We start from the raw sequence: 71025 nt of genomic DNA, 5'->3' as shown, positions 1-71025 counted from the left end.
CATACAACAATTGCGGGTTCGGTGTCTTTCCCAAGGACACTTTGACATGTGACTGTAGCAATCAGGGATCAAACCCCCAACTTTCCGAGAGGCGGCCAACTCTACCACTGAGCCACAGCTGCCCACATGGGGGGCCTTAACCCTGCCTTCTTCCTAATGGTCTGCTGGGGGCTCAACTTGTTGAATTCAGACTGTATCTGTACCTGTGATTGGCAATCTGCCACTACTTACACTACGAGTAATGAGCATCCGCCCTGTCATCCACATGTGGTCACTTCTGGCTCCAAAGAATTAAGATGGTGATGGCAAAAATGCCAAACTAGAGAGTACAAAACAATAGTGCAGAGTGGCTACTTTGGTTTCTTTTACAGTCTATGGATGGGTCTTTGATGAGATGATGAAACAATATGAGTGTCTTATTGTGGCAATCCATCCAAGAGTTATTTCACTCAAAACCATAAATCTGAACACCGCTGTAGCACTAAAGTGAGAATGATTCATCCAGGGCACCGTGGACATTTGTACAGATTTCACGGATATTCATCCAATTGTTGGGATAATCCCATTTGGACCATAGGAGTGATCTGACAGACTGATAGGCCACCATTGCCATTCATGGAGCCACTAGAATGGATTGAAACATTTCTAGGTTTAAAAACAGTTACAGAGGGGGGGAAGGGGGGGTTGTAACACTGAGAGAGCTTTAGCAATGAAGAATTTGCCTGAATCCAAAAGTAAATGGTGACCCTTATCTAAATTAGTCACAATGAAGGTGTGCTTTTATGGTATGAAGTCATAGTCAAACCTCCAGTGACCCTGTTTATTTTAAGGAATTTAACCCGGAGCAGAAAGTGAAAAGAGAGTGCTCTATGCTTTATTTATACACCAGTTTGTGTCATGTTTTGTCTCTTATTTAACCCTGTTATGTCTTTCCAGGCAACATCTTCGTGGTGAGTTTGTCCGTAGCAGACCTGGTGGTGGCCTTGTACCCCTACCCTCTGGTCCTGACGGCCATCTTCCACAATGACTGGACCATGGGCGACCTACACTGCCAGGCCAGCGGCTTCATCATGGGCCTGAGCGTCATTGGCTCCATCTTCAACATCACGGCCATCGCCATCAACCGCTACTGCTACATCTGCCACAGCCTCCACTACGACCGCTTGTACAGCCTGAGGAACACCTGCTGCTACCTGGGTCTCACCTGGCTGCTTACCGCCATCGCCACTGTGCCCAACTTCTTTGTTGGATCGCTGCAGTATGATCCCCGCATCTACTCCTGCACGTTCGCACAGACGGTCAGCTCCTACTACACCATATCAGTGGTGGTTATTCACTTTCTGATCCCACTGCTGGTGGTGTCCTATTGCTACATGAGGATATGGGTGCTGGTGATACAAGTGAAACATCGGGTTAAACCGGAGCAAAGGACCAAACTGAAACCTAGCGATGTGAGGAACTTCCTGACTATGTTTATGGTGTTTGTGCTGTTTGCAGTATGCTGGGCTCCACTAAACTTAATAGGCCTAGCTGTAGCTATTAACCCTGGGAAAGTTACGCCCCACATACCTGAGTGGCTCTTTGTCACAAGCTACTTCATGGCGTACTTCAACAGCTGTCTAAATGCCATCATATATGGACTTCTTAACCAGAACTTCCGTAAAGAATACAAGACAATCCTAATTGCTCTTTGCATCCCACGTTTGCTCCTCATAGAGACCTCAAGGTGTGCCACAGAGGGACTGAAGAGTAAGCCTTCACCAGCTGTAACGAACAATAATGTAGCAGAGATAAATGTATAAACCAATGTTTTACCAGGGAACTTAGATTAAGTTTCTCTGGAGTGTCATCGTGGATGTGTGACATGTTGTTCATTCAGTGCCTTTTCACAAGATATGTATCATATTCAAGTTGTAAAGATGTAATCATGAGGACACTGTCATATTCCTCTCTGTCATGTCAGACTCTTCCCTCGTGTTGAGAGGAGAAGAATCGATGGTGTCACAGGTACGTTCTGTTCGTCTGTGTCACCTTCCCTGCAAAAAGTGATAGACAAGGAAGAAAAAAAAAGTCTTCTCCAGTGAAAATGACTTTTTCCAAAGTCTTGAATACAATGAGTCAACACCATAGACTGTATAAGTGGACATAGCTACCCTGACATCACCCACTGGTTTGTGGAGTATAATCTTAAAGGCTCAAGTCTTGCATTTTAGCCGTCGCCAACTTGTCTTTTGAAGCCAGATATCACCATACTTCCTCTGAAGGGTTGGTAGAATTAAGTCTTTGGATAGCAAAGCAAATGCTAAGTTATCAGCTAACAGCATAGCCAAAAGACCTCTGAATAATCTCACCATCCAGACCTGTGATTAGCTGGTACTTATTGCCTCAAGGTTGCACTCAGGGCTCTATGCTACAAAGCTCTTTTATCGTTAATGTACGTGTTTCACCCAGGAATACAGAAGACACCTGTTCATTTCCCATCCAGGTTGACTTCCTGCTTTAGCCCAAAGCAGAATCTTTTCTTATACCGAACCAAGTAGTGTTGGTGCCCCAAGACAACAGAACTGCAACTTCAATGACTAGATATGTGGTTTGTTTAAGGCACCCAGCTAACTTTAATAGTTGTAGGACAAGATCATGGTTTGGGTTAAGATATTAAGTCAACATTGATTCTGGGTTTCACACAAACTGATGTTTCCTGAGTAAAAAGTGTTGTCTCAGCACAGGAGGGCTGGGTTAGCAAATGCTAACGCTAGCTTGGTCATCCTTTCACATTAACTGTGGTATTATTTGGATGATAATTTTAGCTATCGGTGCTTTTTAGGCATTCATATTTTTTGTATTTTTTTTTTTACAATTAACTGTTATGAACTGGAACACACTGTGACAGTCCAAAGATACAGGACGGACCACCTCCATAAAGAAAGTCCATAAGTTATAAAATGAAATGAATCTAGAGATTGAAACCATAACATTATTATACAATTATTTACTGAGGTTATAAATTAAGTAAGAAGTCGCTTCACTTTCTCATAATCGTACTTCTTTCTGTAAGATTATTCTGGGTTCTTTCAAAACACCAGGCTCAATGCACTTCCACAATGGCGTCACTTTTCAGATCTGGAGGCTATGTCTACTTTTTTAATAAAGTCTATAGTCAATATTGTAAAACTTATTCATTGGGTGGTAGACTTCACTACATCATGTGCAGGTGAATTACTTCCTTTGGTGAGTAAAAGTGAGAAGAAAATAAATGTATTTTCTATTGCCACTGTGCGTCTGCTATTCTAAATATGTTGACGGAAAAGTCTGAAGGCTGGTTGTTTTCCTTCAATGCAATCATTCACCTCGGCTAATTCTAAATTTGAAATATTTAATGCTTGGCTCAAGTATGAAGGAACGTTATTACTCTGATTTTAGTGACTGAGAATATTAAAACTGTGGTTGCATCCCATATTTCATCCTCCTTTTTTCCACTTGGTATTCAGGCTGTTTTAATTCACCATGTTGCTGGTTCAGCCGCAGGCTTTTCTTCTGAACAATGATTGTCTTACAAAATACACTGAGAGACTGTGGAAGCGTTTGCTCTGCTTTTCACTCAAAAAAAGATCAACACGTGTCAAAACAAGCTTTGTGTGTTAATGGAAAAAGGTGCACCTCGTTCGTAAAATCGAAATCTCTCATAGTTTTTACTGAATTCTTCTGGTCAACAAAACAGTTAATGAACTCAAGTCAACTTTTCCATCTATCTTTTTACAGCCCGAAAAATTCAGAGCCCCAAGCCTGTCCTTACTTACCCTGATAATTTGGCATTTAAACAATTTGGAGATTCATGGAAGAACATATGATAACTAACTAGCTTTCTTGTTTAATAAATGCCTTGGGAGCTTGATACACATCAGAAGCCCAAGATGTGAATCCTGATGGTGCAAGTGCGACTGAGCACATGTCACACTAGCCGAGATGAGCTCTGACAGCCTCCCAGCATAAGTTACACCAAGCAAACAAACTACGAGCACTTCACCTCGCAGGGAGGATCTGAGATGTCAGTGTGACACATTCTTGATATGATCCACTGTTACTGGAATCAACAAGATTACACATTCCAGATGTCTAATACAATGAATTTCTAATTATTTTTAGCATATTCATCATTTGCTTTCTTATCCATATTCTGATTTTTGGTACGCTTGGATAGGCTGCCTCGTGTCTGACTAAATGAAACCCTCAGTGGATGATCACAAACAGGAATAAGAAGCTGAATCCATGATAGATTTAATCAGGCAAACTCACAATGTTCACAGGAGCAGGTGCCATCAAGTTTCCGAGCGGCAAAATTGTACAAAACACTTCAACTCTGCTTCAGAGCCTACAAGATAGTGTCTCTGATGTGGAAGAAAGAGGCAGCCCACTCGTCAGTCCAAGGGCAGCTAAGGATGAGTGGCTAAAGGGGCTCGGGGGAAGATGACAGTGTCGGCTCTACCTCACCAAAGAGTCACAGACTAATAGCAGGGTCATCATTCTTCCTCCTTCTTTCACCATCCACTCGTCATCTTCTCCTTCCTGCTCTCTTTTACCTGTTGTTATTTATCCCGCTCACTGAGGTGTCGAAGAAATAGTTTGACATCCTGGTAAATTTGCTTTTATGGGTTTCTTGCCAAGAGTAATATGAGAAGATCAATCGCACACCTCCATATCTGTCTGTAAATGGAGCAACAGCAAGGAAACGGTTAGCCTATTTTAGCTTAGCGTAAAGACTTCAAACAGAGGGAAACAGCTAGCTTTGTTCTGTTCAAGGGTTAACTGAAAGTCTAAGTGAAGTCCTCTGAGACAAGGTCAATACCACTTCTATATCTGTCTGTAAGTGGAGCAACAGCAAGTGGACTAGCTTATCTTATCTTTGCATCAAGACTAGAAACAGGAAGAAACAGCTAGCCTGGTTCTGTTCAAAGGTTCACTGAAAGTCTATGTAAGGTCTGTTATGAGTAATATAAGAAGATTAACGCTGAGGACACACCGGACGCCGAAGCGCCGCGAATAGCTGCGAAGCGCCGAGAAGTGGAGCCAGTTTCCTTTCGGCGCCCATGTTAACCGATTGTGTCGTTCACAACAGACGCGCCGCGGCAATCCTGGCAGGAAGTCAATTTTCAAAATTAAAACAATTTTCAAAATAACACACCGCAATTGACAAATGCGATGTTATATTTGTGTACTTTCATATATTTGTCAGTATCTAAACAGAGCAAGAGAGAGATGACGATACACACACGCGCACATACACACACACAAACACACGGATACACACACACACACAAGAAAGAGAGAGACACAAAGTGGGCTGGCTATAGGGGGTGGGGGCGGGGTGTCAAAACACACACGCAAACAGAGAGAGAGAGCATGATGAAAAAACAGCTTCAAATGTGAGTAAATGACAGCTGAGGAGCAGAGGCGCTTGTCGACCGGCGCGGAGAAATGCGCGTCTGGTGTGAACGGAAGTGCTCCGGCTCGCGCGTGATTTTCGTTGTGCAGCGCTTCACAGCGCTTCCTCGTCCGGTGTGTCCCTGGCGTAATACCACACCTGATCTGCCAGTCAAGTACGGAGCAACTGTAAGGAGGCGGTTAGCTCATTTTAGCTTAGATTAGCTTAGCATTATGGCTAGAAACAGGGAAAAACAGCTAGCTTTGTTCTGTTCGAAGATTCACTGAAAGTCTAAGTGAAGTCTGCCGAGAGTAAACTGAGAAGAGCAATGCCACTTCTATATCTGTCTGCAAATGGAGCAACAGCAAGGAGACTGTTAGCTTTTATCTTAGATTAGCTTAGGGTAAAGACTAAAATCAGAGAGAAACAGCTAGCTTGGTTCTGTTCGAAGGTTCACTGAAAGTATAAGTGAAGTCTGCAGAGAGTAAACTGAGACTGTTAGCTAAATTTTAGCTTGGCATACAGAGTAGAAACAGGAAAAGACAGCTAGCTAATTTAATTCTTAACAATTAGTGTTGGCGATTTCGCTTTCTGACCCCATGAACAAATATTTAAAGGGATTTGTTCATTCTCTCTAGATCCTGAAAGCAATCAATAAATCCAGTGCACTGAGATAATTAAATAAAAATATCCTGTGTCTGTCTTAAGTCCGATGATTGGGATGCTTACCTGCCTGTCTTCATGCATACTTGCCTGTCTGCTTTCACATTGAGCAGTGTCATCCACAAGGTAGAGCTAGCTAGGTAGAAACACAAGAGTTGCAGAGAAAGGTTGTTTGATATATTTAGAATTGACAACGATGTGCTGTGCTCCTTTCCCAAACGCTCTCTTACTCGTCTTGCTCCGATAGTTAAGGCAGTGCATGTTCATGTGTTTGGGGAGGTTGCTTTGGTGTTTTTTTGATACTGTCATGAGCTAGCTATTTTTTGCTAGCTTCTCCAAAGTTGCTTAACCCAAATTTAATATTACTATTACTATTACTATTATTTAAAGATTATTAAACAGTTTTGAAGAGGTTTGCCTGATGAAGGTCTAGTACCGAAACGTTGCAAATGAATATCATTTCTGCAAGTTAGACAGTGGGCGGGAGTTTACACTTTTTTTGTTGTCTAACCTGTTCCTCTTCTACGCACCTGTTTTGAAATGGATGTGAAAAGCGTTTTTTCAACAATGGGGAAAAGAGACCAATCCCACTTAGAAGGAAATGTTCACTATTTCATACAATTGGCATAGCTTGAAATGCTTCATCTCTTCTTGTAGAGCATCTTGGTTAGTCGTTTTTTGGTTGGTTTTCCACTCTGGTCTTGATGAGTGTTCATTTTTTGAGTTGCTGGAAGGCAGATTTTAGTTCTTTTAAAAGAGCCAGGCTCTTTCCCCTTACTTCCAGTCAGTAAGCTTACATGTACCATACAGGCTTAGCAGCTAATGGCTAGCTAGATAGTAGAAATACATATGAGTGGTATCGAGGTTAGGCCTATATGTCTCTGAGGCAAGAAAAGAAGAGTTAAGGCCTTAAAAATACAATCTGTATTTCATGTGACTGAGAATGTTCAATGTTAGTTAATGCTAAATAACTTGTGACTCAAAGGTTATTTGCATTTTTTCAATAAACATTCACAGAGAAGGTTGTGACAGTGATATTAGTCTAGTCTCAGTAGATCAATCAAAAACACAATCCAAACTGCGGGATGAAAGCTGACATGACTGGTCTATCCACCCACACTATCCGTCATTCTGCCTGTGATTTAATATGAAGGCCAATCGCTTGCGGAGACACTTTTTCTTGTGGTATGTTCAAGGACAGCAAGATCCATCCATGCTGCCCTACACGTTAAGATCCACCATAACTCATAACTTTATTCAGCCAATTTCATATGTGTAGACCGTGTCTGTCTGTGCCTTCATAATAAGGGTAATGGCTTCTCTGTAACATCAGATCCATTCACTTTTGCTTTGGCTGCTACTTTTTTATACCTCAGGAAAGCCTTCTTCAGCCAAGTTGCATCATAAATCCACAGGCGCTGTCAGGATTTAATATCAAAAGTTATATTATTCTCTTGTCCTATAACAGATAGAGGACAGATATAGTATTTGTAGATATATATCATAGAGACTCAAATTTATTGGCCAAACTGGACGAACACAAGGGAAGCAGTTGAATTTGTCTGAACACATGATACTCTACTCCCTCCGCAGCCATGTTTGTACTTGCTTATTTTCCCTCCCTCCTCTTTGCAATGCAAAGGGGAGAGGCCTCGAAGAAACAAATCATTTGTGGGAGATAAAGATTATTTCCACAATAGCAGCCCGAACACTGCCTCTAATCTGGTTAACACAGACTGGATGAGGAATGAGGAATTACATGGGCAGACGCTAACATGACATGATGGTTTTTCGCCTAGATGAAGCCAGACGTAGTTCCCCTCCTCGCACGGAGGAATTTCTACAGCTCTTGCACATCATTGCATTTTATAGCAGGGGGGTCTCACAGCAGGCCCGCTGCCCCAATAGCAAGTCTCCTAATGGATTTGTGCATTAGGTTTAGCACTGCTTGTGTTTTCATGCATGTGATGTGTTCCTACATATCCCAATAGGCTGTGGGTCACAAAACTAACAGGAGATTTTAGGAATCGGCTCCAAGGAAGATGATAAGAACAGAAATGGGGATGATGATGATTGTTTGAGTCAGATTTTTTACTTGCCTTTTCATATACAGCAGAGGGGATTTAAATGTGCCAAACCTTTATTATTCATATTATACAAATTGATCTTATGCTCCTTGTCTGTTGACAGTAAACTCTAGTTACCATGGTACCAATGATGACACAAATATTCATTTTTAATTAGTAAAAAAATAGAGAATCTGCTATCTTAACTTAAAGTACTAAAAACTATTAAACTCACAGAAAATTGTTGTTCCATCATTGAACTGTTATTGTACGTATGTGCAATGAGAAGAATTGAACTGTTGTAGCTGCTGGAGGTGGATCTTTAACTACAGTACTTTTCAGCTGTGTAGTCATGTGATTCCCAACCTGGTGGTCAGGCCTCTTCCAAAGGGTCACAAGTTTAAACTGGGTGGTTGTGAAAATATTAACAAGATATTGATGTTTTTTTTCTTGCTGTTTGTACTTCCCCCCGTTTCATTGTTTCACTGTTTGTCTGTCTCCATCCATCTCTCTCTACCTGCCTCTCCCTCTCTCCCACTTCCTCGGCCCATCCAGTCCAGGCAGATGACTGTTTTCCATGAGTCTGGTTCCGCACAAGGTTTCTGCCTGTTAAAAAGACATTTTTCCTGCCACTGTTGGTAAGTACTGGGTCATGGTGGATTATGGTCTAGACCTGCTCTTTATGTAGAGGGTCCTGAAATTACTTGTGTTAAAGGAGCAATTCACCTGTGGTCATAGCTGGTGTGCTATGTAATTGATAGAAGCAATAATATTTGAAATTGGCGCCATAGCTGTGGAGAAAGTTGTACAAACAGCTCGTGGTTTCGCCCATTCTACAGTCCTACAACACCCAGCATGCATTGCACCCCTCCCTCTGAAAGGGAGTGAAATATTACCGTTTTCCAGTCTAGGACATTGATCGCTGCAGGCAATGGCTCAGAGCAGTACAGAATCCGAAATACGACATGTATATACTGGTGAAGCATCTAGAAAACCTTGAGGTCTGCAGTCTACATCACAAACCTGATGATATTGAACGAGACATGACATCGTGGGCGGGCGTCCTAGATTGAAGAAGTGTAGTTTAGCAAGCTCCCTGGCATCCGCCAGATGAAGCATTTTACGTAGTCTTGCGGACGTTTACCAGGGCTCATTGGAGAAGAGGATAGCCTCCTTCAAAGGCACAGAACCAAATTGCATTTTTTTTTCTACCATAATGACATTAGAGAATAGCAAACTTCTGCTTCTCTAATTGTTTAATTAAATTGTGAAATATTCAATCTCTGTCTTTTAAATTTGTGCCCTGAGTTATTATTTAAATGAAACCATCAAAGAAGTTTGGCGGGCATATCTTTTTTTAGTGGAACAGCTGAACTCATTGACATCTGAATGTGCTGGGTCAAAAGCCAAAAAAGCCAGAAACCAGTCGTTTGACATTTAGAGGAAAAAAATTCAACAACTTTGGGAACAGGCCAATTTGGTGCCTTGCCGAGTGTTGCATAAGTCACAGTTACCCTTCACTTACCAGCATATTTAACATTGTATCCTGTTTGTGTCATTTTTCCATAAAATTAGGAGTAAGAAAGATCAATTAATGACTTGCAGAAGATTCAGTCTTTATACTAAGATAAGTTAGTTTAAAGTAGCATGAAATTAAACCATTTTAGTCAAGTATAAAAGTACCTCCAAATTGAAAATAAGGAATAAATTGGCTTGGGTACTTTCCACTGCATGTGAAAAGTTATAGCTGGCTGACATGAATTAAAGCAGATAAAAATAACCCCCACAACATTAGCAGCAGTTGCCAAAGCAGCAAATGACAAAGCTAAGAGCGGAGCTATTTCAGAGAGTTTGATTCTTACTCATTTGTCAAATGAAAACTTCACTCACTGTAACACTTCCCGAAGGACAGCGTGTGGCCGGGTCAAAACAACAGGTGTGTGGAGCGTGGGGGGGCCTCAGGTTTGACATGGAGCTCTGGTGACACGAGGAATGCAACAGGCATAGCTCGGGGAGTCCAGACAGAGAGAGCCATGGGAAATACTCCCAGAAGGTCAAAGGTAAAGATCCATGAGGACGGAGAATTCAGTATTGAACTTGTCATAGTGGACCCCGTTTGGCCAGATCTACGAACTGTTATTCCTTTGAGGACACTACTTTTGTCAAACTCCAAATTTAGAAGCGGTTGTTTTATTAAAATGTACAATCCCACCACATCCGAGAGAACACCTCCGTCTTCTGTTTTCCCGTCTATTCCCAAAGCTCACTGCAATAAACTACTTTAATTAATTTTCAGTTTTGCATCAGCATCCAGAGAAAATAAAATTCCAGTGCGTTGGGAGGATGTAATTTAGATCTGGGATAATTACTGATGACCTGTTTATAATAAGAGGCCACAGTTTATTTTATACTTCTTGCTAGTTCCAATGATTAGCACGAGTACAGCAAGAAAAAAAGGCTTACTCATTGTGTGCTAACATTTTAAAAGCTAACGGTCAGTTTAACAAATCTTGGCTCTATATTTAAATCTGTATTTTTAGTATATCAGTGTTCAGAGAATATTTATGATGCATAACACTTGTAAAATGCACCTAAGAGTGGTGTACTCAGGTTGCCCCCCCTGTTGCTCCCATGTCTGAAAAACGCCTCGAAAGTGCCCTCGTGTATGCTCCTGTTGTATATATAAAATGATAAAGTGCCCTCTGGGTGCCCTTCCAGTGGATAAATGATACATGTTGGAGAATGAGTTGGCTTTAGCACACTCCAATGTGCCCTCATGGCATGCCTCCTGAGTTAAACAAAAAAATGCCCATGTTGTTGTTACGCATGACAACTTTCTACACGCTGGTGCCCCATGGCATACAGCTGGTGCCCTTTTTATTTTTATTTTTGCCCCTGCCCCTCAAACAGCCTGAGTACGCCACTGGCACCCACAGTTCTTTCCAACTGTTATAGGAGGCGAGCAGTGAGGCACAAGGAAACCAGGAGATTTGAGAAAAAGAGGGTTTTTTTATTTTACCCAAAATACAACATGTACAAACCAAGAACATAACGAGTAGGCCTATAAAAGAGATGAACAAAAGAATACTCTAAATAACATACCAACAAGGAGTCAACTGAACAAACTGGTCAAACATAATGAGACAAAAGGGGGCATACTGTATGTCAGGGTTTGGCCAAACCAAATAATACGAAAGGGTTAAACAAAGTGGACACTAATCCAAATCTCCTCCCCCCATGACATGTGAGCACATGGTATGTTCCGAATCTACGGAAACCCTAAGCAGACATGCATTTATACATTTTATTTACTCTGTTTTCCCATGATAACGAGTAATTTTCGGTTGTTTTCTCGTTATCTTGAGATAACAGCTCTGCACCACAGTAATGTCTGATGGTTACAACTCGTATCCCCAGAGTTCCAAAAGCACAAAACAAACATACAAACTTAACTACTTAACTTAGCTTAACTCCCTCATTAGGGCGGGCAATGGCAGCATGGCATGTCCTGGTCTGTAATTTCGCAGCCTGTTGTTTTGTTTTCTAGATTGCCGGATTCCCGTTATCAAGAGAAAACCAGGTTTGTTCTCCCGAGATAACGAGAAAAATAAGTCCAGATCTTGAGAAAACAACCGGAAATTACTCATTATCATGGGAAAACAGAGTAAATAAAATGTATGGATGCATGTCTGCTTCAGGCTTCCGTACGAAACAAAACATTAATGTGTTAAGTGTGTTAACAGTGTGTGGTTCACTAAAATGAACGTGTGTAGGTGGGAAACTAATTAGGTGAGAGAGTGTAGGTGAAGTTTGTTACCCCGTGTGGCTGTGTCTGTCACACAAACCAACATCTGAGTATATGCCTTCACAAAAACTATGTCTTGCATGCCCTGACCTTTTTGCATTACCATTATATTTTAGGTTTAAGGTCCTAGCTGCAAAGCATTTTAAAAATAAAGCAAGCAGGCCCAATGCTATATATAGTTTAAGCCAGTGAAAATGTCACATTGAAATTGACAGAGGCATTAGCACTTGTATACTCACGGTGTCTACATGGCTCGGTGATTAAGCACAACATGTGTATTTGATTTGAAGCCAACACACACACAGGATCTGTGGGTTTCCATTAGCGAAGGAGGCTGTTTGAAACCTCTCCCCTGTGCTTCCTGCTGTCTCCAAAGTGCAACTCCTAAAACAAAAAAAGGCAGAAAATAACATCTTAAAAAATTCAGCAAGCACCTGATTGAGGAATAAAAAGGTTCATGATTGCTCTGCGGCAAGAGAGTCAGGGAAATCTTGTGCTTGTTTTTGAGCACACATCACTGGATTCTTCTAGCTGGTCCTTTTTCAGAGTCTTTGCAAACAAAATGTGTTTTTTGGAGAACCTGCTGAGCGTGGGACCGGTGAGAACAAAGCCAACTGGAGCAGAAAGAGCCGCTCCTTAACACTCAGCCAGGAAGACTTCAACCAGAAACAAAGCCGCCACATGAGACTAAATGTATAAATGTATACAGTCAGCACGAAATGGACTAAATGGCTCTTTCTTACATCTGCAATTAAACAAGAAATAGCCTCCAGTGCTGCATTATTAACATAGCAGGCACATGATCATACTGTATGCGCTTTGTGCACGTACAGCCTCCGGAGACACAAAGGTTATGTCATGTCATGTTTTTCACCAAAGATGATTTTTATGTAAGACCGCAATAAATTGATGCTTGAATGCTGAACATGCACATTCAAATCCGTCTGATCTCTGCTTCTATTTTTAGGGGTTGCATGGGAATGGAAAGAAATGGAGAGTGATGTGTCAGGATATGAAAGGAGAATTGGGAAACAGTTTTACTTAGTATAGAAATGCATCAACTGACAAGATGTGTTGTTTTGGTACTAAGTCTATTAATGTACCAATGCATTAAAAAACTTTTGATTCCACAAGACACAAAGTTCGAGATTCAAGATTAATTTCTTTGTCCTTTTCTTATGCACTTGCGTACATAAAAAAACATTAAAAACATAATGGTGGAACTGGAGCCTGAGCACAGTATGTTAAGGTGCTGAAAGGGTAATTATCCAGGTACATAGCAGCACGGTATGTAAAAGTGCTAGTGCAGTTCAAGCAAGTAACTTACAATCAGGAAATTAAACCCTTAAAATACAGCCAAACTTTTATTAAATTAACTTCAACTTTGTTGAAATGAATACAAAACAACATGAAGAAGAAACTGACATAATGAAAATAAAAAGTAAAATTACCATGATGTTTCTAATTTGGAGTGATAAGTCTTCAAAATAAAATATATAAGAGACTTTTTATGGCCGCCTTAGTTTGTATGATTGTGTTTTTAAATGTTTTCTAAGTTGTAATACAGTTTCATAATAATTGAATGGATATAATTTTACTGTACTTTAATATCATATCCACTTTATTCTACTTTATACTTCCATTTAACTACATTTTAGAGGCAAATAATGTACTTTCCCTTAAGGTTTTCTGGTTATTTTACATATTAAACACACAATCATATTAAACATAATATGAACTGTTAAAAAAAACTATTCAACATCGTGTAAAGCAGTACAAATGATCCCACTTTTGCCAGTAATAGTTTCTTCTCTATATTTGTGCATCAATAATAATAACCGCAAAATAGGCAACAACAATGACTTTGCATTGGACAATTCAGATGACTGATGTGTACATTTGCACATTTCTTTTAATAATAATGCTTCTTTATTTTTGCTCAGGCAAGACTTTGAATGCAATATTCTTGTCATTACATTACATTGTGTAATCGCTTCTTGAATTATAAATGTTTTGAACACTTCCTCTGCCTCTGGTGCTAAAATTTCAAATGAGATGAAGTCTCAAAAACAAAGCAGACATTGTCTGGATATTGATAATTTCCTCACTGTGTACGGAAATGTCTGTACGGAAGAGCTGACATTTCACCTAAAAATACGCTTTACTTCTGCAGGGCAGGAAACAGGCTCTAATTGCCCTCAAGTCAAGCCTCGCGAGACAATTTGGCGACAGACCTCGTCATGTGACGGTCCCATGATCCTATGCGGAAGAGATTTCAACAGTGAACACAACACAGACAGGGGAAGCGGTGTTTTCCCCCTTAAATATTAAGTTTTAATCTTTATCTTGCCGTATATCAGCCCAGCAATGGACGGCTCTGTCAGATCATCTTTAGACGCCGCAGCCGAACCGCCGCCTCCTTTCAGAGGGTGAGAAACAAACACTAACTATGAGCATGCTATCCGTAGCTAGCTAGCTCCTTAGCTTAGCTTGCTAGGCTCTATGATTGTGGACTGACGACTTGCCTTAAAACCCGCTCCCTTTTTGTGCTATTTGATGCCGAACATGTACCATAGTTACGAAAGACTTTTATTTGATGTGGCGTTATCCTGGACTAACATAAAACATAGCTCAGGGACCTTTCCACATGCGTAGTCAGCATGTTTGTGTGCCAATGCTCCTCCACAGTCGCTGTCTTGTGTTTTTATCCCTGCTGACACATGATGAACTTTTGCTCCTCTGCAGAAATGAAAGCTCCCTCGTTTCTGCACTGAAGACACTGTTGTTCTTCACCATCCTGATGGTCACGCTGCCCATCGGACTCTACTTCGCGTCAAAGGCCTACATCTTTGAGGGTGAGCTTTGTAACACTGCCATGTTTGTGTCTGCAGGGCAGTGCAAATGGATTTCGATTTGCAAGGCACTGCTCACACACAGATTTTGTATTTGTCTCTCTGATTTAGATGAAAGAATCCTCAACTATCTTCACCTACTTATATTTATTGAAGATTCAACCTTTGAATAAAATCCATTGCATGACTGGTGCAGGAATTTCTGGTTTATACCAATAAAGGTATTAGTGATTTTGAAAAAGGTCCATATAAATCAGCTGGTATTTTTTCATACATTATGACAAACCCATTGTCTTCTGTCATATATCTTTTGTTAACCCTCTTATACAGGCTCTAAAATACTTAAAACATACATAGGCCAAAATAGTTGGAAATAACAATACACCTGTTTAATGTTTTGTTGTATTGTTTACTCCTAAAATAGTTCCTATTTAGCCGATATGGACCAAATAAATTGGAGTCTCTGTTGCTGTTGACTACTACTGTTTGGGTACTGGTATGAGTAGTGATACAATATATTTTATTAATTTTCAATATAGCAATCATATCCACTGTGTCCAGCCATATACTTGAAAAATGTCAAATCTGACTTTAAGAAGTTGTATTCATTTAAGCAATATCAGACAAGAGGAAGTGCTGTTGTACTGAGTATCAGCAGACAGCTGTTTCTGTCATAAATATTTATAGCATTGCTGATATAAATTACTACAGCACGGCCTGGAGTGTGACAATCCTTTTATTCAACATTTCTACAATCAGCATAAACAGTAATAAGCATTAAGCTCACACTGTTTTTTGTTTGATTAACCATTCGTTTTGGTTTCTCCAACATAACTAGTTCTGCAACTTTACTGGAACATGACAAAGTAAATATAAACTTTTTCCTACACTCTGCTACTCTGACTACGTGTCACCACAGACCTGCTACCATGGCTCTATTTATCATGAAACCAATGACATGAGTCTGTCGACAGTTGCTCTGGGGACCTGTTTGATTCAGAGGAAACGGCTTGATCTATCTAGACAAAGACCGTCTGCTGTAACATTAATTTTACAACGGTACTTAACTCTACTGTACTGTCAGAACACCTGAAGTGCAGTGAAACATATAGCTAGAAGTACCAGTTCTGTTGTACTCTCGATCTGGTTTATATTATTATACTGGTTTATAATATCGATCACAATGACCTAATATAACTCCACATATCACATGGTTTGGAAACACCATATAAATCTATTATAAATAAATTAGAAAACTCTCTAATGGTTAACAATGTTTTCATCAGCTCAAGATAATCATATGGCATTCAAACTAGTTTTAAGTCAATAAAAGCTCATCTTGATTAAATGTCACCTGAAAAAAGATCTTGACACAGCTGCACTTCTGCACAGTAATAATGCAGCCGCGCGTCATCACTGTTAACTGTCCTCTTCCTCCTCCTCACAGGTTCGATGAAGATGTCGAGCTCTGACAGCTACTTCTACGCAGCCATCGTTGCAGTGCTCGCTGTGCACGTGGTTTTGGCCTTGTTTGTTTATGTGGCCTGGAATGAAGGCACGCCTAAAGGGAAGGGCAAACACGACTAAGGCTCGTCCTCGTCAGCTCGTAAGACCGGAGGAGACGGACAGACACGGGCACGGATCCACAGCCCCTCACCACCCTCCACCATGGGCTGCGGCAGTCAAAAACAGCACCATCTACCAACCAGACAGTGAGGAGACCTGGTTTGTGCTTTGGCTTTAACCTGAGGTTAAAGCAAGAAAGTACTTTTGTTATTCCCTGGCATGGGGGAGTGGAGGATGTTGGGTTTGTTTTTTCACCAGCCTCAGCAGGCCCACATTTTGTCCTCTGAAAATGTTATTTTTGTTAACAGAGGATGGCCCCTATTTTTATGAGGCTTTAATAAAAGCTGCCGTTTCGGTCAGTGCTTTAAGTCCCTTCATTGTAAAGAGTTTGTCATGTCGGAAAACATCTTGGGTTTTGGATAATGCGTGAGTGTACACACACTGGTTGTACTGTAATATGTATTTATGAAAGATTTGATTCCAAAATGCTCAAAATCAACTGTGAGAGTTTGTTCAGTCTGTCCGCAAATTTCACTTCTGATCTGTTACTTCAAAATTATCCCATAATGTGCTCAAACTTCCTGCTATATTTTGGATCAAATCTCGTCCTTTAAAATAACTCAATCCCTCCTTTTGTTTGTCCTCTGTTTTTAAGTGTTTGTGAAGTAGTTCAGCGACATTTTGGAACTTTGAATTAGAAACTTACTACAGGATGAAAATTCTATTTAAAGGAATGTTTTGTATTGAAGATGTTCCGTGATTTGAGGATGTAGTTGTTTGTGACGTCGGTGTGATGCAGAGGAGAATGTTGCGCAAATAAAGCTGAAAACTTGTAACTTTAAGTTGTTTCGGGTGTTTCTTAAAGATTTCTGATGTTTTTGTTGTTGGCGTTTTTTTCCGACATTGTCAACACTTCAAATTGTGCGTGGAAACCATAGACGTCAAAGGCCTATATGCTATCTTTTTAAAATGTATAATAATCAGGTAAACCTGGCATGTATAGAATATCTTAGTAGGTTGATAAAACCAGCTTTTTTAGAAAACTTAAAGAGTTAAAGATCTTGTTAAAATGATTTCTGTGCTTTGTCACACCACAGGTCACAACTTCCTGCGTCCATCTGCTGTGTAAGTCACAACAAACCATAACTTGAGCCCTGAGATGCATGTGACACAATATTTGTCACCGAGAGATAGATCTGTTATTGTGTTAATCCCTGAGGCAGATTCAACTTGCAAATTATTAACCAGCCTGACATGCAACAACAACATACCATCATGCAAACTATTAAAATTGATTACATCATTCATCATCTTCCAAAGCAGAAGGGACACAAAGAAGTCTTTTTTATTATAAATATTTCACATCATGTTCGTTCTTTCTAGTTTCATTACCCTGATTTTACTGTGGAGTGATGGAGATGCCAGCAAAACAAATCGATCAAGTTGCCTCAAACACAGGAGCTCTATTTCGAAGTGAGGCGACAGTTAGTGAGACGCTTCACTGACGTGTGCAGAATGTTTGAGCTGTCACATGGTGGCAGCAAACACTCATCCTGCTCCCACAGACAACGCAGTATGGAAGCCGAAACGAGGCCTGACAGATGCCGAGACATAATGACGTATTTCTGCCTCACAAACCGTGTCAGCTGCTGAATTTTCCTCTGTGATGTTTTAGCGTCTTTGCTCGCACAGTTTGGTGTCGGAGCAGTGCAGTCTGTATTGAGTTAAACGGAGCTGGTGTTGATGATGAGGTGACAGGCCTGCAAGCGATCAGACTGAATCAGTCAGCAAACATCAGAAGCTCGGTGTTCCCTCTGGCTGATATTTCATCAGCTCACCCTTGTAGCGATGCAGAGTTGGTGCAAGGGCAGACTTTGCTTGTGGCCCTTTGTCGTTTATTACACATTAGCAGGTCTGGTGCAGAGTGTCAGAGTGATGAGAAACAGGCCAAAACACTCACTTTAGTCAGGGATTAAACAAACACGACTACAACATGTCTTAGTGATCTAATTATGTCTTTAAAAACAACACTGTTACACTCATTTTTATTCATAATATATTAGAGATATGTCATAATAACTGCTCACTACTCTATGTACTCACTTATTAACCACTAAGATGTTAATTAAAACAGAAATGCCATTAAAGGTACATTAAGATACTCTGACCTGTGTTTCTTTGCCCAGCAGATGGCATGCCGAGCAGACGCCAGAGGAGCTGCATGTCAGTGTTAACTGAAAGTGAAGACAGAGGGCAGTAGAGGACCGTGCTACAGCTGGAGGAAGACGGTACGAAGCATCACACCACAGGGAACAGAACAGAGTGATAGGATAACTCAGCTGGACACCAAAAATTATATCCACCATTAAACAAAGACAAGGCAGCGCTTTATTGTGTGAGGCTGCACGGTTAGTTCAAGTGTGCTCAGGTGACTTTGAGAAGATAATTACTGCCTTCAAGAAAACATTTTTTAACATTATATAAAACACACAGTATGTAGTTATAGTGTATTCTGTTTGGAATTATTGTGCAGGTTTCCCTGGAGTTCTGGAGAAATTGTCCTCAGTCTTGACTCTTGATCAGGCTCACACCCCACTATTAAAGATACTATTCTTTATATTTAAATATCTTAGGTAAAACACATTTTATTTAGTTTGTTACATTAGAACTGGAAGTTTTTTGGCCCCCTTCAGAGCACTTTTTACATGTAAAATGTCTTCTGTCCTTTATATGTAAGAGTTAGAGAATGTGTTATGTCAGCGTAAGACGTAGAAATGACACAATGAAAGAAGGAATTTTACCTAGAACATTATATGTCCAGGTAGCACGTAATTTCTCTGTGTCCTACAAAAGCTTCCACCTTAACTTTAATGTAAAATTTCCCCAGAAACGTAGACACGTTATATAAAATTCCGGTGACACAGATTGACAAACCTCTCGCGTCCTCCTTCTATATTGTGCAGTTTATTTGGTGTATGAAAATGATTACGTCATTGTTATATTAATGTCCAAAATCTTTGTGCACTTTCAGTCATAAATTGCAAAATTATGACGCTCTTATTGTGAAGGATCCAAAGAAAATAGTAATAACTCTGGCGAGGGCCTAAAAAGGGAAACATAACCTCTGCATGCACGTCATTTTAGTCCCAAACTGGAATAAAATCCACATTCTTGTAGAGTCAGTTAAAAAAAAAAACCCAAAAAACTATTGATTAACTTCATCGAATCTGATGTGATCAAATCAGAGACTTTTAATGTGTGACTCAGTCAAACTAGGAGCCTGTAGGTTATTATGCTCCGTGCACGGTCTGATATTGATGCCTGTATATTAGATTGAACTTTTGTAGCTTTATATAACTCATTGAAAAATGCAGCACAGTTTGTCTTATATATTGGTCCGACCCTCTGATGCATTCATGGAAACGTTGGCTTTACACTCCAAGGATTTCATTTCAAAGTGCTGGATATCCATCAGTAGCCATAACTCATATCTATTCATCTGTCAGCATCTCAAAAACACATATAAGCCTTTTCTCAAAGATGATCACTTCAACATATCCGAACATGATGTATGTCTGAAAATAAGTTGGAGAAACTTAGTGTTTTATTTTCATTTGTAGAAGTAGATGTCATGTTTTTTTTTTTAGAATCAGAGTCTATTCGTGTCCTCGCTGTGATTTATGGAGCCATACATCACAAATAACACTCAGACTGTCCTGAACGTAATGTTTCTGGCAACAAATAACACTAAAGTTTGCCCAGACCGCACTCAATCATCTCTCAACACAAAGAAACTACAGTCCATTTTTTCAGATTTCTTTTTGTTTCGATGCATTTAAGTACAAAGTTATTCCCTCGACACATCAAGCACTGACAGAATATTATGACTGTACCAGTCCAAAGGTATGAAAGAGCTTCCTTGTCAAGTCATAAACTTCAAGGTTTCCATACCAGAGGTGCCTGCGTGCTGTTCTTTCCGGGCACAGATGAGTGTACGATGTGCATGTGGGGAGACGTTACGCACAACATGTTTATTCCCGCTCGAGCTCGTCAGTGTCTAACAGGTTGAAATGTTTGTGCGTCCTCACTGACTCTAACTACACCTCATTTCAGAGAATCAGACAATAAGTCCTCAGAGATATAAAAGTGCTACTAACAATATAATCAGTTCTGTTCCTCAGTTCGTCTTGATTTATTCGTTTCAGGACTCTCAAATGACAGATGCAACATGTGCTGCAGTATAACAGTTCCCTTTTTTCCTGATAAAGACTTGTGATCATGAATGCACCGCTTTGCAAATTTAAGACAGATTTATTTTTGGAGGCTGTTTTACAAATATGCTTGTCACCAAGTGCTTTACACGGAACAATTGACACAAACACAGATATAAACAATGATAAACAAAACAATGTGCTTATAATTATGGACTTGCCGGCTGTCGCAATAAAAAGAGAGAGTACAAATGTGGGAACTCCTGAGACCAGTGCAGTTTGTGTTTGAGGCGCGTCCTGGAACAACGTACAGCGTTTCCAGCGTCCTATGTGTTGGCAGGTATTGCACAACGTTTCACTTCAAGTCGAAGCAAGCGAACTATGCTAGATGACCTCAAAACAGTTAATGGAAGTTAAATTTAACTATTCGCCCTATCTGATTTCCTCAAACGAGGTCAGGCCGGCGCTGAACGAGTCTCTGCCCTGGATTCTGTTCCCAAAGTTTAGGCAACTTTATACACAAGGGGTTTGACTTCTGGCTTCATTCACATTCACAAAAAGGAAATATAATGAATGTAAAACCTGAGCATGTTGATTTTCTCAAACCCTCAGTGAGAAAAAGGCCCGCTGGAAGAAGTAAGGCTTTAAAAATCAGTGTCTTCTAAAAACACACATTCATAAACAGGCTTTTGTGTGAATCATGTTTATACTTGAAGCTGTACTTGCCTACCTCATATATTTGTATTGTTTGTTTTATAGAAACCATTCTGTAAACCATAAAAATAAAGTTATTATTAAAAGTGAATAGTGGAAAGACTCAAAAATCAATCACCGAAAATGTGGTGTTGTCAAAATATGGTTTACCAAATTACAGCTACAGCCTAATGTGAAATCAGAGTAGATTTTTATACACATTGACAGGGACACTTCTCACAAGAGCACAATTCCAAGTTCACTACAAGTGTCATTACTGAACCCCATCAGTCTGCAGCTTGTCCATGTGCCCTTAAAATGTCACTCCCTTCAAAGCTGGAATGAGTCAAACCTGTGCCACCTTAAAGAGCATGTACGAACGCTTCTAAACAACATCCGATCCCCCTTTCAGCAATTTAAGACCCCTCAGAGAAACATAAACCTCCTCATATCTTCAGATCGTCTATTCTAGTCTTGTTGTTGCTGTGTTTGGCACTGCGGCCCGGCCTGGCCTGCGTAGGTGACCCCGGGGCCGATCCTGCTCCCTTCTTTCCTTTCAGGTCACATTCCTCTGGCTTGCTGCTGCTCCTCTCCACGGCCAAGTTGTCCTTGTTCTGCTTGTAGGCCGCCTTGCTGTGGTAGGGGTGGAAGGATGAGTCAGTGCCGTCGGACAGAGGGGAGAGGTTGTAGCTGGGGACGGGCGGGTAGGCCGGCTGGACCTGGTGGTGCCCGTGGAAGTATTCGTCATAACTGGGCGCAAAAGGCCCAGAGGCCTCGCTGGGGGCCTTGGGGAGATTCTCAGCGGACTGCTCCAATCGCCTGAAGCTGATGCCCTGGCGGCACTTGGTGAAGCCCAGGTGATAGATCTCTACGAGGTTGAGTAACAGAGACACGCTGGCCACCCCCAGCATGAAGATGATGAAGATAGTTTTCTCTGTGGGTCGGGATATGTAGCAGTTTACCACATTAGGGCAGGGCGGTCTGTCGCATGTGTACATGGGCTTAAGCTCAAAGCCGTACAAGAGGTACTGAGCCACAATGAATCCCACTTCAAACAGGGTTTTAAAGATCACATTAAAGACATATGTGCGCAAGAGCTCCCCCTGCAGGCGCACTCGGCCCTTGTCATCCCTAATCAAGGCCTTTTTGTGCTTTCCATTCACAATGAGTGCCTGCTTGTCTAAATGATGTTCCTTCTCGCTCGTCTTATCTTTGTGCTTTTCCTCCATGCGCACCAGGTGAAGGATGTGACCCAGGTAGATCAACGTAGGCGTGGACACAAAGATGATCTGCAGCACCCAAAAGCGGACATGTGAAATGGGGAAAGTGATGTCATAGCAGACGTTCTCACAACCGGGCTGCTTGGTGTCGCAGGTGAAGCCGGACTGCTCGTCGCCCCACACCTTCTCTGTGGCGGCGCTCAGGATCAGGATGCGGAAGATGAAGAGGACGGTGAGCCACACCTTCCCCACCACGGTGGAGTGCTCCTGGGCTTTCTCCAGAAGCTTTCCCAGCAGGTTCCAGTCCCCCATGGCTGCGCGAGCTCAGATCTGGGACTGGGAAAACAGAAAAAGAGAATCCATGACATGACAGAAATAAAACTCATCAAGGGGTTAAAGTGAGCACAAAGTCTTACCAAGTTCGGCCGAGCTCAGACCAAACAAGTCTCAAGGGAGCCAAGCAGCTAATAGAGTGTACAAGTGGGGGACTCTGCTGCCGAGCAGGTAGTGGCCTTTCTCCACGTGGACACAGACAGGATTATATTTACTTTAGGAGAGTATATATTTGGCAAGTGCAGACAGGGGGGGGGGGAAGGTCTCAGTCATGATTCTGCGCTTCCCGGCCTTCGTGGCCCGAGCCGCAGCAACAAGATCAACACGCAGTGAAATCAAACACCAGGCAGATATGTTGGAAGTGCAAATTTGAGACGGTTGAATAATGTCAGCACTGTCAGCTCCTGTAGCACATTATGAGATAAATATATTCTACATCTGATGGAGGAGCTGTACAGTAGCACGGCAGCAGATCTGCTTCTGTGAGGGAGGATGAATCCTGGTAACGGCTAAAATCATGAATCTATGTGGTGTTTTAGCAACTTTACACAGAGTCCTTAAATCCAACCCCTCAGACTATGTCATCCAAAAGATAACAAAAATATGGTTGAAAACATTGGTAGATAAAATAAAGTTTTCTCAAGTGTGTGGACGCCTGCAACTCCTAATAAAAGACAAACAGCAGCACTTACCCTGATACATTTGTCTTACTCCTGAAGGAGCTTAAATCCACCAAGATTTAAATCCACAAATAATCACAGAGAAGTCACATTTACTCTTAAAACCCACCTTGTCAGCTTATACATCCCCTGCAGTGCAGTCCGACACGTCTTCGAGGGTCCATGAGACCGCCTGCCCTGCTGACAGGCCTCGGCTCAGAGCTGATCTTCGGGCCCCCAGCGATGCCCTTGAATGGACAGGAAAAGTGGACTTCTGCTCGCCTTCACCTCTGTTCCACACCGACAAACCTGCCGCCTCAATCTTCTGTTTTCAAATGCTCCAGGATCCAGGCCCCGGGGTCTTCCACTGACCACAACACACACGCACACACGTAACCTGCTGGACACACTCTCAACCATGTCCGGTCTGCCCTCCCTCAACTCAAACCCTCCCTCCCCCCTCCTGTGGTTAAATTTGGCGCAGGGTTCACTCTAATGTAAACTAAAAAAGCCCCTCCACTCGCCTGTTACAGTGAGTGACACGGCAGCTGGCCAATGATGGTGTCTGCTAAGTCTGTCTGGCCACAAGTGCTTCTGGGGTCTAAATTTAGCCCAAGGGTCGCTCCTATCATGGGGGGCATGATTTGGAGATGAGTAGCCGTTTGCATCCTCAAGTTACAAATCACAGAGACAAGAAGGAGGCCGTCAGTTGTAACATAATCGGCTCCAACTCTAAGTATTAAAAACACATTATGTTTGCTGAATAACTTCAAATGACATCAATTATCAGGTGGTTTATTTCTTTATATTACATACTGTACACGTATAGTTTCAACCCATGTTATATATATTAACTGGATTGTTTACCCGGATGAAGTCGTGTATGTACATTTAGGCAGAAATCAAGGTGTTTGTATGCACTACAATAAATATATATAAATAACTTTATAATAGAACAGTTGTATAAACAGAGACCATCATAAGGAACATTAGATTTTCAGAGGTACGGAATAAAACACTAATAATGCCTGGTGAATCTAAGGGAAGCAGCAGTGACGGGCGTCAGTTAAAAAGCGGGTCAACTGAAACATTTTTCTGAAACAAAAAACGGTTACAATAAAAAGTTACATAAATTAAGTCGGTAGTATTCACAACTGAATACAAATACATACAAACTCAAAGATACACATACAGTACTGGGTTCTGCAATATTCTTAAAGTGACACAGCAGTCAAGTAAAGAAAGAATAAATGTAAGTGTCATCAGTAGAACATCATGTAGCATCCCCGCTTGTATCAGGAGTTAATATATGTCACAGAATACTTTTGACTGTGCACCTTTGTGATTACACTAACGAGATTGCTTTAATTATTATGGGCAGTAAAGTTACCATTAGAAATTTTTACTTTCAATCACTTAAGATCAATATCTCTTTGGTTTTCTAGCACCGACTGTTACGCTTCCATAGCAGTATGGTTCAGTTATAGAATAGTTACATCTGTCTGCGCCGAGCTGAGCGACATCAAATAACTAAAATGGTCCAATAAAATCCGAGCATAGCGTCGCTGACTTAAAGAGCTGTTACTGACATTAAATGGCATTTACTCACATAAATGCTCTTTTCTCCATCACTGAGCTCCGACCCCGTCTGGAATTAAATATGGTTCATGTTAACAATTTATGGTGTAAATAGAAAGGTCACTGTCTATCCAGCATGTTTTTTCACTACAGTGACGTTGCCTCTTTAATGAAAAGGGTACACCAGTGTTTCTGCACATATTGGCCTTATCTACCAGAAATACTGTAAACTAGATATTGCTGCTAAAGATATTCAAACTGCTTTTCATATTGATGTCTGCTTGATGGGCATGATTTTATACATTATAAGTTAGAAATACAACTGTGTCACAGAAATAGAAGGTTTCTAACTGGTACACCAACCTACCACACGTGCAGGAGGTTTGAACAAATCCATAATTCTGTTATGTGACACAAGTTTGGCATTAATTCTTTAGTGATGCTTACGAGCTCGGTTTCTTGAGATGCCCACAATACGTTGTGCCAATGGAACAAATAAATTTAACACATTTGGCCAATCGTTGACACCATCAACGACTGTGTGTGATTTGTTGTAAATGTGCCACAACATGCAAAGACACTGGTACAGTCCTTTAACCTTCACTACAATCTGTTTAGGAGAGCTTTCCTGCAACTAGTGTCGGTAAAAGCAAAAAGAAAAAGCAACAAAGCGATTGATGGAGGGATAAATAAAAAGTGAACATGTGTATCCTGACAATGATCAAATATACAGTGTATGTGACATTAATGCAGAGCAGCATGCTCCATGGACATGTGTGATTACGGCTGATTAGTTTAAAGGGACAACAAGAGTCTCAGAAAGCTGAACACCTTTCACCCTTCTCAGTTGGGCTCTTTTTGGTCACAGTGAACTTTGACTTGAGAGAATGGTCTGCTATCAGCTGATTGATTTCATTTTGCCTATAAGAAGACAATCTTTGACTTATCCAGGCTCCTTTGGACTCGTCCTCAGAGCCTCCGAAGCAGCGTTTGCAGGCCCTGCCTACGAGGTACACCACCTCTGCCAGGTTAAGCAGCACACACACCCCGGACACTGCCAGCATGAACACAGTGAAAATGGTCTTTTCTGTCGGCCGGGACACAAAACAGTCCACTGTGTTGGGGCAGGGGAACGAGTCACACTTTACCAAACGCACCATCTTAAAGTCCGGGTAGATCATGTAGAAGATGTAGAGAAAAGCCACCTCGAAGATGATTCTGAAGATGATGCTGAGCATGTAAGTCCACCACAGCGCGCCGGTGATCTGAAACTTCTGGCTCTTGATGTGTTCCAGCTCCTTGGGGCTGCCGCGGCCCGCCCTCTTCAGGAGCTTCTTGTCGATGTGGCGGCGGTGGGCCACATGCATGGCCACCAGCAGGGCGGGGGTGGAGACCAGGATGAGTTGGAGCGCCCACAGGCGGATGTGCGAAATAGGGAAGAACTGGTCATAGCAGACGCTGTTGCAGCCGGGCTGCTGGGTGTTGCAGGTGAAGCCGGACTTCTCGTCTCCCCAGACACTCTCGGCAGCAACCACCAGGACCAGGATACGGAAGATGAAGATGACGGAGAGCCAGACGCGTCCGATGCCCGTAGAGTGCCTGTTTACGCCGCTGATCACGGCATAAAAGGTGCCCCAGTTCATTTTGGACTCCAGGTCTGCAGAAAATAAGTCACATTGTCAGTCAAGGTTACATGGATGTATGCTAAGCTATATCTGAAGCTTGAGGTCATCGATGATGTCCATAAAGTTAATGCATAACAAAACAATCTAAATTCATGAAAAGCTAAATAAACCCTTTATTATAAGTGCCACCATTTACCATTTTAAAAACATGCACCATTAAGCCCTGCATACTGAAAAAAAGGCAAATTTGTAACTATTAATTATCATCTTAAGAGCATAAGAAATATTGTCGTCAACAAAAAACTTGATAATTTAGTTTTAGTCTAACTCTGTTAACAATTGTCTTTAGAGGTTTACCAGGCTCAGCCAGCGGTGCAAGCGGCGTAAGCAGCGCCGGGTCCGAAGTTGACCATCCTGAGGTGTGGCCTGAGCATCAAGCTGGATTTGGCAGTGTGAGGATCAACAGAAAAGAATTGCCAAGTAGTCTGCCGGCCGTATAAAAGCAGGGGTGATGGCCTCCCGCCGCGCGCCGTCACAAGACGCAACAGAACGAAGCCAATTGCGAAAGATTCGCGCAGCCACGTGATAGGCTCGCCCTGTATTAATACTGTACTCCCAAACTGACCTACAGCCCAGTTGCAAACAGACTGACAGACTGCCAGCACATTTCTCCAAGGAACCAGCAAGACATCCATCTCATTATGAGTTTTTTTTAAGACGAGTGAGAGACCTCCATTGTTTGTAGGAATGGCAACAGACTTGACCAGATTTGTCAAATAAAAATTTAAATAAACACATTCTTCAAAAGCTGATTCATCCAAATATTACTACCATAAAAGGGTTTTTAAATAACATCATGGCAAGTATCTTTGGAGTCCAAGCAAAGGGGCATCACTCAGCCGTCGTTCACATAAAGCCTGAACTCATTCCTCTCTGAATGTTAGTATAAAACAGAATTAAATGTGTATTTTACCTTCAGCTGTGGTGGTACACAAAAATGTGTACAAAGCAGGAAGAAATTAATTATAATATTGTGCTTTTTAGCGAGCCCAAAGGCTGGATTGAGAACACTGTGCGTTTGGAAAATGCTAATCATTCCTCCGCCACTAGCCACTGCCCTGCACCGTAGCAGTCATATGCTCTTATATAAACTATTTACATACAATGGCGGCCTTTATTGGGCTGCAACAAGACTCTTTAGAATTCAGATCAAACGCCTCGATTTCCGCCTACCCCGGGCAAAAGAAGGAATCTGTGTGGACACAAAAGGCCTCAGCCTGTCGCATTATTTATTGTGCTTGGCAGGGCAGGGAAGTGAAGGAAGCTTTTGACCTGAGGCACTGCACTGTCACGGAGAGCGAGCGAGTCACCAACAGGTTTGCAGATTCATGCAGAAAACACACGAGCTGTTTAACTACAGCAAACACTAATGGAGTGCAAAATGAAAGTCAGTGTTCATTTTATATACAAGATTGAATTGAGGGCAGTCCTGTCATTTGCTCAGGCTGATTTTGTAGCATGTAAATCAGGTCTATTGTATTATTGTTTTACACCAGGTGCTGTTCTTATTGGTTTTACAGGGAAACTTTTATAAAGATTTGCTTCCACATTCTGATATTAACATATTCAGTCATGCAAATTGAGTTTAAGCTTAATTCATATTCTTGTTTTTGCCATCAGCTGAAAAGCAGAAGTGTAACTTTATGTAAACAAAGTAATAAACTTCATCTGCATGCTCTCAGATCCCAATCATTTCAATCAGAGTATATAACATACACATTTCCTTCACCAGTACCAACTCTGGGATTTCACAGAGTGTTCTATTCAGACTCCTCCCTGTAACCGTAGAAACAATAATTTACAGTAACAATCTGAAGTGCAAACACAATGTGGTCGTTTGTCATGTGCTATCAGATGACTGCGGCATAAGCATTTCTGCGTCACTTATGACAGACGTGGTGGGAGGGTTTGCGTGGCCTTGCAATTCTTTGAATGAACTAAAGCTCATTTACATTCTCTCTATAGAAGCTACGCTACTCTACGACACAAAGACAGGGGGCGTCTGATTGTAGATAACCGTTTTATTACCAGAGCAGAGCTATAATGTCCATTCAAAATGATAAATGCCATTTTACAAGAACACAATGTTAACTAAGGAAACATGGCTGTAATAATGATTACTATGGAAAAGAAAGTGATGCATAAAAAAATCACAAACATACTGTGCAAGGAATACAGACAAATCAAGTATCACTTAATAGATAGGAGCTGAATTAACTTCACTGGCACTGTCTAGTGGCTGGAATAACAAGGACTTTCTTTTTAAAGGAAAGGCTATGTAGGAAGCTCGACAGGAAAAAGTATGAAACAACTTGCTCACATATAAGAAAGTTATTAAAAATCTTTTCTTTCTCTATCACTGCTTTGGAGACAGTTAGGTCCCAATCTTAGAAAACAAAGAGCCTATGTAAGAAACAAACTAATCTCTTTAGTTTCAAAGATATTATAGAGCACATTAGCTCTATACTCACATTCACTGGACATAGCACTGACAACATGCTATGTAAGACAAAAATACTACAGCTGATAAATGCTACTTAATGTGTACGTATACAGTCAACATCCAGTTTATTTCAAACTCTCATATATACTCATTTAAATATCTTTGATCCTTGTACTGCAAAGTGCCAATCACAGCAGTTTGTCAATTATTCACTGCGTTTCCTCTTTACACAGATGGTCAAACAACACAGGGTTATTTCTCTCTCATTTAAGAACCATTAAATATCTTAGATTTTTCTGCTCAGTGTCAGGGCTGCCATCTCTGCTTTAAATCTGACACTGGCTGTCAGACAAGCTCGATTAAACGCAAACAAAACGACACACATTCCCTGCCTTCTCATTTACTTCTGGCTTCTTGAGTGTAGCACGAGATGAGGTATTTCTCCCACTCCGAGTCCTGTTTCCTCATTTTACCTTGAACAGCGCCTACAAAAGACAGACACAAGAAATGAGTCGGGTGACACGGAGATCATTCTGAATGAAATGAGTGCCACACTGATGATACACAGGCTACACTGCCATCTGCTGTAGATGCACTATTTAGGGTAAACAATTTCCAAACTATTACTCTACTTACTTCTTTTCATGGGGCCGGCATTTTTCAGTTTCTTGTGTGTTGCATGCCCGTTCTGGGCCAGCCTCAGAGACAGAGATGCACCCCTCCTGAAACAATAACAATGCCATAGTGCGGTTAAGATATTGGGCAGTTAGGCCTTGAAAGTATACAGTATGTACACAAAAGAGGTCAAGATAGGCTTATATAAAGTTACCAAACGACTTCTTAATTCAAGAAATGACATCAATTGTGCAAGACAGCCTGTAAACACTAAATGGGCACACTTAGTTTAGCTTACTAGCTTTTTCACCATTTATAATTCTGACAATTCTCTAATAATTGACCGTATTTACCGTATTTCATACTTAAGTACCTCATAGCTCCGAGCTTTCCCTTTTCCAGGAACAGCTCCACTGTGACTTTGGGCCCCTGTGGGTAAAGTCTGGCATACAGCGTCCTGTTGTGGACCATCGCTTGGAACCAGCCCACCGCCTCCTCCGACCAATCGCACCCATTCACAGGCGACACCTGGGGGGGGGAGGAAACAGACGCAAAGTACCGTGAACCGAGATAATTCATTTCCTTTATCACCGAGCAAAAGATAAGGCTGTGACTAATCAAGTGGACAAACGCCAATTCTGTAAGTGAGTATACACCCTCACAGCAGAGAACAGTATATTAACCATTTCCATGTATGCAAATCCTGGGAGGGATAATCTGCACGGCTGTCGCTGTGAATCTGAACGTGTTCATCACTTAGGGCTTTTTGGAGTATCTACGTGCATATATCAGTGTTCCCATTCCATTTTGCATCAGTGCATAGACTGGTGTACATGCCGATACAGACCCAGAATTTTAAGTGATATTGGAGGCAGTTCTGATACTGATATCAGTCGCAATACAACTCTACGTTATAAAAACAACATCAGTAGGGAGCCACTCACATTTGCCAGTGAGACCTGTGCAGCCTGAAGTGGTAGGGCGGTCATCTCTGGTGTCATCTCCTTGACCTTTAACAGTGACAGGCAGGCAATGTCACCGTGGTCCAGACGCATCACCTCCACCTTGATGGATGTCTCGCTCCCTGCACCATCAGTGGCGTTATGATCTGACATAAGGAGAGAGCGTGTGAGCAACAACAAAAAGAACCTTTTAGGAATCCCCAAGTGGCTCCAGGCAAGCAAAGAGACACTGCTACCATCTAGAGGTATGCATTTGCAAAATCATTCCAATAAACTAAAACTTGACTCACCACCACTTACTCCACATATCTTGGTCACCTGAGACCTGCACCATTGTTCCTGCTTAGGGAACCAGCCCATTACATGAGTTCCAATGTCTGGAATGCAGTTCTGCTCGGCATATGAACTACTAGCTTTCCAGCTGCTGCAAATGAGAAAAAAAATATAATGACAACCAGAAACATGTGGATTATTAAAAAAAAAAGGGGGGAAATCTACAAAGAAAGCAGTAATGAACAAAAAGGAGAAGTGGCTCTTTAAGTTCTGTTATTGAGATCAGGGAATAAAGGAGGGTTGGGAGAAAGTGAGAAAACGCAGACAAGAGATTAGAATGCATGCTGAACGACTCACTCTGTGATAAGGGCCTGCAGCTTCAAGATGGAGTCTGCGTGCTGGATGTAGAAGTTGCCCGGGCTGACTATATGAGACACAACAACTTCGGTCTCCTCAAACTTCCGGACCTGGAAGTCAGGAATTGTGGTACCGGCGATGGCTGGTGTCTTTGCACCAGCATAATTTGTCTGGAGTTCAGGTTCTGTGCACTGGTGAGTTTGGGTTGTCAACTCCATGTCTACACAGGGGTGCTCCACCTGAGCTATGCAGTCTTCATTTTTTAAGGGTCTCGCTTCCGGGTCCCCCTGTGCCATCTCAGTGAAGATGTCTCCAATATCCCACAGTTCAGTCTTAGTTGCAATCACACAAGTGTAAGTCAGAGAGCCACTTGATTCCACTCGTTTCACTCTGAAGACTGGGGCGTGGTTCTCAATGTCTGTGCGCAACGTTTTCGGAGCCAGAGCATCGATCAGATCATCCGTCATAACTCGACTAAATTGGTAGCTTTGTGTTTTGATCGTAGGGGACGTCGACTGTGTAGAACTAGTGTTTATGCTTTTACTCCACTCCATGACGGTGACCTCTATTGCACCCATGTTTTTAGCTTTGGCTCTGAGGAAGTGAAGCAGCTGGGAGGATGTTTGTTTTTGGTGTTGCACCTGGACATCATCCTCACATCCCCAGCTCATTAGTGGTGTTATTTTCATTGGTTTAGGGTTACTGATCTCTGGGAATATAACCGGTATGGGAGGTTGTAGTAGAGGTGGCCTCTCAACGCTGATCTTGGGACTTTGTATAACGGCAGGTGGAAGAATCACAGCGTCTAGTGAGCGTTCCTCCTCGAAAACAACTCCATGTTCTTTTTCTTCTGTCTTTAAATGAAGGCATGAGTTTTCAGTCACAACAGCGCTCTCGTAGCTGGACAAAGCGCTGCAAATCCTGTCATCCTGCTGGGCCGCCGCAGGCTGGGAAATGAGGAAATGTTTGAACTGCTGCAGGGACAGTGTGGGTCCAAGCACCTGGACCGCTTTGGCTATGGAGCTCGCCATGAGTGAGTTCCGCAACATGGGCCCAAACTTCAGAACATCTGTCAGTGAGATCCCTTTCTCTTTGAGTGGCTTAAGTTGGTTTGTTCTCACTCCATTCTTGCCGCAAAGTTGTGGTTCTGTAAAAATGAGAAAAGGGGAAAGAGATCAAGACATTTGATGCATTTATTGAACACATGGATATCTGTAATGTGACATTAAGAGCTTAAAATGTATGAGTTACTTCCAACTTACTGACTGTGAGGTCCTTCAATAAAGCTGAGAGCTTGTCAACAGCTTGACATTTTGTATCCAAAGCCATTGCAAGATCACTGAACACACAAGTGGGGAAAGATGACTTGAGGAAACATTGAACTTCTTCATAGGCCTGGAGGAAAAGTGAAATGACATAACGTGTTAAAGATTTTTCTGTTTATACAAAAACACAAGTAGACAGAAAACTATTCAACAACAATTGTTACTCTGTTGACAATTTGATAATTGCACATAATAATTAAGCATCTTTGGGTTTGACAGGGTGTAGTTACCCAAGAAATTCAAAGATACCATCGTTGGTTCTAGGACACTGTGATTATCATCTGACTTTTCACTCTGCATCAGTCCGCCTCAACAACGTGTTCTGTATACTGTTCATTAACATTCCAGCAGACCGTGTATGTCTATTTTGATCAAGCTAGTACCTCTGAATCACATAGCAGACTCTTATTTCACAGGTTGATGAAAAATTAAAACCTATAGATAAATGATAAAAAAGGTAAACCGTAGACAGTTTTACTTTTTAACTACTATTTGCCGCTTGTTTAACTTTTGTATAAAAGCGGCTGTGATTCGGTCTCAGGCAACACAGCTCCCTCTCATGTGATGTTGCTTTTAAATTGTATCCACTTCAAAACTTTAACAATGTATTGACTAAATAATTACAATATGGATTTTTCGCAGCTCTGGTAAAAATTACACAAAAGTTTTCATTAAAACTTCACAAAGCACACGAAGCTTGCCATATCATAATTTAACGGTTAAGCTAGCATTAGATTTGACCACGAGGCCCATTAGCTTTCTCCGCTAATGCATATGTCAGACTTGTGTTAGCATTACCTCGTTGGTGAAGTGGAGCAGTTCTTGTTCAAGTGTATTCCGGGCATTTTCCAGCAAAAACAGTTTGTGCGTTAACTGTACTTTTTGGGTGATGGTGGATGCGTGCGCCTGGCGGAGGACCACCTGGTGCTGATGAGTCATGGTCATCAGGGAGAAAACCGTTCGTCGACCATAGGCTATAAAAGGATGGACGTGTCAGCTCTTTTAAAGTGAAGCCGATACATTTCGAGCGCCCCCTGCTGACTGGCTGCAGTGTTGGTCATAAAGACCGCCTCCTCCATGCTAACAGATGTAGACTAAAAAATATTACTTCTACTACTACTAATAATAACAGCTTTATTTGTGTAGCACCTTTTAAAACACACAGTTACAAAGTGCTATACATACACGAGAGACTGCACATGTAAAATCCTGCACAGACAGACAGACAGAAACACAACATACATACATGTCTGAAACAAGCATATTAGTATACGTTCAAACACACATACAGGCATGATGCACAGACAGACAGACAGAGTTTATGAAAACGCTAAAGAAATGAGTTTTTAGCAGCCATTTAAAACTGAACACAGATTCGGCATTCTGGGGTAGACTGTTTAGGGTCCGCCACTGCAAATGCACAATCACATCTGGATTTGAAGTGTGATCGAGGAACAGATAAAAGGCCCTGAACAGAAGATCGGAGAGGCCGGCCGCTAGAATAAGGGCTCAATAGTTCTTCTATGTGTGCAGGAGCCAGGCCGTGCAGGGCCTTGTATTTAATTGATAAAATTTTAAAATTGATTCCGTTCTTTACTGGAAGCCAATGAAGGGAGGCAAGAGTTGGAGTAATATGAAACAACCAGTATTTGTTTACAACCTAGCTGCTGGGTTTTGGACCATTTGGAGACGTGCGTTTGAGGCCTGAGTAATGCCTTTGAGGATGGAGTTATAGTAGTCTAAACAGGAAAAGATAAAGGGGTTTGGTCCTCTCTTATGATGCAATGGGTGACACATCATGAATATTTAAGACAACAATGAGATCACCTATCGTCTCTGGATGTGCTAATTGGATGAAATTCATGCAGGCAGATTTGTAATTTTCTATCTGACCATGGGTTGCAATTTATTGTACTTTCTACACTAAAAATGTATTGGGGGCAGATATTCAGGCCCTGTTTTGATCACAGATAATTTGCAGACTGGGCTGCCAGGTACAAGCACATGGACCCCTAAACCAGATGACTACATAGAAACATTTTGTGGTGGGAAGTCAAAGAGCTCAGTCAAAATAAGCATGATCTCACATCGTACCTCTTTCACCTAGCCTACTTGTATTTCTAAAATATGTCACGACACTGCCTTCATTCTTTCGTGAATTCCAGCGTCTGGTGATACATTAAAATAACCGGATTAAATGATCCTAGTTTAAAGAGATTTTTACAGAATTGGTTTTAATTTGGAAATGATACAAATCCTTTACTTAAAGGATGAGATGTAGTTGAAAAGTTAGCCAAGAGGAAGGCACTGACAGTAAATACTGGCTCTAATGTGCCAACAAACCAGCTACTTCCAATGCCTAAATGCCAGCTCCTATTAATCACCACAAAGAAGAATGAATACATTTTGCTAGTTACATTCCTATGGTTTTACACCTAATACTATCCACACAGTGTTCTTTTCTCTGAGTGCTCTTTGCTTGAACTTGTCAAGCTGCTACTTGATCTAAATCTTGTGGGTGGGGCAACAAAGACATTTCCTTCAGTTACATTGCTCAAGAGCCACATTGATAAAGGAATCCTGGCTCCTCTGACACTAACGCTGGCATCACAGGCCTGTCTCTACCCAGCGGACAGAGTGGTAATGGGCATGGGAACTGCAAAATGGCACTTTGCATCAGTTTAAAGAAGAAGGATGTGTCAATAAGAAGACAATAAGAGCATTGCTCAACAGGATGACATCCTGCACAGCATTGTCTCCACAGTGTAGGCTGAGCCACGTGTTGAGATTGTCGTAAATATTTAGGTTGATTTCAGCACTGCATGTCATTAAGCTTCAACTTATTCCCCCCTTCAGTGTCTGTTTGTTCATGTGATGTTGGTTTATTTAAATATTTATGTGCTGCACGGAGGAGTCTGTTTTCCTTCAAAGTAATGGATCTAAATTCAGTCAGATTTTATTGAGAGTAAATGCACCTCACACTGAATGATAGTAGCTCTTGCAGTCAACGTTTTACGACTCACTGGAGGTCAAGTTGCTCGCATAAAACATAACTTCGCTGACATCAAAGTTCTTGCCATCTGAACCTCTGTGATTCATTTTGCAGTTATAGAAATTGAGGTTCATTTGTAAAATAAAGACTGCCAACATATTGTGGTTATTTGAAACACCATATTTATTATGTACAGTATAACTGTTGCTACATTTAACATTGTATTTGACAGTTTCTCAGGGTCAGAGCCACATAAATTATCATTTATTAACCTCAAACATGTGCAGATCTTAATATTTATAAAGAAATTCTCTAATATTATAAATATTTTACAATATAAATTGGATTAACTTGTACAAGGTCTCTTCTGGCATTATTTTGAATTGCCCAGGAGTTCAGTCGAGGTTCTGGGAAAGTTGTGCAAGCCTTCACAGACGTCATAAACATTTGAGCCAAGGTTTTACTTTACAAACACTTCACAAAGAAGGATGGGCGAAACATTCTCCGGCTGATTAGTGAATTTGGCATGCACCATAACCAAACAGCTTGGGAGTCAATAAAGCCAATTTGAACATTTTGGCTGCACAGGTCACACAGATTGATGCATGTCCGTCAGACAGTGGAGAGGAGAGAGAGAGAGCTTTTATGGAGCTTGACGGGAAATCAGAACAGAATCGAGTGCCAGATCACAAAGACTTTACTGCATTTCATTAATTAAACAGTCTGTTAGTTTTTACAGTCGAAGCAGCCATTAATCCCAACTTCTGTTTATAGGAAAATACCAATTAAAAATCACAGGAGTTCTGGTTCATTTGCTGCAGCTTGCTGACTGAATGTGTTTGGTTTTCTTACTCTGTTTAACCATCTACAAATACAGACGTGTAAACAGAATAAAACAAAGACCGCACATTTTTTGTATCACACTATAAAAGAGGCCTGTGTGCAACAGACCTTCCTGGTGAACACAATCAACACTGTTAATAACACAGTTACAAATAAAACAATGACAATCATCTGTCCAAAGTGGACTTCCTGTGCTTTCTTATGAAACAAACAAGGCACTGCGGGGTTTCTCAGATACTCTGTCATCCTAATGTTTCCATCACTTGTAAAGCAAACAGTGTCATTTAAATCAGGCAGTGTTATATTTAACTCATGTAGGACTGTCAGCCATTTACTGTCACAACAGTTAAAATCATTTCTACTTATATACATGAGGTTTAGATGTTGGGATAAAGCAAAGATCAAAGAGTGGTTTAAAGACTTGAAATGGTTATCACTTATGTCGAGTTCTCTCAGAGGAGCGCAGCTTAAACTGCTGGGAATCAACTGCAGACGGTTGTTTGATATGTTCAGGTGAGTTAGAGCTGGCATGCAAGGTAAAGATAGATCAGAGCCGGTTATGTTTATGTCACTGAGGATCAAGGACTCAAGAGTGTTTTGCACACCGTCCAATGCACCATCTTGCATCAGCATATGCGAGTTCCCTGCTAGGTTCAGAGACAGCAAAGAGGTTGTCTGAAATGTGTTCGCTTGAAGCATTTTTATGTTGTTTTCCTTTAGATTGAGGTGTTTAAGAGTCCTTAACTCCCCAAAGGGGACACAGGAAGTGTTCGGATGTATTCGCGGTGTTAAGCTCTGCACGTCATCCACAGAGGCACAAGGTTGCACAGCATTCTCTTGCAGGTTTAACGTTTCTATTTGTGTGAGCGCTTTGAGAAATAGCGGGGGCATATATTCAAGTCCGTTGCTTTGCAGGTCAAGGTGCTTTAATGAGGAAAAGAAAAGCTGACGAGGGTATCCTGATTCAGAATCGTTTCTTACGTCCCAGACGATGTTTCGCAGACAGTTGTAGCTGAAATTCAGAGTTTCTAAAGATGACAAAAGGCTCAGAGTCTCCAGTGGGAAAGACCTGAAGTGGTTATAGCTCAGGTCGATGTAAACCAGTGGCATCAGCCTCCAGTTTGAGTGCAGGTTATTTTTTCTGACTGTTCTCTCTTTCATAATGCCATTATAAAGAGCGTTGACCTCTGTCACCATCGTGGCCTCTGACTTTAAGGCACCAACCATATTACTGTGTAAATACAGATACCTCAAACTGTTCAACTTGGGAACAATTGGGAAGTAAATGAGTTTGTTGTGGCTTAGATCAAGGATTTCCAGCCTGTACAACTGGTGGTCCTCACGCGTAACAAAGAACTCAACAGAATTCATACTCAGATTCAGATATTTAACTTGGGGTAGTTTAAAATCGCAGATTTGTGCGAGGTTATTTTTGGCCAGGTTTAGCTCTTCTAACTGGTTCAGTGGTTCAAAAGTCCCCTGCTCTATCACTGATATCAGATTGTCTTCAATAGTAATGGACTTCAAACCTTTGCTCTCCCTGAACAAGCTGTGCGAAAGTCTTGTTAAGGCGTTTCCAGTCATCTTTAGTTGATCAAGAGACGGTTTGTTTCGAAGGTACAGCTCCACTGCATCATCACTCAACCCGTTCATTGAAACGTCCAAACTCCTCAGTCTGCTGATGGATCGGAAGGCTTTGCTGTTGCTGCCAAGGTTGTTGTTCAGCGCATTTCTGGACAAATTCAGCTCTTCAAGTCGAGCCAGGTTTTCAAAAGCCCCTTCGGAGATGAGATCCAGCTGGTTGGAGCTCAGGTCCAGCTGCTCCAAGTATGGCAGAGCAAGCGTGTGCAACTGTCTGATGAAGTTATTGGACAGGTCTAGTCTTCTCAGTCTTACATCCAAATCCTCCGGGACAGAAAAGAGATTCTGGTTGTTCCAGGACCGCTCCTTGAAATGAAAGGAACATTAATCATAATCATAATCATAGAGTGAACCATGGAAACCAAAGTCAAACAACCTTAACAGCTCTAAGATCTCAAAGACAGAAAATGTGCAACTTGAAGGACTTAAAAAGTTGCGTTACACTTTTCAATTAGCGCTTAAATGATTCATTGTGAGCATACCTCTGGCTCTTGATACGTCAGTCCAGTTATACAGAGGTCATGGCTGAGTGACCAGAGGAGAAGGACATGAGAAAACATATGTCTGACCATCCTCCCTCTGCTGCTGCTGCTCCTGCTGCTGTCAGGGCTCATATACACACTCGCACAGCCTCTTATACCCATGCTTCATCAAAAAGGGGAGAGGGAACACAGCTGCGGACACCAGATAGGCATTGAGGATACTATATTTAGACAATAAAGGCTTGGCCAATGATATATTACTTTCTATTGAGAAATTGTTCAAATATGGACCCTTTAATTTGTGTAAAAACAGGTATACAGACAAAGAAGGTCATATTTATTTAATCTAATGTAACCAGATATAGATACATAAATCCATTATGTATTATGAATGAAAATACCAGTGGAGAATTTATCACTACAGGCATATAGTCTCAAAACTATCAACTTTTACATGATAAATTAAAGTATTTACAGTGTTTACGAGTTTGTGTCAACCAGGATACACCTCCCCGAGGAGTACAAATTTATACCTTTGTTTGTTCCTGACATATTCTTAGGAAAACGGAAACCGTTCTAAAATAGACGAGAGGAACAAATAAACAGACAGCGCGGAGGTGGAGCTGCAGGGAAGCCCCCAGCAAGGTATAAAGAGACGTGCTAAAATAGACCGATGAAAGGAGGAGGTAGCACACGTAAACAAAGCCAGCGGACAGGCCCAGGTGGACTAACAGAGAGACAAACTTAATTTAAGGCTAATGGATTTTAAAGTCTTTAAAAACAAACATGAGACGGGCAGTTCATTAAATAGTTCATTATGTATTTTCCTCTGATTAAGGAGAGTTTCCAGCAGTTGTCCTGGTGCTGTCACTCTGTCTCTTATCAGCTTCCCCTCACACGGCTCAGTGTCAGTTTCCTACATCCTGCTACAACGAGCTGCACAGTTATCATCTCTGTACCGTCTTTCTTTCAGTTAAGCTGTATGACACCAAAAAAGGTTGATTCTGTGTCCATAGAGATGAGGGCTTCAGGCCTGTGTGGTATCACCAACTCTAGCTCATCGTCCTGATGTAGATGCACTATGCCTGCAACAGAGGACACATATATAAAGGAATGGCTGTATATTATATCATTTTATACAGTCTATGATATGAAGGTATTAGAAGAGATACAGGATGTCTGACAAATTAAAGGAAAAACTGACATAACATCTTGGAGGCCCATACAAACAGCTTGTATGTTAAATCCTTATAGACTACAAATCAAGGTAAGTTGATATATATTTAATCATTTGATAACTTAAGATAAGTTAAAGGAACATTTTAACAGTTTGGTAAATACAAACATAGAGGCCCTTCCTGTCACTAGTTAGATGAGAAGATTGATACCGCTTTCACACCCGTATGGTAAATATAAAGCTAGTGCCTGCAGCCACTTAGCTTAGCTTAGCACAAAGAGTGGAAACAGAACCATTAGCCAGCGTCTGTCCAATGGTGACAAAGTCCTTCTTTGCAAGCACTCCTTAAGCTTTAAAAGTTAACCAATATAAAACTAGCATCTTTAGCTTAGCTTAGCTTAGCTTAGCTTAGCGGAAACAGATAGCCCGGATCAGTCATATGGTGACAAAATTGTTCTGCTTGCACTCCTTGAGCATTGAAGTTAACAACCCACTTTACGTTATACATTATGCTATCATCAGATATCTCTTTAGCCTAGCTTAGCACAAAAGTGTAAACAGATCTTGCACTCCTGAAGTTTTTGAAGTTAACATCACACTTAACGGTAAATATGAAGCTAGCATCAGCAGCCCATTAGCACATTAGCTTAGCTTCCCTTAGCACAGTGATGGAAAAACTTTGCCAAGATCTGTCAAATGGTGACAAAATCCTGCTAGCTGCTAGCCCTCCTGCAGCTAATGAAGGGCACTTCATTCTTGCTTAACTCTAAACATCTCATCTGTTGAATCTGAACATAAACTGAAATGTAGATGAAGTGTTGTGGTTTGAGAGAGTGGGGCCAGACTAATTCTTGGATAGAAGCAGACTGGCAACCTCAAAATGATAATGATAGTCCAGAAAGGCACTTCTCCTGGCCAAGAAATAGTCAGGCACAGCAAATTACATCTCAGAAAACCACAATGGGTTGTTTTTACACTTGTTTGTTGTACAAATTAAAAGCCAGGAGGCACATTTTGTCCAAGCTTTGGAAGACTCAGGCTTGTCTGTGTGCTAGTTTAAGCTAACCCTCTGCTAGCTGTAACTTCTTGGTATTTACCATACAGACGTGAGAGTGGTGTCAATCTTCTCATCTTATTCTATTTTTAAAAAAGCAAGTTAGCATGTTCCTTAAAATGTTTAGCTATATATCTTTGCCTCTCTGACCTGTTGTGTAGCATGTATTGGCAGGAGTATGATCAGGCATTTCTTGCAGGCAACGCAATAGCTCTGTCGATGTTATTCCTGTTTCAGTTGAACTCCAGCATTGAATAACATGACCCATAACAGCACTTGGGCTTGTGAACAAAACCTGTGAATTGAGCAGAACATTAGCAGAATAGTTGGAACAAATCAGATGTAAATCAACTTAGTTATGCTTGAATTACAGTGACACAATACTTGTCCAAACACCAAGTAATAACCGTCTTCTTGGACAACAATTCTGTTTTCCTTCTGTGAAATTGCATTTCCTTGCTGCGCAGAAACCGTCCAAGGGATCACTAATATATTTCCTATGGGAGAAGGCAAGAAACACTCATTCAAAATAATGGCATACGGTGCAATGCTGAAGCCAAACACTTGAATGTAGTTTTACCTCTCATGTCTGGCTGTTTGTTGGTGTTAGCTGTTAAATACAGGAATGATGTTGGAGCTGGCAACAGAGAGAAATAAACATAAGACTTTAATTTTATTAACTTAGCATTCACCGTTTATGTGCTCACTAACAGATTAGACCGTTGCTAATGGACACATCTTTAGTCCTCAGCTCCAACCCACCTCTGCAGCTGCCCTGTTCCCTTTTTACTCTCAGAGATGAGACTTTCAGAGAACTCTGAGCTCTTTGCAAAGTACTTGGCTTTAAGTCCTTAGAGAAAACAACGCATTAGGAGAAAATGTATTATTGCAGCGTTATCTGAATGATCACTAATGGCATAAATCTCAGTAGTACAATGTCCAAGATGACTCCATCCTGCATAATCAGTGACATACCTCCCTTGTTTTAGACTTCTTGGCCTCTCTCCCATTGACTCCCTCAGAACGTGGCTGATTTAATTGTAGAATTATGTCCCCTTGGAGTTTGCGAAAATCATTTTTTAAAACACTGGCTCTGTGCACCAGGAAAAGACTAAGACAAAACATGAACGCTGTAAGTGATAATAAAGCATTGTATAGCATTGCGAGACCAACGAGACAGACTGGATGTCCTCAAGTTACTCAGAAGGGTGAGGTCACATGTCAGTTAACCCCGGAAACCTAAAATGTTCAGTTTCAAAATTAGTTTCTAAATGAGGAACTATCTTCTCTCTGCCTCTCAAGATGGAACTCATTTAGATTGTATGAAGATTACACACGGAATTTATTGTATTGTGAAACTTGCAGTCAAAGTAGAAGCCACATTTTAATAAAGACAAAAGGCCTCAGTCAAAGAACATCACTCGTTCTCGTCTGTACTCGTGCCAGCAGACTCAAATGTGAAAAGTTTTAACCTTTTAAATCAATACCACTCGCTGCTCCAACACAAAAGACAGACAAATGCCTTTAGACAGAAAATGAAACATTTTAATCCATCAATCAGCTCCATTTACAAAAGTATATCCCATTTTATATACAATATGTACAGAGACGTATAAACAACTATCATTTTTCCACATGGATTCATTCATACGGTTACTAAACAATAGCACTGTAACAAAACATATCACTGATATTCTGCAGGGATGCTGTAGTGCAAATGTGCGCAAAATATATAGTGCTGTTGCTCTGTGAAGACCTTATAACTCCAGTTTTAATGGGGTTTTCTCAGCTTTGCATGGATACCTTTATACTTGCTTTGAACATTTAATAGATCTTTTAATCATGTTTATAACCCAGGGGCATATGGCGCTTTAAACCCTTTGTTAAACCACTTATTTATAACTGTTACGGTCATTAAATTAATTCAACAGACCAAGTGTAAAAATTGCAAATGAAACACTTTGAATGGCTTCTGCTTTGGGAGATACAAGATTATCATTCAACAGCACTTAAAACATGTAAATATTAAGTATATGTCAGCGCAGTGTCCTTCCTTGTTATAGAGAGAGAGATGCCGTCTGTGTTGACACAAAATGCAGACTATAAATAGACTCTTGTTTGATGAGGATCTCTTTGCATAGAATCAACGTGAGGGGAAGCATTAAAGTCTATCATGTCCTTTTTAAAACAGAAATGTCACCAGAGGGCTTTCATAACTTTATCAATTTGGGCAAGACTTTGGTTTAAAGTTGCAGCTCATTTGTCCACCATGAGCAACTTCTCCTTTCCGTCCAGTGCTGCTGTGCTGTGTAGTTATCAGTTCTGTCCAGCAGATGGAGCCTCTCCAAGTCTGACGCTTCCCAGGAAGGTGGTGTGGTTGGTCATGCTGATGAGCGTGTCCTCATACACTATGCGTATGGAGATCCTCTGGCCGGCGCGCAGCAGGCTCACGCCAGCCGTGTAGCAGGTGTTGAACTTGCGCTGTCCCGTCTCGATGCTGCAGGTGCAGCGCAGGAACGGGTTGGAGTCCACCATCACCTCATAGCTGGCAATGTCGGTGAAGTTGAGGTAGTACACCTGGTGAAAAGACATAAAATTCACAAAAGACTGAGAGGGGTAGTCAAAACAAGTCCACATGATATTTAAGAGCTGATTTAAAGCTGAAACAGCTGGAATATCAGAGTAGCCAACAAGGCTTTGAGTTATAGACGTTCACATTTAAGCACAGGCAGAGGCAGAAGAGATATATCTTAATATACAACTCCAACATTTATGGAGAAGGAAAGCAAGCAAGTTTTAAATCTTAACTAGAAACTGCCAGTTCTGTTGAGTCTGACCTGTAAATTATAAGAGTTACGTCAAGGACCGTACTCACTTCTACCTGACTATATATGAAGTAGACACCGTCCAGCAGCACCTCCAGCTCTCCAGAGCGAGAGTGCATTTTAAAGACGCGGTGATGGATGGACACCATCTTCCAGTTCCTAAGGATGCCTTCAGAGAGATCTAAACATGTCACAACAAACAAACAAGAGGCACACAGTCATCATAAACAGCTATCAGCGGTTTTTAACTGCAACCAGAGCTCCGTGCTGGCAGGGAAAATAAACCTGCTAATGACGCTCCTTTTACATGACAAAGTGATGAATCTGCTCGCATGGGAGGCTTCTGCTCTTGACCCGAGTTAACTCATATCTGACTTATAATATAAGCCTGTAACTGTACACTAATCCTATAATAGCTACGGGATTATGTTAGGGTTACTATAATCTTATACATGTACATATTAGTAGCAATATTGAGCCCTCTAAAGCAGAAAATCTGAGTCAAACTGCAACGAATAAAGAAAATAAGTTTAAAAAATGACCGAATCTGGCATGTTTATGTGTTCTGGCTGGGATGTGTTTATTAGAACAGTTGCAGACACAGATCTCTGACGAAGGACACTGACAGGGATTAGGCCTGTTTATTGTTCTGTGTCAAACACAGGGGTGTAACTACAACCGAGAACAGACAGAAGACCCACCTTCTCTCACTTGGATTGTCGTCTCCTGCCCTTGCAAATGAACCACTGCAGGCTGAAAGACACAAAGATCTCTGGTGACTACTCTGGATGCGCAGTAAAACAAGAGAAGCAGCTGTTTCATCAGGGGTTTTGTGTTCGGCTGAAATTCAATTTTTAAAGCTGACATACTCTACCTGGAATTCTTTTGTTTTCGTCCTATCGGGAACCCCTGTAACAATACGAGAGAGAGAAAGAGAGATACAAGATAAAAGTTCTGGCCTTCGACACTGCCGAGGAGAAGAGATGATGATTAAAACAAAACAAACAGTGAAATAGTTTAAAGATGGATCACTGCTATCCCACAGTATGTTTGACAGCCTGCACCAGAGACTCGCACTGAGAAGGCAATGAGTTCACCGATTTTGACAACCTGAGCCCCCTTCTAGTGTGGGAACGCGTCGACATGCAGGAAAGTACTGTAATCTAAGAACAAATCTCTCAACTCGTGGGTGTTTTCAGCTTCTCTGGCTCCGCTCTCGGCTATCTAAGCGTGTTATCGTGTCGTTTATGCTTTATACCTGACGGACCTTGACTGCCCGGAGGTCCCTGTGGCCCAGGGGGTCCAGGCGGTCCTGCTGGCCCCACAGCATTGCTCCCAGGAATACCGGGGATTCCAGGGATGCCCGGTGGCCCCTGTGGGCCCGGAGGACCAGGGGGACCAGGGGGCCCCGGCACTGACCTCTTTTTCCCTGTAAAGAGAGAAAGCAATATGCATCAGACTGAGAAGAACTACTTTTGTCTGGAGATTCATTTTATTTATATAGCCTGAAATCAAAAATCGTCCTCTAATGGCTGAACAATCTGTACGGATTCTGATATGAAGAGAGTAAACAGGCAGGAGAAGGTCCCTAAAGGACAGACTCAGATATGGAAAGCCTGTCATTCCCTGTAAGCCAAAACAATTAAAGGACTTTCCAAGGACACATACAGAAAGTAAGCAGCAGGTAGCCGCAGCACTACAACGACCAACAGAAATGAAATGTAGGCCACGTTCTGCTTTACCTTTTTTCTTGTCTTTCCTCTTCTCCTTCCCAGTCGATTCTGTAAGAGAGCAAAAGCAGTGTGATCACGCTTGAAATGCTCTCCTGAACAATTATCATCTCGGATAACATCTCGAGTGTCCCGCTCATGCTATGTAGGTATCTAAAATAGGCTAAAATAACAGATTCAGATGTGCGGCACTGAGCTCTGGAGTGGAGGTATGTCAGTCTGTGGTATCTTCTAGTGTAGTAATTTGTAAGTGTGGTTTCACCTCCTCTGTATGAACAAGTGCCTTAAGCATTCACAGGCAGTGGAACTGGAGAAGATCATTAGAGAGATACTTTATCCTGCCAAAATCCTTTTCTTTGAATTAAGCCCAGATGGAGAATGCAGATGAAAGTGTGTCTACATGTGGGTGTGTGCATGTGTTTGTGTGCGTGTGTGTCTCCCCTTTATAACACACACGTGTGTGTGTGCGTGCATGGAGGTTGGTGGGGCATCTATGTCAGTGCTTGAAAGACAAAACGCACTTAGAGTGCATCTGTGTGCGTGTGTGTGTTTTCTCTGTATGCAGCTGAAGAATCCTTTTCAAACAGCCGTCTCGCTGCTCTTGTGTTTACCATGTCATTACAACTACAAAGGCCATTTAACCTTAAAACCTCACAGTTTGAGTCCCCCTCAAACATATGGCCAGTGTTTCTCCTCTGGCTAAATGACTGGATGCATCCGCATAGATTTCTCTTAACGAGCAGCCCTATCTGGAATCTGGTGCCCGTTAGGAGTGCCCAGAACACACACACACACACACACACACACACACACACACACACACGCACACACACACGTGCAAACAAGGGACACACACACACATATACACACAAACACACACATCTAAGGCTGAGATTACAAAAGCCTTTGTCTGTGCGCTGAGAGCAGAGGAGAGACCTGGGAATGATTAGTGTTTAGAGGCTCGGGACTTTACTGATTTATGTAGAAAGTCTCAAAGGTGAGTTTTTTCTTCTAATTTAAACACAATCACTAAACTTCCCCCCAAGTATTCGGTGTCACGCCACAGACATCGGAATGCCTTGTGATCATGCTGCACTTGTTGCACTCAGACATGAAACTTCAAAGGCTCGGCTTTTTTTATTTGCATAGCTCACATTCTAAACAAAAACTACAAAAGCACATTCAGACGCATCAGCCTTATGGCTTTCTGAGCAGCTATTGATTGCGATAAATCAATTTGTTGGGATTAATGAGACCCAGAAAGTCTCGGATGATATCTTTGTTCTTCGAATTAACTGCGTGTTCTACAAAGTGATTTTTATTTTCTGATGTTTCAGAGCTGACACATAACACAGCTGGGTTCCAAAGCCGAGACCTGCTCAGAAAAACAGATAAAACAGATATTTTCGGGGACCTCGTATTATTTTGAGACGGGGGAAATCAGCGAATGGCTTCGCTGTCTGTTTCAAATTGGTGAAACCCTCCCAAACTCCTTGTTGTCCTTGTTTGCTATCCAAGTAATAATCAATCCCATTCCGTTTAATCCCTCGCTCTATAAACTAGGCAACATTATGTGGTGGAGCTGCTTTGTTAAGTAGGCACAAAGCAGTAAAAATTCGATTTCCACAAAAAGTGAGAAACTGTTAAACTGTTTTCAAATTTAAAGAGCCCTAAGCCCACCGAAAGCCTGCTATTTACACTGTACCGAGTCCCCTCCAACCAGGCAGAGTTATGGAGACCGTGGCCAAACAGTCCAGCTGGCGGCTGCCAAGTACTTCCAGAAAATAGACCGATGCAGGTGCACCACAGAGCAATTGTTTGTGGGGTTCTTTGTAATCAAATTGGAGTTTTGGCTTTAAAAGTGAAAGGGCAGACTTGGGAAACAATTAACAGAGAGTGTCAGCGCAACTAACGCACCAAGGACAAAAGAGAGCAGAAGAACAAGATGCTACATCCATTAGAAATAACAGAAGAAGAAGAACATGCCTGTTTCTGGCTGCTTGCCGGGACTCCTTTTCGCTCGCTGAGTTATGCCCCTGTGGTCCTCCGTGGCGTGGAAGTCGCTATTTCTGTGCAGTAACTTCTCCTGGTGAAAACAAAAGAAAATATTAATGATCATGAAAAATTCATAAAGAGCTTTCTGCACACAGACTTCCCTCTGAATATTCAAACAGGCCAGGAGCATCTCAGATTTATTCACCGAAGCCAAAAAATGAGTGATACAAGGTTTTTGAGAGCGAAACCCGTGTTACAAGTGGCCTTTCTGTTCTCGGGTATAATGTTTGCACAGACACAACTTGGGGCATTTGAGACACCGTCAGCCGGCACATTCATTTGCGGCCAAGTCATTGTCTGTCCCATTGGGGCTGTAACCCATCCTGTAACCAGAGTCACTCTTGTCTGTGTTTCTGCCGTTTGAGACAGTCACCTGGACACGACTGCTCCAAAATTCACCTCTTACCACAAAAGGAGGGCATGAATTGCGGTTAATGTGATAGCAATACCCATTCACAGGCACCTGGTCCCAGCCCTATTGAGAGGTGGCATGAATAAGCTAAAAAAAATGGAGTCAAAGAAAAGGATCTGATGGAGCTGCTCTGAGCTCATCCCTAAAAAAAAACTAAAGCTATGCTACAGCGGCGGGGTGTTCCCATGGGCGAGTGAGTGACGGGCCAAACCGCATGCCTGTGTTCTTGTGTGACTGGTTCTGGTCGTCCTAAATTCACATGAACTCTGCAGGACGCGCTGAACTGACTGTAACACGCCGGAGACGCGACCGGCTCTGACAACCAACAAAAGCCATTCCGTGCTAAGGATTCAGAAGTTTAGAAACGCAGATTGTTCAAAGTCGCCCTCGGTTAAGACAGCCAGTTCATGACATCTTTGGAGGACTCCCAGAACCAGATAGACAAAAGGGAACTCGGCGCTCGAAACACAACAAGACCACCCAAAGGCTTCTTTTCGTCGAGCCGCGCAGATATACGAGATCGCTTTCGGTCACACTTTGGAGTGTCAGCGTAAATAATGGTAGGAGTGAAAGATAAAGGCGCTCAATAGCTGAGGACAGATCAGACAACTTGTATTTGTGCTGGACATCTGCTTGGAGTTTGGATAACTGACATCTCCAAAGCAGCGACACGTGCTGCACCTTAGCACGGATCAGAGGATAATAAATTATGATGTAGCGTTTATTCTCACTGCTGGGGATCAGACAAGCTTACTGACAGACACTTTGACCTCTTAGGGCCAGTTGGGTACAACATGACATATTCCACGTTTCCATTTGTTACGCTTGAGTAAACATAGCTGTTGAACCCCGACGGCGAGAAATCTCCTTCTCCTGAAAGCAGCGTGAACTCCCAGTGCCTCTTTGTGTGGTTTCAGCGAGCAGAGCCACTGAAAGACCATAAGAAGACAGACAAGAAAAGTTATGTTTCGAGTTTTCTCCCATACCTCGTCTCAGATGTGGGAACCCCCTCCTGCGGTGAGGGATGAGCTGTATCATGTCAAACACCCCCCGCTGGCTGTGTTGGGCAAGCTCAAAGCAGTTAAAGTCTACATGCCTGTCCAGCTGCCAGCCATGTCTGACCTTATAAGCACGGGAATTCCAGCCCGATGGAGGAGTGTGTGTTGGAACGGTTTATCGACACACACAGACCTCCAGATGTTCCCGCGAGCAGCGACGTTTGCTGTTCATTTGGTGCGCAGGTGTCTCCACATCTCGTCTCCAGCTGTTGGCATATAGGGGGCTTTTACTTCTCAAAGGATTCGGGGTGTATGTTCAGGCATATGGCATTACACTTTCGTCTGTTCTGACAGCCAAACATGATTCAACAGCCAATTTCTGGCCCGAGATTAAGCTCCAGCAGAACGACAAAAAACAAACAAGCAATCTGCTGGGCTGCTACCAAACTGGTGCATGAGATGAAGGCAACAAAGTGATCTTTTGAAAAAGTTATTCCATTAAACGACTATGAGAAACGGTTGTTTGCTTCATTTGACTTCATTACAACATTTACAGCCTTCAAAGGCATGCAGAGTTACAGTAAATCAGGATGACAACGTGTTGGTATGTATGCCAAGTGCCAACTATTGAGTAAACCATTCTTTTTTCAGCACAAGGGGGAAAAATGCTATTAATTAGAGGCCTTTCAAATCTTCAAAGCGTGGGGGGTGCTGTTGCGCGCAGAGGACGCGATTCCCTGTTGCTCCGTGAGGATATGACTAAAATTCAGTCACCGCAGGGATGTGTAATTTTGCCATCACAAGACTTCTTTTTGCCCTATTAACACTTAGTATTACAACAGCTTGTATCTGCAGCTTATAAAACCCAAACTCCCTGACATTTAAGCTGTCTGTGGAAACAACACGCTACAGCTTCGGTCTCTGTACCGCGCTCGCATTCTTGTGGCGGTAACTCCTCGAAGGACTTGGACCAGCAGTGACAATTAGTCACTAAGTTGCGGTTGAGAACGTGAGGTTACAAAGTTGAGGAGGTGAAACTGGGGGCTTGTGGCTGCGGGCTCCAGATGCAGACAGGGTGCCCATCGCTGCTGAACAAGCGTTACTCAGTGTAACGGCAGGCAAAGTGCTGATAACAGATGGCTTATAATACTCCTGTGATTCACACTCCTGGACGGGACAATGACGGCGTGTTTCTTCTTAAATATAACACAAAAAGGAGTGTCCGTACCCCAGCCAATATCAGACACAGCTCTCTGGAAGACCCATATGTTTTCAACCATAACTCGGGTAATTTAATAACAGCATCCATAGATTGTCATCTAAAAAAGCTGTGGAGCTCAACCTAAGGGAAATGTTGCCTGTCAGCAGCCAATCACGTGTCACATTGTTGCAACACTTGCTGGCAAAGTGACTTCTAAGTGAATGCCTTGAGAATTTATTATTTTGGTGGATGTTTGTGACTCTGGACTTAATTTTTACTGGGCGTGTACGCCATCCGTCTGTCAAGACGGTTCAGTCTTATGTGGAAGAGTTTGCAGCCTCGTATCTCTGATGTTTCCACCTCCTCTGCCTTGTGCTTCAATAACACTTGTGTCCACTCCACTTAGATCCTCACACGGAGGCTAGTTTTATCGGTACACATGATTCTGCTGTTTTAACTAATCATGCACTGGTCACAATTAAAGTAGATGTGGGTGACAGCCCACCCTGGCGCCCCAGAGCTCGTACGCTGCTGAGGACTTTGGGTCCCATCAAACTGACTCTTTTAATAGCCGTTAACTAGACTCCAGATGTTTCAGCATCTGTTCCCTGTGAGACTTTGAAGGCACACATCAGAGGAGAAAATTATTTCATATAATGGTTATAAGAAAAATGTTAGGCAAGAATAAAAAGCAATCCAAGCTAACACAATTAAGTGTTCCATGGGTGGATTTTTGTTATGTCTCACTCTGAGGTCAGGTGAGAGAGGGTCAGGCTGAGTGCCAGAGACACTTGCTCTTGTTCACTAAAGCTCTGCATCACGCTCGTGTTTCAGGCCTAAGAGCTACACACACACACACCTGGGAGGGGCTTTTTACTGTTGGGAACTGCGCAGATCTGCTGGACAGCTGGGGTTTACTGCCTTGCTCAAGGGCATAACAACTGAGACTGTTGAAGGGAAGACTGTTTATTCACGTCCCAGGCTCGCACCATAAATGACCACATCATCTGCTCTCATTAAGAAGCAACTGAAAAGGTGCGAGATGTTAAGTGGTACGTAATTTTTAGGTGCATTTCTGCAGCGAAGGTCCAATCAAGAGGCGTCCATTCTTCTTCGCACTTTGTTGTATCATATCCTGCTACAATGAGCAATCATTTCTGGGAAAGATTTTAGGAAATTTTAGAACAAGTTGAGACCGGATAAAAAAATATTGTTTCAATTTCTGCACTAACATCTGTGAAAACAGATATCCGGACAGATAAAATTGTTTCTTACAACTGATCAAAAGCTTTTCGTATTACAGCTTGTATCGCCAAGATCCTGATCTGGGAGTTATAATGACAACCATTTTCTTCAGAACAGGTGTTTATCTAAAAAAAATAGTCTTTTTTTTTCAGGGCCAGTTAAACAAATGGCGAGTTATAGTTAAAGTAGAAAAATTGAATGTAATAAGTTGATTAAAAATACATTAACTCCCAGAATGAACACAGGATAGTTTGTGCTTTTCTTATTCAAACTAATGAACAAGAAACCCTAGATACGCCTTTTCCAACAGGCACTTAAGAGAAGATATTTACACGTTAAGACTGTCCGCATAATTTCCCAATTAAAAATAACCGTATCCTATTAAATACCATGATCCAAACAGAACAACGGTTCTCTTCCAGTTCTGTTTGACTCAAGAAAACGCTAAAGGGGAGAATAATACCTCTTGATTTTCACTGGGCACGCCGTTTAGCATGGCTGATTTACGTTCGACAGTGCATGCTCAGTTGAAACTATCTGACACACACTCAAATAGGTGTGCAAAACTGTTATGACATGATAGGAAGCCACAACACGCGTCTTGTCCAGAAAACATCTCAACATCTGAGCAGAGGTAAACTTTGAAACGCTGCATCAGAGTGAATGTTTGTTCCTATACGTGATCACTTTGGCGTTGCTTGTTGTCTGGGATGACTGTTCATGTTCTGTTACACTTGTCTGTATACCTGCCCGTCGCATTCAATTTCACTCATGCTGCTCAAGTGCCTTTGATGAAGACTTGTGTGAAGAAATCCAATAAACAATTTTTTGCTGCACAAAAAAAGACTCTTCAAAGGAAATGCTTGCAAAGCTAACAAGTGCGGCCGCTGCGTCCAAATGCCACATGCTCCTGTTTCTCCAACTATGTAAACTGTGGGATGTGTAATCAGAGTTGTTTAATGCAGACATCTGGCACGGACAGCATCACAGCGCTGTTAAATATTTACAGCTGGGCCACAGTCTTTCACCTCATGAAGCGTCACCATCTGGGTTGAATACCAGAGCCCATCTCGCTCGGTTTTAACCAGGGAAACCAAACTAAAATAAGCTTTGCAAAGCACTAAATGAATAGGCTGAGCTTTCCACTTGTGAAAGGAAAATATTACAAACACCAAAAACCAGCATCTGAACTCGATAATGTTTCCTACAGAGACATAAATGCCTCCATCCTGTACAAACTCCTCCGGGTGGTTATCATGTTTAGGGGTTCTGCACAACTTCATGTCCAGCCAATGCCCCACACAGAGGATCATTTTCTCTCAAAGGTTACACAACCGGTGACACATGAGCTAATTGAACAAGCAAAGTTGAGACCTACACTTGGTCCCTTTGTACTGATGAGATTAGGGAGTGTGAGGAGGTGGTGGTGGTGAGGAAGAGGAGGGGGGGCGGCTGTTGCCAAAGCCACAGACAACACACTGAACATTCAATCAGGCCGCTGCCAGAAAAGAAAACACATGTGAGACAAGGCTGGCTCAGATCCAAGTACCAACTGCCCCATCTAAGTCCTGATGAATTTACATCAGCCCCTGGGCTTTGCACCTGCTGGTGATCCAGTTAATTTTCCGTCCACCTGCTGCAGCACACTGACTGACCCGTCTGTGGGGATCCAGCTGGGCAGGCTGCCTAAGGTTTGAGCATCAACCTCTGTCTGTTCAGGGAGAGCTGGAAACAGGACAAATTGGGTTAAATGGGGGTTGATTAAGGCAAAAATAAAATGATACCCATCGTATCTTCTTTTCTTCTTGTAATGAAGGCATCATTTCTGTACAATACCTCACCTGACTTCCCTGATATGTTTACCTGAAAACGACACTTTGGCCAGGTGACAGACTTGAAGACTATACCTTGGTGCATCTTTGTCCAAGAGGCTGACTCACGCACACAGGAGCCCTACTTCAAAACATATTTGTCTGGAAACTGAGCTGGTAAAACTTCGTGACAGGCTACTGTAAAATAAGTTGCCCAGAAACATGCCATGACAGAGTACAGACAAAAAACCTGACACCGTGATACGGGAACAGGAGGACGGACGGAGGTGAATGAACACGAACAGCCTCCGTGAGAGGAATGAAAACAATGCCGTCTTAAATGACACTGAATGGCTGTTCATTTAACTTTACATTTTAACAGTTTCTTTTTGGTTTTTATGGTGTTTTTACCTCATGACCTTCTCCGCCGCGGCTGCTCCCGGGGTCCGGTATCCGCGGGTGTCCGGGGGAGAGCACCGCCGCCGGGTCAGCCAGGTCACTCCCCGCTAGTGTCAACATGGTGTCCCGCTTCTGGTGGATAATTTCCCTTTTGACTTCGGAGCGCAGGTCCAAATAGCAGACGAGGGTGACAGCGTGCAGACACAGCGACAGCAGGAATAATCCCAGGAAGACAACACTGCTGCTGCTCCGACTCCTGCACTTCTTGCTGCACGTGCAGGGAGCCGCTCTGGGCATCACTTTGTCCGGGAAATCCTCCGCGGATGAACCATCGCATGCCATTATCGGACTGAGCGCGAGGCAGACGCTCTTTATCTCGGCATAATCGGCTCGTTTTATCTCGCGCGGGCCGCGGCTATTCATCAACGTGGAAACTCATAGGTGCAGCAGCAGCAGGTCGGCGCAAACTTCTTCGAGTATCTGTAGTAACAATGGAGACCCGCCCACCTCGGCTGTGATTGGCTGAGGACAATTACGAAGCCAGACAATCCGGGCCAGAGGTTGGGGGCTGGATGAGCCAGGTGCAGTAGTTGAGCGACACCTAATGGACAAAAGGAGCAACTGCAACGCCGAAGAGATGATTATTATAAGATGTGAAGATACCCCCCTCTTTATGTTTGTTGTTCAATCTGTCGTGTGATTATGTCTCACTTTGAGGGCACATTTCGTGACCTTCCTCAAACATTTATTTTCCTTTATATGAGTGTAAACGGGGAGGGTTAGTCTCTGATGTAATGTGTATGTTTATGCATGTGTTTTATGTGTTTCAGGCTTCAGACATGCTATTTTTCATGACAGAACTCTGTTTGGCATTTTGTTGTTGTTATGTGGGTGGCACAGACCTGATTCAAACTCCTGGTAAATATTGCCCGGTGTTGTTATTGAAAAGAACAAGCGGTTGATGATTGCATCCATTTCATCAAAGAGTGGAAAAGTATTGCAAATTATATTCTTAAACAGACATTATACAATTATACTCAATTACATCTGGACCAGGCAGTATGATAGCAGGCCTGGAAGAGAGTCAAAGTCACAGTGAGGTCAGCAGCAGTCTGTGTACAACACCATCAAAGACTCTAAACATGCGTCACTCAGCCGGACATGCAGGAAAAGTTTGACATTTGTGTTACCATGAAGCCAGCTGAGGACAATGCTTTAACAAGATTGAACGTGGCACTGCAGTTTCTACATTTTTCGACATCCAAAGCAGACCCCACTTTTGTTCTCTTCAGATGTCGACACTTTGATCTCTGAAGCAGGGAACCAGAGGTAGTTTGAGCTCAGTGTGTCCTTGAGATGATGAAACCAGTGCACCGAGCGGGCTTGAAACTTTAAGGCGCTTGATGGATCACCAGCTTAGATTAGTTTTCAGGCAAGTGCCACAAAACATCTGTCTTTATTTCTGTGGGACAAAGTTTGACATTTGAGTGCACTTGACCTACAGAGAGGTGCACTCTTTCATAATAAGAGCTCACCCCGACAGACACTGAGGAATCGCCGGCTTTCGCTTTGTATTGTCGAGGAAAATAATAGAGAGGAATGACTTTTGGAGATCCGAATATGGGCATTTCATCACCGTGAAATGTTTTCAGCACAAAGTTGAGGCCAGAATTCATTACAATATTTCTCATTTTGCTCTCACTGCCACTGTAACATGGCCCATTTCTCTTCACCACAATCTGTCTCATTCCCTTCACTCATCTGTGGGAAAAAAAAAAGTGATTCTAGTCAGCTGCCACTGAAGGGCAGCATTGCCAAGCCATAAATCAATAATAGTACATGCCAGTGTCCTGATGAACTTGAACTTAAATCATAAAATATCCTCACATTGGCTGGGAAATGAAACAGAATCTTATATTAATATTCTGTGTGTGGATTTTTATACAGCTTTCTTGAGGACTATCGATCACATATTAAGGAACCTGCTTTCCTTCTCTCTTTCCTTCATTGTTCGAGTATATGATGGTGAAATCAAAGAGGCAAAGACATTCAAAGTAACCCTCACAGGGCCTGTGACTGAGGGCTCAGCCTAAGCATGTTTGCTACGCTTTTCATCCGAGCAGCAGCACAATGACTTTCAGAGGCAGATCATTTAGAGCTGGGATAGTTAGGCACATGCATCTTCTATGATTTCTACCCATTTTTGATACTTTTTTTTTTGGCTTAGTTTATATGAGGAGTTGCTTTAGGGTATTATTTTGTATCTTCTTGCATTTTGCATCTTTTTGGTTTTGTGAAAAGATGAGGTCAGGCGGCCCTGATGCAGAGGTCGAACCAACACACGTCACCTCACACGAGCCTGTGACAATTACAACCGGTATTTTGATGATTGTTTTTCTGGCATCAAAAAGAGGAGGAATAATTCTTATAACATCCCGCGGGCATCAATGCAGCGTACATAAATGGTGTGCCACTCTATCCTCTCTGAGCTTATAACAAGATTTAGAGGCTTTCCCTGCCAGATGATGCAGTTCTGCATAGGCACTCTTATATTTTCACCGTGGAGAGCCGTGTGGTGGGCTGAGGCTTCGTGACTTCAACGAGCTGTTGGGAGATGATGGCTGCTCGGTCTCAACTGAAGAGGTGCTATCGGTAAATTTTTCCTCCCCATTGATAAAAGAGCGCAAATGAAGATTGACTTTGAATGGCCGTTATGAGGAATCACGTCCGAGCTGGAGTGATTCACGGCTAATAGAATAATAGCATCGCACATTAGGGCAAATTGTTTCAGACCTCTCCACCACATTACTTTCTCAGGAGTCATTGTTTCTGCACGTTGAATTGCGGAGGTGTAACCTTGGCTAATTGATATGCTGTGGCATTTGATTTCCTACCTATAAATCTCCTGTAAATTGGACCACATCTCCCATTTCCCTGAACAATGATTAATTCACTCTCGTTGTGGGTGTCTGTCTTAAGAGTCCTTATCAGGATCTGAGAGCTTTCCTCTCCTCTCACACTGTGCTGCTTTCTGCCCTGGACGGCTGTTGATGCTTCCTGTTTGCTGACTGTTGTGTGGATGTCTTTGGCTGAACTTAATTGATTTTCTTATTCCACACAGGATCGGTGCAGAGAAGTGGCCTTTTTAGCATGCAAAGGATTTTTGCATTTTCTTTGCAATCATGTTCAGTGGAATCAGTGCACAAAACCATTTTAGACTTGCTTCATTTACTGCTTTTGTTTTATATTATTTTTGGGTGCATGGCTTTACTGCATGGGGCAGTAAAATAACACAGGTGAAAGGGAGGGACATGGACCAAATTTAAAAGTCTGTTAAAAGCTGCTCAGCTCTGCACTCACTGACCTTTAATTCCATCTTATGGTCTTTATGGTTTGCTTTTATTTGGCAAGCATACATTTATGATGCGCTAATTTGTGTGTAGCTTTGTGTTATTGATTTGATCTGCCAAGGGACGACAGATGTGAATTAGCTTAAAGCTATAATCTGGTACAATGCATCAGATGGTGACATTTACGTTTTAAACTGTACATGGTCCCTTTTAAATGAAATACATTAATATTAATAGTAATAATAATACGGAAGCCTTAAGCAGATATGGATCCGTGCATTTTATCTGCTCTGTTTTCCTGTGATAACGAGTAACTTACAGTTGTTTTCCTGAGATCTCGACTTCTTTATCTCGTTATCTTACGATAACAACTCCATACCACCGTAACGTCAGATGATCATAACTGGTGATTAGTGTGGGCGATGGCAGCATGGCGTAGCACTGTGACCGGCCTAAATATCCCGTTATCACAAGCACAAGTCGAGATCTTGATAAAACAACCGGATATTACTCTGGAAAACGGAATAAATAAAATATATGGATGCATGTCCGCTTAGGGCTTCTGTACATCCTCACCACGAGGCCATGCAATAACTGTCAAAGTAAAACTAATAATACTACCAAGTTAAAAAAAATACACAATCACAAGTAAAAGTTGCAAGTTAAAGTACTGTCACCAAAAATGTATCTCAAAATAAATATAAGCAGTAGAATGACTCATTATAGTGTTGAATAATACAGTATAAAGCCTAGCATCATTCATGCTAGTTCATTCACCTGTAAGCAGCATGCTGTAGCCTGAGATGGCGCACTTTCTAACTGCTTTATATACTGTTTGGTAGATTAAGCTTGCAACAATGCATTATGTTTTATTGATGTAAAATGTGCTTTAATGTCATGGCACAAAATGGAGTAACTTTATCATTCACATGAAGTCCTGTTTTAGTCCACTTGATTAGCATAAATCCAATATTCATTTTCCTTTCAGCTCTGTTTTGGGCCCCACCAACTTCCCACTCCTTGCTAATTTGCCTGCTTGCAGATCGGTTTTAAATAGCTTACATTGGGTGTGCCAAAGCTTTTTACTGCTGGAAGGAAATAGCTGCCGACTGCGGATGGCAGTGACGATCATAAGAGCGGTGAGACTGAATGAAAACCTTAACACAAAAGCAATGAGCTGACATGAGCTGAAAGATGTTAAAGTGGAGTGAAACAGCTTTTTCATGTAGTTTTTGTCTGGTGACAATTCTCTCTAGCTTTCCTTTCACATAACACAGAGCCACTTAGAGCATTTGTAATATGAAATATTGATTAGTGACGCTTTAAGAACAGAACAGGAACAGGATCATCCGGTAATTGGTCAAGACTTCAGCATGCCAAGATATAGCTCAGATATAGCACATCATAGCTTGCCTTTAGAGAACCAGTGCAGGTTAAAAGTAAAATTGCATCCATTTAACATTTGAACTCTCTTTTATAACTTGAAGTTTGTGCACACTTTCATTAAAGTTCCCCACCCTGAAGCCTTTTTCCTGTGCCAAGTTTTCACTGTTTGAGGCGCTTTATTAAACAGCGATGTTTTGCTGTAAAGGCTGTAATTTTTTGCCTTGCCTCCAGCTCAGCAGTACTCCTCTGTGAGTAACCTTCGCTGTTACACTGCAGCACCATCAGCAGAGACACGAGAGCAGGATTTTATAATTGTGTTTCTTAATGAAAAGCAGAGGACCTGAGAGACGTATACAGCACAGTCATGTGACACAGGAATATAAATGTGATCAACTACATAATAAAGAACCCAGAGAAACACATCACTGTTCTTTTATTAATGCGTAAGTAAATGATGGTCTTGATTGCACTTGCTCTACCTGATGAGCTAGGGCGCCCAAATATAGTACCTTTTCCACTGCATAGTTTACCAGCTATTTGCTACTGAAATCGGCACTATGAGAGCTGTGAGAGAACACCACAACAGCAAAGTTGCGTGCCAGGAAACCAAAATGTCAGGCCTAATAAGCTCAAATTCTCTGTAGAGCTGAGGGGAAATGCAGACTTAATTATGTGTGGGTTCATCACATAGGCTGTATAAAAGGATGGGCGACATGACAGCTCACTAAAAGTGAAGCCAAAACATTTTGAGCGCCCCCTGCTGAATGGCTGCAGTATAGGTCATAAAGCCCGCCTCCCCCATGTTAACAGATGGGACATGAGTCAAACTATAAAATCTAAATACATGCCAAATAAATTTTTCTCAGACTGCAGTGATTGTTTTAGTTACGTCTCCTCTCGCCGTTCCTCCTCTACTCCGCTAATGTGGAACAGATTGGCTGCAGGAGCCGTATTTGTCAACAGAGCTGTCAATCATCCTTTTTACAGCATCAAATAACTAACAAAAAATAAACTTGTCAGAAAAATCAACACTTGGACGTAAATCAGCATGATAAGAACTAACTATATTGACAGAAACCATGTTTGAGAAAAATTCATTTGGCGTGTATTTTGATTTTATAGTTTGACTCATGTCCCATCTGTTAACATGGAGGAGGCGATTTATGAGCAATACTGCAGCCAGTCAGCAGGGGGCAGCTGTCATGTCGTCCATCTTTTTATACAGTCTAGACTTCAGACCAAGACAAGAAGCTGTTCTGTTGTTAATACGCCGGTGTGCAGGACCTTTGCTGTTTTTTCCCCAGTAAATTAAATGTGTGTTTTGGTAAGCGGAAGGGGCGGGACATAGTTACTGCGCAGTCTCTGGCTCCAAATAACGTCACCAACGCAAGATGGCAGTGCTCGTCAGGGGGGTATTTTGGCTTCAAATAAGTACAATGAGAGGTGATGGAGGACCTTAGTCCATCTTTATATACAGTCAATGGTTTATTACCAGAGTGACCCTTTCCCTTGTTGACATGTGGTGCCTCTTTATAATAAAAAAACAGAATATAGTTACCTTACATGCTAACTGAGCCAAGTGAAGCATACATCACTGAATTTAAGTTGTGGTTAAAAATGATGTTAATAGAAATATAATAGTAATTTTCCAGATTCATTAGAACATTTTCTAATGTGTCTTTCTTTGTGTTTACTTAAAAAAATGACAATGAAAAGAATGTCACCGGAAAGAATTCACAAGATATGAATCTGAACACTTTGAGTCATTATCCCACTCAGACTTTTCCTGCTCGGCTGCCAGCTCCATCATCGCAGGAATGTTTACGCTTTGAGTTTTTAGGCATCAAATTGCTCGGTAACCCAGAGCGTGTACGGTGATCGAGTGATAATTTAGACTATCTTCTTGTAGACACTTGTAAACCTTGGATGTGCTGCGGAGCTCAGTCTAATAGAGAAGTGAAATATGAGTGAGATGCATGTTTATGTGAGCCTTTATATGTGCCAGGATGATGGTTTACGGTCTCTCCGCTCCCTGGATGTTTTCCACGCTGCTTGTTTCTGAGGCTTGTGTGAGGCCGCCACCTCTGCCAGCTTCAATAAACAGTCACTACCTATATCAAAACCTCTAAGCCAGACCAACAGCATGATCAAGAGGCACACCTGAGGTGAACCCAGAGGTAATCTTCCCTTCAGCCTCTCTCTCTTTGTTTATTTCTCCCTGCGTTTGTGTTATACTTGCTTATATTCTCTCCCGGTATGCAATGGGAACAATATATCGCAGTGTCACCTCCTTGATTTGACTTCCCTGAATCCTCCACAATATCATGTCGGGATATCTAAGACTCTCATACACCAGGGCTTTTTTCCATTTCCTACCAAGGACCCAGTGACCTGAGTCCATTTCATATACTGCCAAGCGTGCACTCTGCCACACATCCTTCTTCTCTGTCTCCCTCAATCTTACTCCTATTCTCAACTTAGAGCCCCACTTCCCCCGAGCAGTCATAGCTGGGAAGACAAATACCCGATTGCCCGGGTCAGTGTTCATATTTTCTTCCTTATGGAGGTGAATTCACCTGTACTCTACAAGATGAATGGTTGGAGCGCTCTCACTGGGAAATGGATGTAGTTAAACAATCCGACCCCTCCTTCCTTTCTCCGAACAGCTGAATGGACAGACTCTAAAAAAAAATGTGAATGGGAGGTGTGAAAAGGCCAAGCACTGAAAGTAATTGCTGTTGTGTTCACCAGAGAGAAAGAAAACAACTTACAAGGAAGTAGTTTGCAGCACACCAGGAGAGCCACATATCAAATTGCCCAGGCAGACGTGGCAAAGGTTCATTCATCTGAAATGAGCTAATTCATTTTAAAGCATGAAATCTCTGCTATTCTGAGTTTATTCTGACAGACAATCTCAACACAAATACCAGTATTGATGCAGCTGCACCAGGCACCTTCACACATTGGTGATTTTAACAGGCAGCAAGAGACAAGTGTTTGAAAAATGTGCTCTCTGATATCCAGACGTCACGTAATGTGATGACAGTAAACTACACACAGCCATTCCTGTCGACAAACCTGGCTCAACTGTGCTGGCTTTTTTTCTAAATGCCACCACAGGGACCAGGAAAAGATCCAACACAGGGAAGTCCAGCTTTTTCCTGGCCATGGCGCTTGCACAGAGCCTGCGTTTCACCTGCAGGCTTTTTTGTGACTTACTTTGGGTGAAAGAGATATCCTGTGATTATTTATGCCCAGTGGCAATGGGAGGGCGGGGCCAGCAGGGTGAAAAAGAGTAAGCCCCTCCCTCGCCAAGGTATTTTTTATAAATTCAAATATGTATGCAATAAAAAGTGCAGTATATACATCCAGAGACATCATACTGACTTATGTGTATAAAAAAACTAAACAATAATAATTTCTCTTTTACGTCATGACGTACGCAGTTACATTTGAACTTCTCCGCTTGTCGTGCGCCATGATTGGTTGATTGTATCACGGCAAGTCTGATTGAACTGCGGGACAACATTAACGTACTAAAGTTAGACTAGTTTCTAGTGTTGCTGTTATTTCAAACGTCCGCCAATCAGGTGAAACGCAGCAAGTTATGGCAGTCCAGTGTGTTAAAGATAACCGTGCTGCTTTTGGAGAGTGGATAATGTCGGGACGCTTGCTAATTCAAGCACCGAGAGTGCTAGCTAACAAGGACGTCGTGATGCCAAACATGGTGGGCAAGGAGGACAACGAGAAACGCGAAGAAGAACACGGCGTGGACGAGCTGTACTAAAACTGTAAGTAACCGCCGAGAGCTGAATGTCAGTAAATAAGTAACTCACTAGTAACAATAACTCGACCCGTCATAAGACGCGCAGTAATAACACCACATCTGTTGTGCTGTGTGCTTTGGGCTAACGTTAGCCACAGCTGGCAGGCAGCTAGCTAGCAGGAGTTGTGTGTTGTTGTTGCCATAAAAAACGTCTGATGAATCTGTTGCTTCATATCCTAACAGAAGTATTTTGCGAATCCGCAAATGCTTTTTGTGGTGACTATGGTTGGAATTTTAGTTGTAAGTGGTTTATTGTTCTTGTTTACATTGGGTATGCATTTGAGTTTTATGACTCTTGTTTCACTGTTGTAAAAGTATCTGTTGTTTATTGTATCAAAAACCTTTAGCAGACTATTGTGGTGCTCCTCGGTGGTCTCAGTCTACCGCTGAAGGTGCTCTAGTATGACTCCAGTGTGGCGGTGTTGTCCATGATACTGAGGAGTTTCCTCAGCATCCTCCTCTCAGACACTTCCAGTAGAGACTCTAGTTTCACTACCAGAGCTCCACCAAAAGCTCCCTGGCAAGTTTAATGTCCATATTCTCAATAAGAGGAAGAATCATGTGTTCTTTGTACAAATCTCTCTGTCTGGGGCTTATATTATACACGTTTGTTGTTGTTTTTTATGTAGCTATGAACCACATAAAGCAACTTTTCAATTTGATTTTACAACTTTGCTCCTATTTTTATAGTTTTCAGTGCCATTTTTTATCAGTTTTCATAACAACTTTATTGAGAGTGAAGAGATGGGGATGACCGTGCACATGGATTTACAACTGGGAGTGGGCAGAGCAATCACTAAAGGATGTGGCAACAAATTACATAATAAATAGTAAAAATATTTACTATTTAACCATGACAAGCTACTGCTGGTTCAAATTTGACCTACCGCGCTCTTTTCTGTAGATACAATTCGATGAACAGTTATGTGAATGCCCGCCAGCCAATTCCAAATAACATATTATGCTTCTTTTGCTCAATCTACTGGGCCGACACCACACCCTCACATCTGGCCTAAAAGCAACAAGCAACACTCTGGGGACCATGGATGTCTGTACAAAGTTTCATCCATCATTTGGTTGTAAAGATAAATCAGTCTGGGCCAAAGTGGATTTTTCAGACTGAACAATGGCCAAAAATACAATATTTTACTTCTAAATAAAGTCCCAGTTTATTTCAGAAAGCATCAAGCAGCAATTTAAAACTATCAGCCTCACAACTCGTTCCAAGAACCAAGTCGTGTCTGGGAAAGCAATGTGGAATCTGGGGCTCAGCTAACCAATGAAGGTGATTTACAGTAAACGGTTCATTCTGTGAAGAAGCAGGGTGCATGTTATCAGTATGACAACATGGCATTGTGGGCCAGCGTGAGGTTAAAGGCTTAGAAATAATGCTGTTGTAAATCAAGATATGGAATATTAACATCATTAACAGGTTTTTAGTCATAGTGAGGTCATCCCATGGACTCTTAACAATAAAATATCTCTTTTAAATAGGCAGGTTCAAGGCCTGGATAAAACAGAAAACTGTTTGGCTTTTTGGTTCACTAATAAAATACATGTCAGTATTGTTGAGGTAATGTAGAGAATGATCAAGAAGCCTCTCTGCAGAGGCTGTCTCTCTCATAAAACTTTCCATCAGGCTGTACATAAGTGGCCACCCCCTCTTTTGACTCTGTGAGTTAAGTTCAAAATAACCATGCCACCTTACATGGTGCTGTTTCACACCTCTCATCTACTGTCTGTGTGGGAGACGGACCTGAATAGATCCAGTAGAAAAGCAGCTGAGAGCTGCTCCTTTTTCAGGTGAGATTTAACCAGAAGTACATTTTTCAAACCAAGCAGGTATTCAGCGTCCTTGAAGTCTCTTTTTCTTGTAATACCAAATAATAACCACTTAAATCCAAACAAAAACATTTTCAGATGAAGCATAAATGTCAACTTTGTTTACCTTGTCTGAGTTTGCTTTTAAGTGCTGTCCTTTTAGCCTCTCTTTGGTCACACACTGGGCCAGGGGCGCTATAATAAATCAAGTTCCTCGATCCTAAACAAAAGTTGACAAGCCAGACAAAGGTGAGATTCTGCTCTATCTCGTAGACGCATGCCTGTTTAATTTTCACACCTCCGATTAAGAGCAGTGCACGACGGCTTCCCCGAGCTTTGTATTCAGAGTCACGGGGCTTCGGGCCACCGCGACTTTAAGGCTGCAGCTGCCCTGTGAAGTGTCAGGCGCCTTGTGTTTTATCAGACCATTAAATGGCCGTTATCAGCTGTCATCTGGAGCATAGCTGTGAGGTACGAGGGCCCCATTGTACCTCCGTGGTTGAGTGGGCTGTTATCATCTAATGGTAAGGGGAAACCACCCCTCATTACATTAAGACTGCAACTTAATGTAATTAGTAATTATGATGGGAGGAAAGCTGAGGGGGAAATCAGGTAATAGAGTATAGAAAGAGAGAAATTATGAATCAGGTAAAGGACTTTTACTGGTAGACCAGGGTTCTTGGCCTGTATGAGACAGATGTCAAATTTTAACTGACAGAGGTCATGTCACATCCAAAACTTGACTTTACTTATTTATCTTTTAACCCAACTCAATATTAATTAAATAGTTTTAGTGTCTAAACCTAAAAAACTGCTGCCATGTCTTGACATTAAACACGTTTATTGTGGTTGCGATGAAAAATATGTTCTAGTTATTTTCTCCCAGTCCCAGCAGACGTGCAGAAAGGATAGAGGATTGTGTTCCTTCTGGCCTTCTGGTGGGTGCAGTTGGCCCTGTCTGAAATGTTCTTACGGTATGATTTTGGCTGCAACAAATGATCGTCGTAATCGATTAATTTACAGAATACATTTTTTGATAAATCAACTATAATTTAGTCAATAAAGTGTCAGAAAGTTGTGAAAAATTTAGAATTTTCATGAGCCCAGAGACACGTCACAAATGCGCCCGAAACAGGGTTGGTAAACAGTGAAGATGTTACGGTGTTAGGTTTTTATTGTATCTATTACTCATTCAGTCTGTGTATCAAACTCGGCGCCAACGAATTTGGAACGATGTTCGAGCGCTGCTTGGATAGAGACGGGCGGAATTTGTTGCTGAGATAACAAGGAGTCGCAAAAGTTACCAACGGAGCATAGCATCGCTCCGGAAAGGGGTCGGAGATTAGCTTGTCGACCCCGATTTAGTGTTCCATCAATGACGATTACCTGGCTCTACTGCAGAGTCATTTGACCCAGGTCTGAATGCTGATTGTAACCTTTCCCATTAAGCAAAAAAGCCGGGTATTAGCAGGTTTTTTGACCAGTGGAAAAGCAGCTTAAGAGTAAACACTCCACGACAGTCTGCTAGCCTGTATATGTAACCACAACGTTAAAGAGCACAGGGACGAGGTGCTGCTGATAACGGCAAAAACAGACACTGAAAAGCCCCTGTCACTCTGTGCTCTCATAAAGAGCTTCACTATAATAATATCAGACGGACTTTTGTTGTAGATTAGTGATGAAAAACGAGAAAATGGTGAGTGCTGCTTTTGCACCAAGCAACAATAAAGTAGCAGCTTGACATGTTGCAGTTAATTTGCCCCACAATTGCACGTCCTGCAATGAGACTACATCGCACATCGCAATAGCCATAGTTGATTGATTTATCATGCAGCTCTACTTTTGCTTGAAAAACCGTCAAAATTATTTATTGGTAATCAAATATTTGGCGATTGTTTTTTTCTTTGGAGTAATTGATGGAGAAAAAAAATCAATCTTCAAAAAAATAATAAATTAATCATTGCAGGTCTTATATTGAAAACATTGCTAATGGGCTGTTTAATTCTCCAATAATAATGAAGACCGTGGATGTGTCCTGATTCCTGATTTCTCCCTTTGAGATGACAGTATCTGAGGTTAGGCGCAGGCCTTAGCAGCATGTGATTTTAAACTTGCTTGAAATTATAATGACTTACCTTCAACATGAATTTAAAGTATTCCTACTGCACCCCTTGTCGGTAAGACTTCTAAATTCTTTAATGCCATCGACTGGTGGAAACAGGTGTTCTATTTAACCCAACCTCGCAGAGACAGTGATTACTTATAGATGACTGCAGGCATCACTGGATGTATTACCAGCTGAATTAACAATCCAATAAAACTGAAGAAAGAAACCTTTGTTTCAGATTTATTACAGGTGCCGTGCTACATGAAGCCTAAAGATGTAGTTTTCAAACTATCAAGATTTAATGCTGCCGAGCCTTGAAAGCCTGTTAGTGAACCACAATGACCATAATTCATTGCAGCTATATGGCACAGTGCATCTGTGCGTCAGAGCATCAGTGCTCCTCTGATTTGCGGCGTGTCTGAGGGAACAAAGGCTGAAAGGAGAGTCGATTTGAAATGTAGCCTTGATGCTCAGGTGGAAGTGGAACAGCAGACTGTGTTTCAGTAGAGAGAGCTTGTGCAAGTGGGCTTTGACAGTGCAATTTCCCTGGTCTATAGTGTTTAATCAAACAAAACCAAACCTTTGTGTTAAGCTCGAGTTCTTTAAGGCTCATGTTAAAAACAAGACGTCATTGAATTCCCAAACATTACCTCTAAAAGTCAGGCACTGTGGGATGTCTATGTTAGATAAAAACTAAATCCTGTCATTGTGAGTTTGACTTTCATTATATTTATTAGTTTAAATATAGAACAGTGTTTAAAGAGTGGAAGTTTCCAGCTCTGATTATCTCAGTTTGACCTTGAAAAGTACCTCAAACCCCCAACTGTCACTTTGTGTTAGGACTCTTTTGCTGATGAGCTCAGCTCCTTCACGCCCTCTATCTCCTTCCCTCCATCTCATTATCTCTCCAAATATCATAACTTATTCAGAAGCCCTTAAAAGGCAGACTATACCCTGACACAGCAATATGCACCAGGAGTCCGCTGGTTCATTAAAAAACCTCATCAAACATGCACAACGCAAACACACACAGAGAGAGAGACACGCACGATGTACACACAGAAGCGGATTCAGCTCTCTGAGAAGTGGTGCTAACAAGTTTCCCTCGGCTCTTGTATATGTGGTGTTTTTTAGGGGTGCGAGATTTCGATGTTGTCCCCTTTTTTTCCCAAACATACTGCGTAAAATGTAGCTTCACTTTTGTAGCTGCGGGTCGTAAGATTGACAGAACATTTATGAGCAACATGTGCAGCATCGGTCCGTCGCAGGCCGAGCTGCTGGCCTGAAAACTCTCACATTATGTCATCAGCTGTCACACACTCTGATAATTTCCCCTTCTGGCACACAAAGTTTAAATTACCCGCACCTGGTCGCCATGTTGGTTGCATGTTTTTGATGAAAATTACTTGCCAAGAAGGAATGCCTTTCAATAGTCTCTCAGTAGAGCAGCTCAGGGCTTTATTAGGGACCATACGCTTGTCTGACAACACACTCCTGATGTTGTGTTAAATCCCATATGCGGCTGTGTGTTTCACAGAGCGTCTTAAGGTATGTGTGTGTACACGCTGTCGGGTAAACGGCCCTCTTCAGCTTTATTACCTGGCCATGAATCATGAACCTTCATTACAGCCTGCTCATTGTGCTCTGAAGGTTAAGCAAACCAATTAGAGTTCCCCACACGCCGTTGGGGTTCTCGGCAACAACTGCATCCCCTCGCCTTGCATTTTAAACAGGCAGACGAGGGCCGGGATTAAAGAAAAGAAAGGAAGAAAAGAAAGGAAGCGAGGGTTAGGATGTTCAGGAGGCTTCACGTTTGGCAGTGTACAAGAGAGGGGAGAGATACTGTGGCAGGAGAAGAGGGAGAGAGAGAGAGGAGGAAAGAGGCGATGAGAGAAAGAAAAAGAGGGAAAGAGAAAGAGCGAAGCCCTATTAAAAGAAATGACACCGTCATGGTTCACTGCGCGCCTTCACTGGGCTGCAGTAGCCCTGTGCTTAATGCTCTCTGGCTGTCAGCGCCACAGTCAGCAGCACTGCCTGGCTGCTCCCAGGGGGAAGCTGTGTTGGTCTGTGCTCTCGATTAACTCTGCTGCTTATTAGAATAGATACTGGGAAAAGGACTCAGCCAACCAGAGAGCCGATCCGATAGAGTGCAGACGTGGCGCACTGTAATCATAATGTGGAGTGTGATTTTTGAGAGTTCCTCAGCAAGTCTGATGTGACGTTCAGATATCAGATCCTTTGATTACGCCCCCGTTTGAACTCCAACACGCGCGGCATCCGACTGATACACTGCAGCCTTTTTAATTGTCATCACATTCGTTTTCCTCGGATGAGTGAGCAGTCAGATGTGTCCGTCACCAGCATGCAAAAAGCCTGCGTGCATCTGCATGGGGAAGAATTCAGCGCCGTGTGTTGTACAAGCCTCTCTCGTATTCTGGCGAGCACCCTGGGGACTCAGGTACACTGAACGAACTGTCAAAGGAAGTTTTGAGAAACAGCTGAAATTACAGCTTTCATCCACATGCAAAGAGGATAAAGGTTTCTGGAAATTAGTTCTTTTCAGCACGCTACAAAGAAAGGCCACAGCGTTGGCGAATGGTGACGAGGGGTGGTGTTTAATAGTATGTGCCTGTTTTTTTCTTTCAGTCTTATCTTTAAGAATGCAAAATTTACACGACCCCCTGACCTTCTCTCAAGTTTGAAGATATTTTAAATAAGCCGGAACTAAATTCTGCCTTTGTGCACATCTAAAAGAGGGGACAGCGAGAGAGAGAGAGAGAGTGATCTCATCTGAGAGATACTGTAGAAGCATGTGAGGCGAAAGCTGGGAAAGGCTGACACTGGCGCACTTAGTTGCCATATTAGCATTTCAGAAGGAATAGTAGAGGAATCAGCGAGGAGACAAAAAGGCTGGATCAGCACTGACTGACAGAACCAAGGACTAATGTTCAGTGGAAAAGAAACCCTCCTTCTCCTTCTGCTTCTCCATCCAGCTCCACTCAGCCTGAACACCAGCCAAAGATGAATGACTGTCAGCCGTTCATTGTGTCTGGACCCTTTATAGCTGGACTCATTGTTTGTGTACAACATTATTATTGTTATAGAAATTGATCTAATCAAATTTTTTTTTTCTTTCGCAATTTTGTGTCTTTAGTGGTCAAGAAGAGGTCAAGATTCATTATCGGTGGTGAAAAGTACATGTAGGCCTCTTCCAGCACTACTACAAACAAGGTACTACATTTGAGTATTTTCATTTATTGTTACTTTATTGTTCTACTTTACGTTTACAAGGCATATATTGTGGTTTTTATGATACAATATTTAGTAGGGATGCACGATATTATCGGCGCGTTATCGGTATCGGCCGATATTGGCTTAAAAATGAACCAACACGCCGAGTTCCGCAGATATAATTAACAGATAAAATAATGGGCTGCTGCATACTTTATTAAATGCCCGACCTCAGCGCAATGTCTACCTGCAGCATGAGAGAGTTCGAAGCCAAAATGTCCGTGGTGTGGAAGTTTTTCAAAGTGTCCGAAATAGAAAGCAAAACTGCTATTTGCAATGACTGCTCAGCTTCGGTGATGCGAGGAGGAGCCAAGTCTGTCAACACTACAAACTTGATTAACCATCTCAAGACCCGTCACCCCGACCGTTGTAACAAATGTGATAAGAGTATCACCATTATACTGTACGCTAATTCCAATACAGAAGAGAGTTGATGATCTCTGCAATTAGGTGTGCGGGAAAAAAATATCGGCATCGGTAATCGGCTAAATAAGTTGTAAAATATCGGCATATCGGATATCGGCAAAAAATCCAATATCGTGCATCCCTAATATTTAAACTATCTGACACCTACAGCCGGCCTCTCCAAAGAGAACGCCCACGCAGAATTGCCAAACACTGCAGTTCCTTGACTGGCCACTTGAGGCAGGCTCTTAAAGCGAGTCCAAATAGAACCCAATGAAATGTTAAACATGTTCACAGCCTTGTACAAAGAAACTGTTTTTGTCTGTAAAGCTAATTACAGGGGGTTATTATATTTGTGTATTTAACTAACCTAATGTAGATTTTATTACATCATAATGCTATGCATAACTAGGAGCGTGGCCGTGTTGAGTGACAGCCGAGAGCTACTACTACTACTACCTTTAATGCATAAGTAATCTTATCCAATAGTATAAACAATAATAATATAATACTTGCTGGACTAATTCTGCATGAGGAGTTATTTATCTATGGTTGTCTATGGTTCTAAGTACATTTTACCACAATTACTAACATTTTAATTTGACTCAGAAGTGGCAATTATGAGTTGTACTTGGAATGCTCTCAACATATTATTTAAACATGGCCTTATTTTGACTCTTTTTTTAAATAAAAGATTTAAATATATTTTCTACCATCCTCCAAAATGTGACGGGACTTTTTTTCCCTGAAAGGTTCATGTTTGAAAATGCTGTCATTTCATGCCTGAACCAACCATAATTATTCTTTGCACACTATAAAGACATGCCAGAGAGAGCATGTCTGTTTGTCTCTACATATATTTACAGTCGGTGTTTACATCCCTGCACATGTTTGATGTACATGTTTGTATGTATTGCTGGCAGAACAATCTGTTCTCTACCCCGCTGTGTGTAATGCGGCTCCAGGAGTTAAACAGTTCAGTCGTCCCCTCCTTCACTCAGATTTCCTCGAAGCGGAGCGGGGCGCTGGGGGTCCCGGCTGCTGCCCTGTCAGCTTGACCTGCTTTAAATCGCCACCATCATCAGAGGAAAAGAGACTTGAAACGCCTGTTAGTGCTGAGCGGCGGCTTCCCATTCACAGTCCTCTGAAAGCCCCACTCACCGCAACCTGATAACAGCTCCAGGTGTCTGGATGCCGTCCAAATAGCCGCCTATAGTCTTCACTCTGATAGAATGGCTCAGTCCTGGCA

General features: G+C 42.0%; 6 protein-coding genes and 1 pseudogene across 8 annotated transcripts in view; 2 read left to right on the top strand and 5 right to left on the bottom strand.

Annotated features, from left to right (window-relative positions):
* The window catches only part of mtnr1c (melatonin receptor 1C), a 9155-nt gene extending 7353 nt beyond the window's left edge, over positions 1 to 1802 (top strand). The window contains exon 2 of the mRNA XM_069669652.1: positions 937 to 1802. Within this exon, the coding sequence (XP_069525753.1) occupies positions 937 to 1802 (866 nt within the window). The remainder of the gene's footprint in view (positions 1 to 936) is intronic.
* Positions 1803 to 14226: 12424 nt separating this feature from the next.
* Positions 14227 to 17213, top strand: vma21 (vacuolar ATPase assembly factor VMA21). The gene is made up of 3 exons (XM_069670249.1): positions 14227 to 14382; positions 14699 to 14808; positions 16253 to 17213. The coding sequence occupies exons 1-3, from the start codon at positions 14321 to 14323 to the stop codon at positions 16390 to 16392; spliced, it is 312 nt and encodes a 103-aa protein (XP_069526350.1). The 5' UTR covers positions 14227 to 14320; the 3' UTR covers positions 16393 to 17213.
* Positions 17214 to 20699: 3486 nt separating this feature from the next.
* LOC138597870 (gap junction alpha-3 protein-like) lies at positions 20700 to 23632 on the bottom strand. The gene is made up of 2 exons (XM_069669393.1): positions 23618 to 23632; positions 20700 to 22831 (listed from the first exon to the last, which is right to left on the bottom strand). The coding sequence occupies exon 2, from the start codon at positions 22805 to 22807 to the stop codon at positions 21722 to 21724; it is 1086 nt and encodes a 361-aa protein (XP_069525494.1). The 5' UTR covers positions 22808 to 22831; positions 23618 to 23632; the 3' UTR covers positions 20700 to 21721.
* Positions 23633 to 25607: 1975 nt separating this feature from the next.
* On the bottom strand, positions 25608 to 27100 carry LOC138597992 (gap junction beta-1 protein-like). Its single transcript, XM_069669618.1, has 2 exons — positions 27048 to 27100; positions 25608 to 26722 (listed from the first exon to the last, which is right to left on the bottom strand). Exon 2 carries the CDS (start codon positions 26706 to 26708, stop codon positions 25881 to 25883), a length of 828 nt encoding a protein of 275 aa, XP_069525719.1. The 5' UTR covers positions 26709 to 26722; positions 27048 to 27100; the 3' UTR covers positions 25608 to 25880.
* Positions 27101 to 35958: 8858 nt separating this feature from the next.
* On the bottom strand, positions 35959 to 38800 carry LOC138598596 (transforming growth factor beta activator LRRC32-like). The gene is made up of 2 exons (XM_069670406.1): positions 38684 to 38800; positions 35959 to 38507 (listed from the first exon to the last, which is right to left on the bottom strand). Exons 1-2 carry the CDS (start codon positions 38771 to 38773, stop codon positions 36636 to 36638), a joined length of 1962 nt encoding a protein of 653 aa, XP_069526507.1. The 5' UTR covers positions 38774 to 38800; the 3' UTR covers positions 35959 to 36635.
* Positions 38801 to 39043: 243 nt separating this feature from the next.
* On the bottom strand, positions 39044 to 42075 carry LOC138598677 (tumor necrosis factor ligand superfamily member 13B-like; annotated as a pseudogene).
* Positions 42076 to 42469: 394 nt separating this feature from the next.
* Positions 42470 to 54008, bottom strand: eda (ectodysplasin A). 3 transcript variants are annotated; one of them, XM_069670155.1, is made up of 8 exons: positions 53603 to 54008; positions 47456 to 47555; positions 45482 to 45520; positions 44998 to 45168; positions 44614 to 44648; positions 44441 to 44492; positions 43790 to 43920; positions 42470 to 43491 (listed from the first exon to the last, which is right to left on the bottom strand). In XM_069670155.1, the coding sequence occupies exons 1-8, from the start codon at positions 53930 to 53932 to the stop codon at positions 43231 to 43233; spliced, it is 1119 nt and encodes a 372-aa protein (XP_069526256.1). In that variant the 5' UTR covers positions 53933 to 54008; the 3' UTR covers positions 42470 to 43230. The 3 variants fall into 3 exon arrangements, with proteins under 3 accessions (XP_069526256.1, XP_069526257.1, XP_069526258.1); XM_069670156.1 differs by having other exon boundaries at positions 43796 to 43920; XM_069670157.1 differs by having other exon boundaries at positions 45007 to 45168.
* Positions 54009 to 71025: the final 17017 nt, after the last annotated feature.

This window comes from Semicossyphus pulcher, unplaced genomic scaffold, assembly GCF_022749685.1.
Source record: "Semicossyphus pulcher isolate SPU_LCO1_2020_fin unplaced genomic scaffold, fSemPul1.0.p SCAF_2, whole genome shotgun sequence".
Classification (NCBI taxonomy): domain Eukaryota; kingdom Metazoa; phylum Chordata; class Actinopteri; order Labriformes; family Labridae; genus Semicossyphus; species Semicossyphus pulcher.
This window is presented reverse-complemented; position numbering and strand designations above follow the sequence as displayed.

What these genes read in the sequence shown, in the direction of transcription:
- vma21 (XM_069670249.1), top strand. Translation starts at nt 14,321, where the DNA reads ATGGACGGCTCTGTCAGATCATCTTTAGACGCCGCAGCCGAACCGCCG. An exon ending in CCGCCGCCTCCTTTCAGAGG is followed by an intron (nt 14,383 to 14,698) that starts GTGAGAAACAAA and finishes GCTCCTCTGCAG; the next exon opens with AAATGAAAGCTCCCTCGTTT. An exon ending in AAAGGCCTACATCTTTGAGG is followed by an intron (nt 14,809 to 16,252) that starts GTGAGCTTTGTA and finishes TCCTCCTCACAG; the next exon opens with GTTCGATGAAGATGTCGAGC.
- LOC138597870 (XM_069669393.1), bottom strand. Translation starts at nt 22,807, where the DNA reads ATGGGGGACTGGAACCTGCTGGGAAAGCTTCTGGAGAAAGCCCAGGAG.
- LOC138597992 (XM_069669618.1), bottom strand. Translation starts at nt 26,708, where the DNA reads ATGAACTGGGGCACCTTTTATGCCGTGATCAGCGGCGTAAACAGGCAC.
- LOC138598596 (XM_069670406.1), bottom strand. Translation starts at nt 38,773, where the DNA reads ATGGTCAGACATATGTTTTCTCATGTCCTTCTCCTCTGGTCACTCAGC. An exon ending in TGACGTATCAAGAGCCAGAG is followed by an intron (nt 38,508 to 38,683) that starts GTATGCTCACAA and finishes TTTCATTTCAAG; the next exon opens with GAGCGGTCCTGGAACAACCA.
- eda (XM_069670155.1), bottom strand. Translation starts at nt 53,932, where the DNA reads ATGGCATGCGATGGTTCATCCGCGGAGGATTTCCCGGACAAAGTGATG. An exon ending in GACAATCCAAGTGAGAGAAG is followed by an intron (nt 43,921 to 44,440) that starts GTGGGTCTTCTG and finishes TGACATGTTTAG; the next exon opens with ATCTCTCTGAAGGCATCCTT. An exon ending in TCATATATAGTCAGGTAGAA is followed by an intron (nt 43,492 to 43,789) that starts GTGAGTACGGTC and finishes TCTTTTCACCAG; the next exon opens with GTGTACTACCTCAACTTCAC.